This window comes from Triticum aestivum, chromosome 5A, assembly GCF_018294505.1.
Source record: "Triticum aestivum cultivar Chinese Spring chromosome 5A, IWGSC CS RefSeq v2.1, whole genome shotgun sequence".
Lineage (NCBI taxonomy): Eukaryota > Viridiplantae > Streptophyta > Magnoliopsida > Poales > Poaceae > Triticum > Triticum aestivum.
This window is the reverse complement of record NC_057806.1, coordinates 344,927,584-344,999,321: the sequence shown is the minus strand read 5'-3', so window position 1 is coordinate 344,999,321 and position 71,738 is coordinate 344,927,584. Positions and strand designations below refer to the sequence as shown.

Genomic DNA, 71,738 nt, shown 5'->3' with positions numbered 1-71,738 from the left:
TGCCCCTCGCTCTCTCCGCGAGCAGCTTCTCAGCATCCAGGCTGGTCTTCGGCTAACTCATCGGATGCTGCGCCGCCTTCAGCGTGTCAGCGCCCAGGCAATCACCGCCATGTGGCCCGACATGCCGGCTCCGTGCACCCCCAGTCGGACTGCCGACTGGCTGGAGGTGGCGGCCGGCCGCCTTGAGGCGTGTAAGGGCTCCTCGGCCCGGGCCGGAACACGTCAGGCCTTGGAATTCGTCAAGGTGTGGTACCCTGGGCTAGATCTAGCCTAGTTGACCACGTTTCAACTGGAAGCCCAGAAGGAGCTGGTGGCGGTGGAGGATAACCTTGTCAAGCGAGCGGCGGTAATCGCCGAGTACACCAACACCATCATCTTTGTCCCGGAGCTGGCCGAGAACGGTGTCGAGGCGCCACCGGAGTGGTTTGGGCCGAACCCGAAGGATGGCAAGGACTCAGCCGAGGTGATCGATTCCAACGACGAAGAGGAGGAGGCACCAGAGGTCGGAGCGGACGGCCAGCCTCATCTCGACCGCGCCTCCAGCAACGAGTCGCGCCCGAGCGAGCCGGCTGCTGATGAGGGCGACCAAGCGGAGACCGACCAGCCGGTCGCCCAACCAGCCGGCACCACCGACTCCGCCATTCCGCCGACTCCGTCTACTACTTCCTAGGCTGCTATTTACCTTTGCTTCTTCCTGCTTATCAGTCTCAACAACTTTGTTAATTTCGCACAATCCCACCCACTGGGTGTATTTCAGACTCCTATTGAATATCGGCCAAGGGCCTTTTGATGTGTAAATATCTTATCTGAGATCTATATTTCCTTGCTTTCTATTATTTTGGCTTGTTTCCTTTGTCGCCTTCCCTTGGTTGTCGTCTTGCCAGCCGAACAGCCGCTCTGCGGACTGTGGCTGGGTCAAGTACTTAGCCACTTTCGGGAAGGCAAGTACTTAGCCGGCTAGAGTTTTCTAGCAAGTTAAGTAGAAGTCGGTCGACCGGCTGCTCGGCAGTCGGTCAGTGAGGCGAGAAGCTGGCTTGGACTATGTGTATGCTTTAGGTCCTTAGCCATTTTTCATGCAGACGCCCTTTTCGCCTTAGCTCCCGTCGACCAAACAGTCGCTCTGCAAGCTGCAGCCTCTGGTAGGAGAAAGCTAAAATGCCAACACACTACTTGTCCGGCTGCAGGAAGCATTTCATAGTACAAAGCGGCAAGTCCCCGGGTCGACTGGTCAAACCCAGTGCCAGACGGTCTAATGGGATAACACAAATGACAGGCGTAATACTTATCATATAGATAAAAGGGGGCAGTCCCCAAGCTCTTCTCGGGGGACCCGGAGTCTTCGTACTTAATACAAAAGTTGGCGTGATACATACGACTTTTAACTGTAGAACCTTCAAAGGAGATTCACATTCCATGGTCGCTCCGTCTCCTTGCCAGAGTCATCTCTTTTGCATGCTCGAAGCTTCTGAGCGTCGATGAGGTAGTAGGAGTCGTTGCCCAACACCTTGCTGATGATGAAGGCGCCTTCCCAAGGTGTCGAGAGCTTGTGCTGGCCGGCTGTTTGCTGGATCAGCTGGAGCACAAGGTCTCCTTCTTGGAAGGATCTTGGCTTGACCTTTCAGTTGTAGTATCGGCGCAGACTCTGCTGGTAGATGGTGGACCGGCTGAGTGCCAACAGTCGGCCCTCTTCCAGCAGATCGACATCGTCTTGTCATGCTTCTTCTGCCTCCTCTTCGGTGTACATGGTGACTCGAGGGGAGTCGAATTCTATGTCCGTCGGGATGACGGCTTCGGCACCGTAGACGAGGAAGAAAGGAGTGAAGCCAGTTGACTTGTTCGGGGTTGTGCGCAGACTCCAGAGGACGGCCGGCAGCTCGTCGAGCCAGCAGCCGGCCAAACACTCCATGGCTCGATCAGTCGGGGCTTGATGCCGGACAGAATAAGGTCGTTTGCTCACTCCACTTGGCCGTTTGACTGCGGATGGGCTACAGACGCTAAGTCCAGTCGGATGCCCTGCATCGCGCAGAAACGGGCCAAGGCGCCTTTGGCGAAGTTCGTGCCATTATCGGTGATGACGCTGTGTGGTATGCCATACCGGATGGTGATGTCGGAGCTGAAAGTCATAGTAGTCGGACCATTCAATTTCTTGATTAGTTTTGCTTCTATCCACTTGGTGAACTTGTCCACCGCGACAAGCAAGTGAGTCATGCCACCTCATGTTGTTTTGAATGGTCCCACCATGTCCAGGCCCCAGACAGTAAAGGGCCAGGCAATGGGGATAGTCTTGAGTGCAGAAGCCGGCTGATGAGGCTTGGAGCGGAACTTCTGGCACCCTTTGCATTTCTGAACCAAGTCTTTGGCATCTTCTAGAGCAGTCGTCTAGAAAAAACCATGGCAAAAAGCTTTGGCAACAAGTGCACTTGAAGCCGCGTGGTGACCACACTCGCCTTGATAGATATCTTTGAGGATTGCTTGGCCTTGCTCCACACAGCGCTGGTAAACACCAGTGACGTTGCGCCTCACAACTTCTCTGTTGACGATTGTGTATGCTGCTGCTCAGCGTTGCACCTGCCGGGCCGAGATCTCATCAGTCGGCTTTTTTGTTCACCAGGAAGTTGAGGATGGGGTGGGCCCATGAAGGTGCTGCAATTTCTTTGACTGCCAGGACTGCTACTTGCACGAGGGCAGTTGGGCTGGGAGGCGGTGGGTTGGAGTCGGCCGCCGCTTGCTGAATTGATGAAGTCCCCGGGCCGACTGATGTAGTCCCCGGGCCGCCTGCCGAAGTTCCTGTGCTGGCTGCTGGGGCTCTTAAGTCAGATCCGACTGCTTCAAGAGGATCCGGCACAAAGATGGAATCCGACTCTGGTGATGGTTTAACAGATGGCTTGAGGAGGCGTTGCAGGGCGACGCCGGCTGGTATTGCTTGCCGGGTGGAGCCAATTCGTGCCAAGGCGTCGGCTTGCTCATTGTCATTCCTTGGCACGTGGAGGAACTCGCACCCTTCGAAGTATCCACTGAGTTGTTGTACAAGGAAGTGCTAGCTAGCCATATTTGCATCCTTGGCGTCCCAGTCACCCTATGACTGCTGGACCACCAAGTCAAAGTCTCCATAGCACAGGATCCGGCGAATGCCGAGTTCCTTGGCAAGTCGGAGCCCGTGTATGAGCGCTTCGTATTCAGCTATGTTGTTGGAGGCGGCAAAGTGAATTTGCAGCACATATCTGAGCTTGTCGCCTTTGGGAGAGGTGAGGACAATGTCGGCTCCTAAACCGGTGCGCATTTTTAAACAATCAAAATGCATCCGCCAATGGATGGAATCTGGTGCTGGCGGCAGGTACTGGGTCTCAGCCCAGTCGACGAGGAAGTCGGCCAGTGCTTGTGGCTTGATGGCGGTGCGATGTTGGTAGTAGATGGTGTAGGGGGGAAAATCTATGGCCCATTTGGCCACTCGGCCCGAGGCATCTTGGCTTCCAATGATCTCGGCAAGCGGAGCTGTATAGGCCACAGTGATTGGGTGCTCTTGGAAGTATGGCTTCAGCCTCTTGGCAGCAAAGTGCACACCATAACACATCTTCTAGAAGTGGGGATAGTTCTGCTTGAAAGCGGATAGTACTTCGCTCAGGTAATACACTGGCCTTTGGACTGGTAGGGCTTTGCCTTCTTCCTTGCGCTCCACCACTATGACTGTGCTGACCACCCGGCTGGTAATGGCGATGTAGAGGAGCATGGGCTCCTTAGGAGTCGGGGCCACCAGGACAGGCGGAGTGGTCAACATTTTCTTGAGCTAGAGAAAAGCTTCATCCGCCTTGTCGTTCCACTCGAAAAAAGTGGTCTTCTTCATGAGCTGATACAGGAGAAGAGCCTTCTTGCCCAGCCGACTGATGAAACGGCTGATGGATGCCAAGCAGCCGATGAATTTTTACACGTCCAGCGGTCAGGTGGGCACCTCCATCCTCTTGATGGCCTTGATCTTCACAGGGTTGCACTCTATGTCGCGCTCTAAGACCAAGAAGCCAAGAAGCTGGCCGGTTGGTACTCCAAAGACGCATTTCTCCGGGTTGAGCTTGATCTGAAATTGGCACAGATTCTCAAAGGTCTCCTTGAGATCTTCTAGTAGCATCCCACGCTTCTCCGTCTTCACCACCACATCGTCCATGTAGACATGAGCATTTATGCCGAGTTGCTTGAGGAGACACTTCTGCATGCATCGTTGAAACATGGCGCCAGCGTTTCTCAAGCCGAATGTCATGGTCAGGTAATAGAAGGCTCCGAATGGCATGATGAAGGCGGTCTTCGCCTGTCGATCGGGTTCAGCTTGATCTGGTGATACCCGGAGTATGCATCCAAAAAACTCAACAGCTCACATCCGACTGTAGAATCAATCACTTGGTCGATTCTTGGCAGAGAAAATGGGTCTTTGGGGCATGCTTTGTTGAGGCTGGTATAATCAATACACATGCGCCACTACTTGTTCTTCTTCAGCACTAGGACTGGGTTGGCTAACCACTATGGAAAGAACACCTCCATGATGAAGCCGGCTGCCAGAAGACGGGCTATCTCTTCTCCAACAACTCTTCTTTTCTCTTCTGACAGGCAGCGCAAGGGATGTCGGACTGGCTTGGCATCAGGTCGGACGTGTAGCTTGTGCTCGGCGAAATCCCTCGGAACACCCGGCATGTCCTTGGGGGACCATGCGAAGATGTCCCGATTCTCATAGAGGAAATCGACGAGCTCGCCTTCCTATTTACTGTCAAGGTTTGCACCTATGACAGCGTACCTCTCTGGGTGCTCTGGGTCCAAGGGTATCTTCTTTGTTTCTTTGGCCAACATGAACGAGCCCTTGGCTTCCGAATCCTTGGGGTTGGGTGACATTTCCGGCTGCTTGCCTGCCATTGCCACAACCCGGTCAAGGAGCCGCTTCTCTGCTGTGATCACGAGAGACTCGGCCAACCGGCTACTCTCTGTAGCACAGGCAGACGACTTCTTGTAGTCTCCTGCTATGGTCAGGATCCCCTTGGAGATCAGCATCTTCATCTTTAGGTAAGCATAGTGGGGAACTACCATGAACTTGGCCAGGACAGGCCGGCCAAGTAATGCATGATAAGGGCTCTCAAGGTCCACCACTTCAAACCAGACTGGCTCTCGGCGGAAATGACTTTTGTCCCCGAAGAGGACATCTATCTGAGTCTTGCCGATTGGTGAGCAGGAAAGGCCAGGAACTATGCCATGAAAAACAGTCCGGCTGGGCTAAAGATGTCTCTGCTTGATCCCCAACTTCTCCATGGTATCTTTGTACAAAATGTTCATGCTGTTGCCGCCATCTATCAGGACTCGGGAGAAGCGAGCAGCTTGCCTCTCTGTGGCAAACGTGGCATCCAACACCAAGGCATAAGAGTCGGGGTTTAGCATCACCTCTGGGTGGTCAGCTCTGCTCCAGCTGATGGGCTTCTCCGACCAATGCATGAACTCGGGGGGTCTCTGATGCTACTGCATTCACTTCTAGCTGCAGCTGTCGTCTGTTGTGCCTGTCGTCAGCCACGCTGGAGAACACTATGTAGGCCCCATGCTCCTCAGGATAATCATCTTGTATGGCACCAACTAGCCGGGCCGCCGACTGCTGAGGAGGAGGAGGCGGCGGGCCGGCTGGCGGAGGAGGCTGGATTCCGTCGCCCTTGGCGATCCTGGTAAGCCACTGGCACTTCCGAGTAGTGTGATTGGACGGCTTCGCACCGCTATGGAACTTGCAAGGTGCATCAAGAGTCTGCTCGTACGAGAAAGCGGGCAGCCAGTTGGGCTTGCCGCCCTTCTGGCGCTTGGGAGGAGGTGGCCCTTCTGGCTGCTGATCTCCAACGGTCGCCACCTGTCGGCTCGTGGAAACCGGTTGCATGGCCTTGCGCTTGTTGTCGTTCGGTTGCTGTCACCGACTGGAGTCACCAGCCGGGGTCCGAGGAGCTTGAGGGGCCACCTTTCCCAATATGTTGACTTGAATCTCCGCCTTCATGGAGGAGTCGGTCGTGGCGTACTTGTCTGCTATGATTAGCAGTTCGTCAAGGGGCGCCGGCTCATCGCAGAGAAGGTTGTGCTTGAGGAGGGTGCCCTCTCAGCACCCGGCAGTGAAGTACTCGATGGCCTGCACCTCGTGCACACCCTCGCACGAGTTGCGCAACTCGGCCCAGCGCATAAGATAGTCGCGAGTCGACTCGTTGGGGCCTTGGACGCATAAGGAGAGTTGGCGGGGCTTGGGCGGCCGCTTTTACGTGCTGGTGAAGTTGCGGATGAATGCTTCAGTGAAATCAACCCAGCTGTTGATACTACGGGGCTTCAGGCTGTTCAACCACGTCCGGGTTGTGCCCTGGAGCATGAGCGGGACGTACTTCATGGCAACGCGCTTGTTGCCGTTGGCGATGCTAACGGCTATGGAGTAGTCGACGATCCAGTAATCCGGCTTCACGGAGCCGGTGTACTTGGGTGTGTCTCTCGGGAGAGTGAATCCTTTGGGGGAGGACTCATCTCGGATGCGGGGGACAAAACAAGGCGGACCCAGCTCATCTTCCTCTTCTAGCGCCAGGGATCGATTGAGGCGATCGATCCGGTGGCGGGCATCGTTTTCTCCGATTCCTTCTCGGTGGCCAAGGCGGTCGCCGAGTGATGGGTGATCAACAGGCGGCGGGGAAATGCGCCTCTCCCTGCGGGGAGGAGGATGCGGACAGTCGTCTTGCCGTCGTACTGCTCTTGGGCGACCGTCTTGGTCGTGCTCGATGGTGATGTGAGTCCGGCTGCGGCTGGCAGCCGGCTCCTTGTCTCTTTTGTCGCGGACGCCACCAGTCGGCGTCCGAGATGTCGCGCCTTGGTCTCGTCGAGGATGAGGATCATCGTTTCGCTGGTTGGGCACCTCAGTCCGGCACTCGGCATCTTGCTGCTCAGCAGCCGCGTCGAGGAGCTGCTGAACTCGCTCCGTCATGTGGCGACGCTCGTCGCCCTCGATCTTGTCTAACTCTTCTATGCCGCTTGGGCAGCTCATATGTTCTCTGCAGGCGTGGCGTAGACGGGACGATCTGTCCCGAACATGCTGGCGATGATCGTGCTATGCTGCCGGACCAAGCCAATGCGGCTAGGCCCACCAGGAGCCGGCGTGCCGCCGACTGCACGGTCCATTTCCCGCTGGTAGGCCTCCGAAAGGCATCTCATGCTGGCCAGCCGGTTGGCGCTCTTGACGAGCTGGACGTGGCGCGCTTCCAGCGTCTCGGCGTCGGCGTCTTCCGGGATAGGCGCAGCCAGGTCTTGCATTGTTGTCTGCAACGGGTCCTGGCCACCTCCGCCAGAGTGCTCGTCGTGGCTGATGACGAGCACCTCCGTGACAGTGCTGCCGCCGCTGTCCGTGCGAGGAAGCGGATCATTGTAGACCACCATGTTGGAGGGGAACGCGTCGAGCGACGCCGTGTCAGAGTCGACCAACATCGGGTCGGTGGAGCCAACCGACTCCAAGTCAGCAGCGGGCTCGCTAGCGATGTGGAGCTGATCGAGGAGGCTCACGAGGCGGCTCTCAGGGCCATCGGTGCCCGCATCAGACGCGGGCTCGTCGGAGAGGCGAATCTTGCCAACAAGATCGGCGAGGCAGCTCGCTGCGCAGGCGACCTCCGCGCCGCGCAGCGCGTCGGTGCAGACGCCGTCTGGCGTGCCGGGCTAACTACGCTCGCCAGGAAGGAACAAGGTTCCCGTCCAGAGCAGGTCTTCGGGAGACGGTTGTAACGCCCTCGATGTGGCTATATCTCCCATGTGTCAAAGCACGACTTAGAGGCATAACCGCATGGAAAGCAATGTCGCAAGTGAGGTAATCTTCACAACAACCCATGTAATAAATAAGGGAAAGATATACATAGTTGGCTTACAATCGCCACTTCACACAATACATGAATAAATCATTACATCATCCAGATACAATCAAGGTCCGACTACGGAACAAAAATAAAAGAAGACTACCCCAAATGCTACACAGATCCCCGAACGACCCCAACTGGGCTCCACTACTGATCGACTAGAACGAAACAACACAAAGGACAAGATCTTCATAAAGCTCCTCTTTGAGCTTGGTTGCATCATCTGCACGGTATCATCGGCACCTGCAAGCTGGTTTTAGAAGTATCTGTGAGTCACGGGGACTCAGCAATCTCACACCCTCGCGATCAAGACTATTTAAGCTTATAGGAAGGGTAAAAGGTATAAGGTGGAGCTGCAGCAAGCGACTAGCATATATGGTGGCTAACATACACAAATGAGAGCGAGAAGAGAAGGCAAAGGCACGGTCGAGAAACTATGATCAAGAAGTGATCCTATAACAACCTACGTCAAACATAACTCCAACACCGTGTTCACTTCTCGGACTCCGCCGAGAAGAGACCATCACAGTTACACACGCGGTGGATGCGTTTTATTTAAGTTAGGGTTTAGGTTTTCTACAACCGGACATTAACAAATTCCCATCTGCCCATAACCGCGGGCACGGCTTTCGAAAGTTCAATTCCTGCAGGGGTGTCCCAACTTAGCCCATCACAATCTCTCATGGTCAACGAAGGATATTCCTTCTCCCAAGACAATTCAATCAGACTCAGCATCCCGGTTACAAGACATCCTCGACAATGGTAAAACAAGTCCAGCAAAGCCGCCCGAATGTGCCGACAAATCCCGATAGGAGCTGCACATATCTCGTTCTCAGGGCACACTCAGATGAGACATCCTACGAGTAAAACCAACCCTCAAGTTGCCCCAAGGTGGCCCCACAGTCTACTCGGTTCAGACCAACACTCAGAGGAGCACTGGCCCGGGGGGGTTAAAATAAGATGACCCTCGGGAGCATGACTCCCAAGGGAAAAGTAGGTGGTGGTGAGGCAAATGGTAAAACCAAGGTTGGCCCTTGCTGGAGGAGTTTTATTCAAAGCAAACTGTCAAGGGGTTCCATTATAACCCAACCGTGTAAGGAACGCAAAATCCGGGAACATAATACCGATATGACGGAAACTAGGGCGGCAAGAGTGGAACAAAACACCAGGCATAAGGCCGAGCCTTCCACCCTTTACCAAGTATATAGATGCATTAATTAAATAAGAGATATTGTGATATCCCAACAATAATCATGTTCCAACAAGGAACAAACTCCAATCTTCACCTGCAACTAGCAATGCTATAAGAGGGGTTGAGCAAAGTGGTAACATAGCCAAACAATGGTTTGCTAGGACAAGGTGGGTTAGAGGCTCATGGTAATATGGGAGGCATGATAAGCAAGTGGTAGGTATCGCAGCATAGGCATAGCAAAAGAGCGAGCAACTAGCAAGCAAAGATAGAAGTGATTTCGAGGGTATGGTCAGCTTGCCTGAAAGTTCTCCGAGAAGACAAAAAAGCTTGATCCTCGTAAACGTACTCAACGGGCTCATCGATCACATACTCGTCTCCCGACTCTACCCAAGCAAGAACAACAAGAAAAGGGAGACACAATCAACTACGTGCAATGCTCAAGCAACATGATGCAAAACATGGTACGATGTGCGGGATGCGGTATGTGATGCATATGCATGATTTGGAAAGGAATGATTGAACCTGGCCTCAACTTGGAAATACAAGAGTGCCACTGGAAAGAGGAGTTGATTTCGGTCGAAATTGATATAAAGATCACCGGAATCGGATGCACGGTTTGGAAATGGCAAGCAAAACAAATATGGCACCGATCTGCGACTAACAGCAAGTGGCCATCTAAATGCATCAAGATAAATAAGCTACTTCACTCAAACATAGCAAAACAAGGCATGGCATGGATCCACTCAAGATGCTTGAGAAAAGATGAACACTGAGCTACGGCTAAATCCCTCAATAGCAGGTTCAAACAAGCATGACAAAAGTGCAAAAGATAACAGGTTACAGACTTAGTGAAATTAACAGCAAGTCAGGAATTTAACATCAGGAAGCAATGTTTAGAGCATGATAACTACATGCTACAGGAACATATCATGGCAAAGCAAGGCATGGCATGGATCTACTCAAAGCATATAACAAAAGTCCCTTACTGACCATAAGCCAAAAGGGATCGGAAAATACAATTGCAACCCCGTGAACATAGCAATTAACGATAACAGATTCAGACTTAGTGAAAAACTGGAGCATGCAAAACAAATATCAAGTAGGCATGTTTACGAGCTCGATGCACTCACCACAAGGCATTGCATGATAAACTAAGCATACACCCAGCAATTAGACATGGCATGGAAGCTAAACATGGCAAGAACAACAACATAGCATGCATGGATCAATTACAACATGCTCGGCAAAATTGCTAAATATGTTAACAATCTGCCAGGAACATTTTATAGCAAAAGTAGAGCTCGATTGAGTCAAGCTAGGGTGCTCCATACATGAAAACAAAGACATGGATGGATAGAGCACCACAATATCTACAAAACATCCTTACTGAACATGCTCAAAAGAGGCACGGATCACTAGGAAACAACATGAACATATGGCATAAAAATAATGACAGGGCAGAGACTTAGAATATTTCTAAGTCCCTAAAATCAGCAACATTAAGTGACCTACTTTGCATGCTTGTGCTAGTCACCACAAAGATCAAAAAAATACATGGCATACACCCCTGTAAAGATGGCATTGCATACTTCAAAGCACATGTAGAGCTCAAGATCATAGCATGCACACATTAATCATGGCAAAAATGACAAAAGTGCAAATGCTGATACGGATCTGAAACTAACAACACATAGCCCTCTTTCAACAGCATTTCGGGCATCAAGATGAGCTCAAATGAAAATGATGCAATGAGATGAAATGAAGTACTCGTCGAGACGAACATTTTGATATGCTACATGCACGAATCGGAGCAACAGTGACGGAGTTATGACATGATGAAAAATGCAAAATAATACTGGGATCTGGGGACTTAGAGATATTTCGACCTCTCTGAGAAAGTCAACGGGATCTCGTGGTACGGGACGGCGCGGTGCAGATCTGGGACAAGGCGTTTGGATGGACGCGCGGGTGGATCTCGTCCACCCCGCGGTGGATCCGACCGGACTTGCTCCGGCGAGCTCCTCGAGCTCCGGCGACGAAGGGGAGGTGGCGAGAGGCCGGAGGTGGCCGGGCAGCAACGGGTGAGGGCGGCCAGCGAGGAAGGGGCCCAGACGCGGCGAGCTTCAGGCCGGGGCGGCGCCCTACGGAGGAGATGGCGATGGCGTGGCACCCCGGCAAGGAAGATGGGGAGGCGGGCGGTGCAGGCGGCGGCGAAGCTGCGCGCCGGCATCGAGTTGCGAAGTGCAGCGGCCGGTCAGGCAACAGGGAGGACCAGGCGCGGGGCGGCGAACAGTCCAGGCGGCGGCGCGGATCTGGGCCCGCGCGGGCCCGCTACGAGCTCCGCGGGCCGCGGCGGCGGGGAGGAGCAGGAGGCCAGGTGGCGCGCCGTGGTAGGCCTGGAGCGGCGGCGGGGCGACGTGGCGAGCTCCGATAGGTCGGAGTGAGGTGGCGGTGGCGGCGGACATGTCCGGTGGCGCGGGACGAAATGTCCGGCGGCGCGCGGAGGAGGAGGTTAGGGTTCATCTGCGCGAAAATTCCTGGAGGGACACATATTTATAGGTAGAGGGAGCTAGGAGAGTCCAAATGAGGTGCGGTTTTCGGCCACGCGATCGTGATCGAACGATCTAGATGATGGAAGGGGTTTAGGTGGGTTTTAGGCCACTTTGGAAGGGTGTTGGGCTGCAACACACACGAGGCCTTTCTGGTCCCTCGGTTAACCGTTGGAGTATCAAACGAAGTCCAAATGGCACGAAACTTGACAAGCGGTCTACCAGTAGTAAACCAAGGCCGCATGACAAGTCTCGATCCAATCCGAGAATGTTTAACACACGCACACGAAAAGAGGTAGAAAGGGACACCGAAGGACATAGGAGCACCGGAATGCAAAACGGACAATGGGGAAAATGCTCGGATGCATGAGACGAACATGTATGCAAATGAAATGCACATGATTGGCATGATATGAGATGCAAGACACGCAAGCAATGACAAGGCAACAACAGCGAATAACTGGAAGACACCTAGCACATCGGTCTCAGGGTGTTACAACGGTGCACCTCGCCCCACGGTGGGTGCCAAATGTCGGGGGTTGGGTGCGACATATGCCAAAGGATGGCTTATCATGGTGGGAGCGAGTTGAACGTCGCTGGTGCCTGGAAGCGGGATGAGGCGTAGACCCGAGCGTCGGTGCACTTTACCCAGGTTCGGGGCTCTCCTAGGAGATAACACCCTAGTCCTGCTCTGTAGGGTCTCCGCATGATCACTAAGGCACTAGTGGTACAATGGTGCTCCTTGAGCTGTTTGCTAGAGGTGGAAGAAGGCAGGCACGCTCTCTCCTCCTCTAGGAGTGAGTCTAGTTCTAACAGGTTGGAACCCTTTGCATGGGTGCCCTAGGAGGTTTATATAGGCCTACCCCTCCCAGGGGTACATTGGTAATCTGCCGGGTGTAGGACCCGGCTGTCAGTGTCTCCGGCCGCCGGCTTCTCCACCGGCTGCTGGGGCCCGCCGCCTGGTGGGCCCCACCGACTAGTCTGGTACGGAGCCGACAGGCTGCTCCCGCCGCTCACGGGTCTTGCCGGCTGCTGATCACTGTAGCCGTGATGCTAATGACGCAGGCTTGGTCGAGGGAGCGTGGCTACAGTCCCGCCGCCTGGTGGGCGATTACTGTAGCCACACCGCGTCCCATCTGATTGATGGCACACGGGGCCCGAGGAAGGGATAAGTCGCCTGCTGGAAGCCGGCTTCTCTTAGGTCCGGCTGCCCTGGCTTCCTCCGTCTTCAGGGCTCTCACTGCCTAGTAGGGCCCGCCGCCTGCAAGCCGTACCGACAGGCCGTCGTGGGAACAGGGCTCCGCCTGTCAGGAGTGACGTTTGGGGGGAGAGGCAACAGTGCCGCGTCGTGCGGAGATCTCCGTCTGTACGGGGCACTGTGGCCACCCCCGGCCCTGGATTTGGGGGGATGGGCTACGCTGTAGCCATACCCTGTCTTGTCTCCTTGACAAGGGTGCAGACTTTGAGGGCGCCATGGGCCGACTGCTAGGGGCCGGCCTCTCTGGAGGCCGCTCACTAGGAGTCGTCCTGTCGTGATGTCGTCTTCTGGAACTCGGCCGCCTTCGGCCAGTCGGCCGCTCGGCCAACCGGCCGCCAGAAGGCAGAGATCTATCTTGACGTCTTGAGGGGCGCAACCAGCCCCGTTGTCTTGAAAGGTTCAGGGGCTCGGGTTAGGCTACCCATGGCCCATTACTCCGACAACATGTTTATGCCAAATTTGTTGGCTCTCCTTATGAGTACATTGAATGGTCTATTTGTGTTCCTAAGACCCTTGTTACTAACATCAAAGGACCCATTACTAAATGGGTACCTAAAACCAAGCATTGATCTCTTGTAGGTGTTTGCTTCCGGTGGGGGATCATGGTTGCTCGATAGTGGAGCCACTAATCATATGACCGGAAGCAAGGACTTGTTGGTGGATGTTCACAAGATTCCATCTATGCCCACCAATGTCGAGTGGGGTGATGCCTCATCCTCCAAGGTATTGGGGCTTGGCAAGGTTGCCATTTCTCATGATCTCACGATCGAGAAGGTCATGATTGTTGAGTCCCTTGCATACAATTTAATTTCCGTTCGTTAACTTGCACTCATGGGCTTTGCCACTTTCTTTGGTGTTAATACTGTGGCCCTCTTGTGGAGCAACACTGTTAAAGTAGCCTTTGTTGGGCATGTCGAGAACGGTCTCTACGTGATTAACTTTTCGGAGCGACCCACTAAGACCGCGACATGCCTAATGGCTAAAGTTGACGTGGGATGGCTTTGGCATCGCCGTTTAGCCCATGCCAATATGAGATCTTTGCAAAGTCTTCTCAAGGGGGACCATGTCCGTGGACTAACAAATGTTAGTTTTGCTAAAGATCGTGCTTGCAGTGCTTGCATCGAAGGAAAGCTTCATGAAAAGGCTCACCCTCCCACGACTATCATCTACTCAAAGAGGTCTTTGGAGCTCCTTCACTTGGATCTCTTTGGGCCTCCATCCTTTGATAGTCTTGGGGGTAGAAAGTATTGCTTGGTGATTGTGGATGACTATTCAAGATACACTTGGGTATACTTCTTCAAGAGGAAGAGCGAGACCCAACAAACCATCATTGACTTTGCAAATGAAGCCCAACGACAACACAATGCAAAGATCTTGACAATAAGAAACGACAACGGCACCGAGTTCAAGAACTACACCTTGGATGAGTTCCTTAGTGATGAGGGGATCAAGCATCAATATTCCGCACCATACACCCCTCAACAAAATGGAGTAGCGGAGAGCAAGAACCGGACGTTGATGGATGCGGCAAGGACCATGATGGTGGAGTTCAAGTCTCCATACAACTTTTGGGCCGAAGCCATCAACACCGCTTGTCATGCATCCAATCGGCTCTACCTCCCCAAGGGCTTGAACAAGACTCCCTATGAGATACTCACCGGTAACAAGCCCAACCTCAAGTACTTCAGGGTGTTCGGGTGTAAGTGTTTCATTCTCAAGAAAGGTGTGTGTTTGTCTAAATTTGATGCTAGAGCTTATGAGGGCATATTTGTTGGTTATGCTACCAACTCTCATGCGTACCGTGTCCTCAATAAGTCCACGGGACTCATTGAGGAGACGTGTAACGTGGAGTTTGATGAGAATAACGGCTCCCAAGTGGAGCAGAGTGGCACTTGTGATGTAGGTGATGAAATTCCTCCCCAAGCCATAAGAAGAATGGGAGTTGGATTTATCCTACCCATTGAGGAACCCCTTGTGGCCGAAGGAGAAGGACAATGCTCCACTCAAGTGGAGCCATCACCAACCCAAGGCCCGCACGCTTCCGAAGAACAAAGTGAAGGCCCTCAACATCATGAACAAGACCAAGGGCAAGATCAATCTCAAGACGGTGTTGAATCACCAAGTGATGCCCAAGGTCAAGTTCTCTCCTCTGAGCAAGTTCAAGATCAAGAGCAAGCTCAAGATCGAGAACAAGCTCAAGACGGCGCTCAAGATGATCAAGTCGCCGCTCCTCAACTCACCCCTGAGGAGGAATTGGAGCATTGTGCCGCCAAGATCGCTTCCAAGCTCACAACCAAGGGCCATCTCATGACAAATGTGCTTGGAAGCATCCGAAAGGGGGTAAGCACTCGTAGACAATTGGCAAACTATTGTGAACATAACACATTTGTCTCTTGTGTTGAACCCTAAAAGGTCTATGAAGCGCTCAAAGATCCAGATTGGCTCAATGCCATGCATGAAGAACTCAACAACTTCGAGTACATCAAGGTGTGGAGATTGGTGCCAAGGCCAACGGGGAACCACAATGTCATTGGAACCAAGTGGATATTCAAGAACAAGCAAGACGCTCATGGAATTATCATTCGCAACAAGGCCCGGTTGGTAGCACAAGGCTACTCCCAAGTCGAGGGTATCGACTACGGTGAAACCTTTGCTCCCGTTGCTTGTCTTGAATCCATTTGCATGTTGATTGCTTATGCTTCTCATCATAACTTTAAGTTGCAACAAATGGATGTGAAGAGTGCATTTCTTAATGGTCCCATTAATGAGTTGGTGTGTGTCAAGCAACCCCCCCCCCCCCGGGTTCGAGGATCCCTATTTTCCCGGTCATGTGTACCAACTCGATAAGGCACTCTATGGCCTTAAGCAAGCCCCACGCGCGTGGTATGACCACCTTATCGTGTTGTTGCAAGATCACGGTTTTGAAATTGGGAAAATTGACCCCACTCTTTTTACCAAAAAGGTCAAAGGGGAGTTGTTTGTGTGCCAACTATATGTTGATGATATTATCTTTGGTTCCCCTAACAAAGCTTTCAATGAGGAATTTGTCGCACTTATGACCTCCAAGTTTAAGATGTCCATGATGGGAGAATTGAAGTTCTTTCTCGGGTTCGAAGTCAAACAACGGAGAGAAGGAACCTTCATCAACCAATCCAAATACACTCAAGACATGCTCAAGAGATTCAAGCTCAATGATGTCAAGCCGGCTTCCACTCCAATGCCCATCAAATGCCAACTTGACTTAGATCCCAATGGTAAAGCGGTGGATCAAAAGGTATATCGCTCCATGATTGGCTCCTTGCTTTACATTTATGCATCTAGACCAGATATCATGTTGAGGGTGGGAATTTGTGCACGGTTCCAAGCCGCACCTAAGGAAAGCCACTTTGTGGCGGTCAAGCGAATCTTTCGATATTTGGCTCATACCCCAAACTTTGGCTTATGGTACCCAAGAGGAGCAAACTTCAAGCTTGTAGGTTATTCAGACTCCGATTGGGTGGGAGACAAAGTGGATAGGAAGTCCACTTCCGGAGGGTGCCAATTTCTTGGTTGCTCTTTGGTGAATTGGTCTTCCAAGAAGCAAAGTTGTGTGTCTCTCTCGTCCACCAAGGCGGAGTATGTGGCCGCCGGTAGTTGTTGTGCACAACTTCTTTGGATGAGGCAAACTTTAAAGGATTACGGTGTCATTTGTGACAAAGTGCCTCTTTGGTGTGACAATGAAAGTGCCATCAAGATTTCTCTCAACCCGGTTCAACATTTCAAGACGAAGCATATTGAGATTCGGTATCACTTCATCCGAGATCACATTAGGCGAGGGGAGATCGAGCTCAACTATGTCAACACTCATGATAACCTTGCAGATATTTTCATGAAGCCTTTGGATGAAGCAAGATTTCGTGACTTAAGGCATGAGCTAAATATCATTGATTCGAGCAATGTGACTTGAACCCTTGCACACCCCACCATACTCAACTTGTTGTCTTATTTAGGTGTAGGCATGGACATAGGGGGAGTGTTGTTCTCTCAATGAACTCTCCCTCCCCCCATTATGCATAAATTGATCAAGTATGTCACATTAGCCATTTTTTATGGTACTTGTGCTTCAAAGATGAGTTGTGGTCATGGGCCCAAGGTTAAAATCTTCGCAGCGCCATACCTCTTGACTCATACATAGGTGGCCTCGGCCACCGCCCTCTCTTGAAGAGGTGTGTGTTTCTTGTCCTCTCTCTAGTGTTCTCGTTGTTGTGTTTTGCTTCCCTCTTCTTGTCGTTTGTTTTCCCTTCTTTTTGAGCTAGCCGTTTAGTGTCTAGTTTTTGGGTCTTGCTGGGCGGTATTGCCGCTAGTGGTGCGCGGTACTACCGCTGAGGTTGACAAGCTGTACTACCGCCCACCCGAGCGGTACTACCGGTGAGGGGCGGGAGCAGGGGTTATGTCGGGGCAGGGGGAGGTTTCATCTCCCCCATACCCATTCACACCGCCCCCTCGTTCCTCTTCGTCTCTCCAGCGTTGCCTCGCCGCGGGAGGGCTCCGGCGGGCCGCCGTCTCCGGGCCATCCCTCTCCTTTTCCTTCGGTGGAGTCGATCCCCACCCTGTCCTCTTGCCATGGATGCCGGTATTGCCCCCATTCCTCTTCTCCTTTTGTCTAGATTTCAGATCTAGTGTCTTAGGGGCAATAGTGGTTGCATCTCTCGATTTTTGGCTAAATCTAGGCTTGAGTAGGTTGGAGAAGGCAACTAGACTAGTTGGATTGATAATTGGTAGGAGTATTTTTGAATTTGGAAGTCCGGTAGTGCCGAATTTGACCACGGTAGTAGGGAACCGTCGTTTCCCCGTCTTGAGCAGTACTGTCGCTCCCTGTGGAGCGGTACTACCGCTCGGGCGGTACTATCGCTTATGGATCACGGTACTACTATTGTCTGCCTAATTCCACCATGTTCCTGTCATTTTTTGATCTTTTTGCTGTGTTTTGTGGCTTATGCTCGTTCTTTCTGGTTGTTCTGTGTGTCCGGGTGTTTGGTTCTAGGTGATGGTCCTTCCGAGCAGCATGCGCGTCGTGTCAATCCCGAGCGTGCCACTTCCAAGCGCTACCGCACCTCTGAGACAACGGCGGCCTCATCAAGTGTTCCGCCTCAAATGAAGAAGATGAGTGCGTCCAAGCCCAAGCCAAGGACCAAGTCTGTGACAGAGATGTCTGCCAAGGAATTCTGGGAGAAGCGTCGGTGCAACCCCTATGAGGTCGCTCAAGAACCTGCCTTGGTCAACCGCCCGTTCTGGAACCGTTTTTAGTATGCCATCTACTTTGATGTGATCAAAGCCAAGAAGAATCTTTTTGTTGATGTTCGCTCCATCGACGTTGCCTTTATGGAGAAGGATCCTGACTACTTTGGGGAGGCTCTTCAGATATGCTCTCAGTTGAACATACTCAGGATCATGCAGTTCACACAAGGATTTTGATGCAGATTTGGTGGCTCGGTTTTATGCCACCGTCCATCTTGGAATAGATGAGGATAGGACTCTGACTTGGATGACAAATGACAGGCTGCTTACTGTCAAGTGGAAGGCTTTCATGGAGCTTCTTGAAGTTGAGGATCAAGGTCTTGAGAACCCAGTTGGCTTTCGCCCTCGCCGCAATGCAACTTCCACTCACAAGCAATCTCTCTGGCCATACTGTACCTTGAAGATTAACCCAGTGACTCGGAAGGAGACATATGAGCTGCCAACATTTCTGGATATTCTCCATCGCATCTTTAGGGAGACCCTCTTCCCTCGCATTGGCAACTTGGATATGGTACACTCTTATCTTGTGGACATGCTTCTTTTCTGTCAACATGAGAAGGAAGAAAACATTGGAGACTCTTTGGATATCTCTCATGTCATGTTCTCTGAGTTGGTTTCCGCCATCTCTGAGCGCAAGTGCCCTATCTATGGACCGTTTATCATGTTGCTCATTGATAAGGCCTGGGAGTGTGTGTATCCTAAGGTGGTACTGGAGACTGGGGATCTAGTTTCTCATGAGATCAAGCGTCTGCGGAAGAAGGAGAACTGGGGCACCGCAGCTCCGAGTTCTGGCATTCCGCCTGGAGCTGCTGACATGGAGACCGAGGCTAATGCAGATGATGATGATGACTATGAGCCTTATACGTCTCCAACGTATCTATAATTTTCGATTGTTCCATGCTATTATATTATCAACCTTGGATGTTTTATATGCATTTATATGCTATTTTATATGATTTTTGGGACTAACCTATTAACCCAGAGCCTAGTGCCAGTTTCTATTTTTTCCTTGTTTTAGAATATCGCAGAAAAGGAAAATCAAACGGAGTCCAATTGACCTGAAACTTCACGGAACTTATTTTTGGATCAGAAGAAGCCCAGAAGATTTGGAGTGCACGTCAGGGGACCTACGAGGAGGCCACGAGGCAGGGGGCACGCCCACCCCCTGGTCGCGCCCTCCACCCTCATGGGCCCCTCGTGGCTCCCCTGACGTACTTCTTCCGCCTATATATCTCCATATACCCTAAAAACATTCGGGAGCACAATAGATCGGGAGTTCCACCGCCAGAAGCCTCCGTAGCCACCGAAAACCAATCTAGACCCGTTTCGGCACCCTGCCAGAGGGGGCAATCCCTCTCCGGTGGCCATCTTCATCATCCTGGTGCTCTCCATGATGAGGAGGGAGTAGTTCTCCCTCGGGGCTGAGGGTATGTACCAGTAGCTATGTGTTTGATCTCTCTCTCTCTCGTGTTCTTGAGGTGATACGATCTTGATGTATCGCGAGCTTTGCTATTATATTTGGATCCTATGATGTTTCTTCCCCCCCCCCCTCTACTCTCTTGTAATGGATTGAGTTTCCCCTTTGAAGTTATCTTATCGGATTGAGTCTTTAAAGATTTGAGAACACTTGATGTATGTCTTGCCGTGTGTATCTGTGGTGACAATGGGATATCACGTGATTCACTTGATGTATGTTTTGGTGATCAACTTGCAGGTTCCGCCCATGAACCTATGCATAGGGGTTGGCACACGTTTTCGTTGTGATTCTCTGGTAGAAACTTTGGGGCACTCTTTGAGGTCCTATGTGTTGGTTGAATAGATGAATCTGAGATTGTGTGACGCATATCGTATAATCATGCCCACGGATACTTGAGGTGACATTGGAGTATCTAGGTGACATTGGAGTATCTAGGTGACATTAGGGTTTTGGTTGATTTGTGTCTTAAGGTGTTATTCTAGTACGAACTCTAGGGCTATTTCTGACACTTATAGGAATAGCCCAACCGATTGATTGGAAAGAATAACTTTGAGGTGGTTTCGTACCCTACCATAATCTCTTCATTTCTTCTCCGCTATTAGTGACTTTGGAGTGACTCTTTGTTGCATGTTGAGGGATAGTTATGTGATCCAATTATGTCATTATTGTTGAGGGAACTTGCACTAGCGAAAGTATGAACCCTAGGCCTTGTTTCAACGCATTGCAATACCATTTACGCTCACTTTTATCATTAGTTACCTTGCTGTTTTTATATTTTCAGATTACAAAAACTATTATCTACTATCCATATTACACTTGTATCACCATCTCTTCACCGAATAGTGCACCTATACAATTTACCATTGTATTGGGTTTGTTGGGGACACAAGAGGCTCTTTGTTATTTGGTTGCAGGGTTGCTTGAGAGAGACCATCTTCATCCTACGCATCCTACGGATTGATAAACCTTAGGTCATCCACTTGAGGGAAATTTGCTACTGTCCTACAAACCTCTGCACTTGGAGGCCCAACACGTCTACAAGAAGAAGGTTGTGTAGTAGACATCAAGCTCTTTTCTGGCACCGTTGCCGTGGAGGTGAGTGCTTGAAGGTATATCTTTAGATCTTGTAATCAAGTCTTTTAGTTTCTTGTTTTATCACTAGTTTAGTCTATAAAATAAAACTATAAAAAATGGAATTGAGTCTACCTCATACGCTTCATCTTTTTAATATCTTTCGTGAGTATGATGGAAAGGAAAATTGTGCCAAAGTGTTAGAAGAAGAATGCATTAAAATGTTTGGCACTAAACCTTTGAATGATGAGCATGATTGCAATGTTGTTAGTATGAACTCCTTGAATATCCATGGTACTAATGATGATTGCACTAGTTATGATGAAAATGTCTCCTATAAACATGTCAATTTTTGTGGAGTGCATTGGGTTTGTAAGTACACACCAAATAGGGAAGATAGATATTGCATGAGGCATAAGTACTTAGAAACTAAATTGTTGCAAGAAAGGCTAGATGATTGTGCTGAAAATTTAAATTTTCTTAGCCGTACTTTTGAACTTTGCAATGAACATGATCATTTCAGTACCCAATGCAAATTGTTTCATGATCGTATCGTATCCAAAAATTGTGATGACTTGATTTCCCTTGCACATTATAATGAACTTAGTTTGCTTATGGGCTACGAAGAAATGAAACGTATAACTAAGGATATTCCAAAATTTGCCATTGATAGAGTTCTTCATTTTGATCTAGAGGAAATGTATATGTATTGTGCGGTAAATTGCATTGAAAATCCTTATATTGCCAATTACATAAAGAAAAGAAAACAAATAGAAGATGAAGAGAATACTAATGAAAGGGAAGAGACTTCCCAATATCCTCCTATTATTTCTTATGACGAATCAGGTAACGATGAGGAGCCTCCTATTCAACCAATCTCATTAATAAGAAGCTCCAAAAAGAGGATTGAACCCACACATGATGTGGTGAAGAAGAAGAAAAGAAAAAGGAAGAGAGGTAAAAAGATGTCTCCCCCAAATAGTGCTGCTCCTATTACTATTGTGCCTCATGAAAATATAATTGTGGAAGATAATGATACTTCTTATGATCTTGAAAATCTTTTTGGCACTTGCTTGGAAGAATATGATAATTGCTATACTATTGGTGCTATCTATATTATTAATGATGAGAGTGATTATGCTTATGATATGAAAAGGACCAAGCTTGGGGAAGCTATGTTTGATGAAGATGATGTTTTTGAGAATATATTTGCTGCAATTAATGTTTGTCCCAAGCTTGGGGATGCTATGTTTGATGAAGATGATATTTTTAGTCTCCCAAGTTTTGATAGGCAAATTTATAATGATGATAGCATGCCTCCTACTTATGATGATTATTGTGATGATACTTATGCTATAAAAAGTAGTGATTATATTTATAAAACTTGTCGTGATTATGGTTACCCCTTTTCTGAACATTGCTCTTTTAATGTAGAAACAATTTATAGTATTCGAGTCTCTTATGATACTCCCACTATTCCGAATGAGAAGAATCTTGCTTATGTGGAGAGAGTAGTAAATTTTCTATGATTGTAGATCATGAAAAGAATTCTTTAGGTGCTGGTTATATTGTTGAATTTATTCATGATGCCACTGAAAATTATTATGAGGGAGGAACATATGCTTGTAGGAATTGCAATAATATCAAGTTTCCTCTCTATGTGCTTCAAAATTTTGAAGTTATGCTTGTTTTACCTTCCTATGCAAGTTGATTCTTGTTCCCACAAGTTGTTTGCTCACAAAATCCTTATGCATAGGAAGTATGTTAGACTTAAATGTGCTAGTCATATTCTTCATGATGCTCTCTTTATGTTTCAATTCTTATCTTTTATGTGAGCATCATTGAAATCATCATGCCTAGCTAGGGGCGTTAAACGATAGCGCTTGTTGGGAGGCAACCCAATTTTATTTTTGTTCCTTGATTTTTGCTCCTGTTTAGTAATAGATAATTCATCTAGCCTCTGTTTAGATGTGGTTTTATGTTTTAATTAGTGTTTGTACCAAGTAGAACCTTTGGGAAGACTTGGGGAAAGTCTTTGCGATCATGCTGTAAAAAACAGAAACTTTAGCGCTCACGAGAATTGCTGCCATTTTTTATTGGAGAGCTATATTTAGTTAATTATTTTTGCAGATGATTAGTAGATAAATTCCTCACGTCCAGCAATTTATTTTAGAATTTTATGAGTTCCATAAGTATACGTTTGATCCAGATTACTACAGACTGTTCTGTTTTTGACAGATTCTGTTTTCTATGTGTTGTTTGCTTATTTTGATGCATCTATGGCTAGTAATAGAGTTTATGAACCATAGAGAAGTTGAAATACAGTAGATATTACACCAATATAAATAAAGAATGATTTCACAACAGTACCTAAGTGGTCATTTATTTTCTTATACTAACGGAGCTTACGAGTTTTCTGTTAAGTTTTGTGTTGTGAAGTTTTTAAGTTTTGGGTAAAGATTCGATGGACTATTGAATAAGGAGTGGCAAGAGCCTAAGCTTGGGGATTCCCAAGGCACCCCAAGTTAATATTCAAGGACAACCAAAAGCCTAAGCTTGGGCATCCCCTCTTTCGTCTTCGTTCATCGGTAACTTTACTTGGAGCTATATTTTTATTCACCACATGATATGTATTTTGCTTGGAGCGTCATTTTATTTTATTTAGCTTTGCTTGATGTTTTAATGAAATACCAAGATCTGAAATTCTTAAATGTTAGAGAGTCTTCACATAGTTGCATAATTATTCGACTACTCATTGATCTTCACTTATATCTTTCGGAGTAGTTTGTTGTTGCTCTAGTGCTTCACTTATATCTTTTTAGAGCACGGTGGTGGTTTTATTTTGAAGAAATAGATGAACTCTCATGCTTCACTTATATTATTTTGGGAGTCCTAAACAGCATGGTAATTTGCTTTGGTTATGAATTTAGTCCTAATATGATGGGCATCCAAGAGGGATATAATAAAAACTTTCATATAGAGTGCATTGAATACTATGAGAAGTTTGATACTTGATGATTGTTTTGAGATATGGAGATGGTGATATTAGAGTCATGCTAGTTGAGTAGTTGTGGATTTGAGAGATACTTGTGTTGAAGTTTGTGATTCCCGTAGCATGCACGTATGGTGAACCGTTATGTGATGAAGTCGGAGCATGATTTATTTATTGATTGTCTTCCTTAAGAGTGGCGGTCGGGGACGAGCGATGGTCTTTTCCTACCAATCTATCCCCCTAGGAGCATGCGCATAGTACTTTGTTTCGATAACTAATAAATTTTTGCAATAAGTATGAGAGTTCTTTATGACTAATGTTGAGTCCATGGATTATACGCACTCTCACCCTTCCACCATTGCTAGCCTCTCTAGTACTGCGCACCTTTTGCCGGTACCATAAACCCACCATTTATCTTCCTCAAAACAGCCACCATACCTACCTATTATGGCATTTCCATAGCCATTCCAAGATATATTGCCATGCAACTTTCCACTGTTCCATTTATTATGACACGCTTCATCATTGTCATAATGCTTTGCATGATCATGTAGTTGACATCGTATTTGTGGCAAGGCCACCGTTCATAATTCTTTCATACATGTCACTCATGAGTCATTGCACATCCCGGTACACCGCCGGAGGCATTCATATAGAGTCATATCTTGTCCTAAGTATCAAGTTGTAATTCTTGAGTTGTAAGTAAATAAAAGTGTGATGATCATCATTATTAGAACATTGTCCTAGTGAGGAAAGGATGATGGAGACTATGATTTCCCCACAAGTCGGGATGAGACTCCGGACGAAAATAAATAAGTAAATAAATAAAAGAGGCCAAAGAAGCCCAAAAAAAGAGAAAAGAGGCCATAAAAAAAGAGAAGGCCCAAATAAAAAATAAAAAAATGAGAGAAAAAGAGAGAAGGGGCAATGCTACTATCCTTTTACCACGCTTGTGCTTCAAAGTAGCACCGTGATCTTCATGATAGAGAGTCTCCTATGTTGTCACTTTCATATACTAGTGGGAATTTTTCATTATAGAACTTGGCTTGTATATTCCAATGATGGGCTTCCTCAAAATGCCTTAGGTCTTCGTGAGCAAGCAAGTTGGATGCACACCCACTAGTTTCTTTTGTTGAGCTTTCATACACTTATAGCTCTAGTGCATCCGTTGCATGGCAATCCCTACTCACTCACATTGATATCTATTAATGGGCATCTCCATAGCCCGTTGATACGTGTAGTTGATGTGATACTATCTTCTTATTTTTGTCTTCTCCACAACCACCATTCTATTCCACCTATAGTGCTATATCCATGGCTCACGCTCATGTATTGCGTCAAGATTGAAAAAGTTTGAGAACACCAAAAGTATGAAACAATTGCTTGGCTTGTCATCAGGGTTGTGCATGATTTAAATATTTTGTGTGGTGAAGATGGAGCATAGCCAGACTATATGATTTTGTAGGGATAGCTTTCTTTGGCCATGTTATTTTGAGAAGACATGATTGCTTTGTTAGTATGCTTGAAGTATTATTATTTCTATGTCAATATTAAACTTTTGTCTTGAATCTTATGGATCTGAAATATTCTTGCCACAATAAAGAAGAATTACTTAGAGAAATATGTTAGGTAGCATTCCACATCAAAAATTATGTTTTTATCATTTACCTACTCGAGGACGAGCAAGAATTAAGCTTGGGGATGCTGATACGTCTCCAACGTATCTATAATTTTTTATTGTTCCATGCTATTATATTATCAACCTTGGATGTTTTATATGCATTTATATGCTATTTTATATGATTTTTTGGACTAACCTATTAACCCAGAGCCCAGTGCCAGTTTCTGTTTTTTCCTTGTTTTAGAATATCGCACAAAAGGAAAATCAAACGGAGTCCAATTGACCTGAAACTTCACAGAACTTATTTTTGGATCAGAAGAAGCTCAGAAGATTTGGAGTGCACGTCAGGGGACCTACGAGGAGGCCACGAGGCAGGGGGCGCGCCCTCGACCCTCATGGGACCCTCGTGGCTCCCCTGACGTACTTCTTCCGCCTATATATCTCCATATACCCTAAAAACATCCGGGAGCACAATAGATCAGGAGTTCCGCCGCCAGAAGCCTCCGTAGCCACCGAAAACCAATCTAGACCCGTTCCGGCACCCTGCCGGAGGGGGCAATCCCTCTCCGGTGGCCATCTTCATCATCCCGGTGCTCTCCATGACGAGGAGGGAGTAGTTCTCCCTCGGTGGCTGAGGGTATGTACCAGTAGCTATGTGTTTGATCTCTCTCTCTCGTGTTCTTGAGGTGATACGATCTTGATGTATCGCGAGCTTTGCTATTATATTTGGATCCTATGATGTTTCTTCCCCCCCCCTCTACTCTCTTGTAATGAATTGAGTTTCCCCTTTGAAGTTATCTTATTGGATTGAGTCTTTAAAGATTTGAGAACACTTGGTGTATGTCTTGTCGTGCGTATTTGTGGTGACAATGGGATATCACATGATTCACTTGATGTATGTTTTGGTGATCAACTTGCGGGTTCCGCCCATGAACCTATGCATAGGGGTTGGCACACGTTTTCATCGTGATTCTCCGATAGAAACTTTGGGGCACTCTTTGAGGTCCTATGTGTTGGTTGAATAGATGAATCTGAGATTGTGTGACGCATATAGTATAATCATACCCACGGATACTTGAGGTGACATTGGAGTATCTAGGTGACATTAGGGTTTTGGTTGATTTGTGTCTTAAGGTGTTATTCTAGTACGAACTCTAGGGTTGTTTGTGACACTTATAGGAATAGCCCAACGAATTGATTGGAAAGAATAACTTTGAGATGGTTTCGTACCCTACCATAATCTCTTCGTTTGTTCTCCGCTATTAGTGACTTTGGAGTGACTCTTTGTTGCATGTTGAGGGATAGTTATGTGATCCAATTATGTTATTATTGTTGACGGAACTTGCACTAGCGAAAGTATGAACCCCGGGCCTTGTTTCAACGCATTGCAATACCATTTACGCTCACTTTTATCATTAGTTACCTTGCTGTTTTTATATTTTCAGATTAGAAAAACTATTATCTACTATCCATATTGCACTTGTATCACCATCTCTTCGCCGAACTAGTGCACCTATACAATTTACCATTGTATTGGGTGTGTTGGGGACACAAGAGACTCTTTGTTATTTGGTTGCAGGGTTGCTTGAGAGAGACCATCTTCATCCTACGCCTCCTGCGGATTGATAAACCTTAGGTCATCCACTTGAGGGAAATTTGCTACTGTCCTACAAACCTTTGCACTTGGAGGCCCAACAACGTCTACAAAAAGAAGGTTGTGTAGTAGACATCAGAGCCATCTGGAGCAGAGCCCTCTTGGGCAAAGAAGCTCAAGCGCAAGATGAAGAAACTCTTCTGCATGGAGCCTCACAGTCAGTACGTGACTCATGTGGCTGAGAAGCAAGCCATGAGTCATCACAAGGAGCTCATGCGTCAGTTGGGTGCGACCATTGCTAGCGGTTCTGAGAGTAAGATCACTGATGAGGAGGAGTGGATTCAGCAGCACTGTCCGTGGACCGATTCAGACACCGAGCAGTTTCCGACTGAGGATGACAGTGCAGACGATCCCGCCAGGATGTGATGTTTGATCCCCTCAGTTTGCTATCACCTGGAGCCTTAGCAGCGCTCTTTGCCTTTTTGGTGTCTCGATGCCAAGGGGGAGAGAGCTTAGGGATTTGTCGTTGTCGAGTTGCGAGCGTATGTCTGTGTGGCATGTTTGCCTTGACTGACTTTCTCACAAACTCTTTTCTCGTGTTGAACCTTGCTTGCGTTGGTTTGGTTGTGCTCGTGAGACTTATCTTTCATATAGTGTAAGACATATGCACTCTATCGCATCTTATTGAGCTTATGTTATCTTGTGCTATTTATGTTATGCTCATATTTACTATCTTGCTTAGTGTTAGCCTTATTGTTGCAAGATATGCATTGTCTATAAAATATAGGGGGAGTGTTGATCCTAGTATGTGCGTCGTGCAGTCCAAAGCACTTATCTAGATAGCACACATCTATGGGGAGCCCGTCTATATTTTAGAGATGTGGGGTTTGCTTATGTCCTATATTTTCCCCTTTGTGCAAATCATGTATTGTCATCAATCCACAAAAAGGGGGAGATTATAAGGGCATATTTATCCCTAAGATGTTTTGGTGATTGATGACAATGCTTTTGCGGACTGATCGTGTGCCTTGAGTATTTCAGACATTTCATCACTAGGCACAAGATGGTTCTTGTTCCCCTCGAAGAATATTGAAGACGGCGTTTGTCTACGTTTCTTTTCGGTGGATTTGAGTCATAGGAAAGACGTACTATTAAGAGGGGGTCCGCATTGGTGGGGCTAGGGTGGAATCAACACGTACACATCCCTTGTGCACCCTCTGAGCTTTTCCGTCTCGTTGTAGGCTCCCTTGCTGCCTTCTCCCTGTGGTCTGGTCCCAGCGGTAGTACCGTGAACCCCAGCGGTAGTACCGCTCGAGAGCTACAAAGCGGCAGTATCGCTCATCAGCGCGGCAGTACCGCTTAGAGCTCTCAGCCGTAGTACCGCTGCGGCTCCGTGATCCTACCGCCTCGACTCGAGGTCTCTCCTTTCGTGTCGGGTTTTGCGGCACTAGCTGCGGCAGTAGGGGCAGTAGTATCGCTCTTAGGCGGTAGTATCGTTCCTACGACCGCAGTAGTACCGCCCTGGGTCCAGGTCCCCACTCCCGCCTTACTGCGTGGCAGTACCGCGAGGTGGAACGGTAGTATCACTGGCCACAGCGGTAGTACCGCCCAGCCCTGCTATAGTACCGCCCTGTGCGGGGCTGGGCAGGGGTAACGGTTGGTTTGTCCTCCCCCCTTATAAAAGGAGGTCTTCTTCTCCAAATTGACTTACCTCCTTTCCCTAAGCTCCATTGTTGCTCCAAAGCTCATTTTCACCCGATCTCTCTCCCTACCCAATAAAACTTGTTGATTTTCTAGGGATTGGTTCAGAAGGCCCAGATCTACACTTCCACCAAGAGAAATTTGATTCCCCCACTCATCCCTTGCGAATCTTGTTACTCTTGGGTGTTTGAGCACCCTAGACGGTTGAGGTCACCTCGGAGCCATATTCCATTGTGGTGAAGCTCCGTGGTTTCGTTGGGAGCCTCCAATTCGGTTGTGAGAGAACCCCAACCTTGTTTGTAAAGGTCCGGTCGCCGCCTCCAAGGGCACCAATAGTGGAATCACGGCATCTCGCATCGTGTGAGGGCATGAGGAGAATACGGTGGCCCTAGTGGATTCTTGGGGAGCATTGTGCCTCCACACCGCTCCAACGGAGACGTACTTCCCCTCAAAAGGAAGGAACTTCGGTAACACATCCTCGTCTTCACCGGCTCCACTCTTGGTTATCTCATGCCTTTACTTGTGCAAGCTTTTGTTTTGTATCCTTAGCTTGCTTGTGTACTTTTTTTGTTGCATCATATAGGTTGCTCACCTCGTTGCATATCTAGACAACCTACTTTGTTGCAAAGTTTAGTTTGGTAAAGAAAAGTTAAAAATTGTTAGTTGTCAATTCACCCCCCCCTCTAGTCAACTATATCGATCCTTTCAGTCTCGATCTGAATACATATTGAAAGTGGGAGCAATTAGCTAGAATAGCTACGTGCAGAGCATTGTAGACATAGAAATTTGCGAAATACATACGGATCTGAATGTTGTAGACCCGTAGACTAAACTTCTCTCACAAGAAAAACATGATCACTCTTAGGGTGTTAATCACATAGCGATGTAAACTAGATTATTGACTCTAGTAAACGCTTTGGGTATTAGTCACATGGAGATGTGAACTAATCACATAAAGACATGAACTAGATTATTGACTCTGGTGCAAGTGGGAGACTGAAGGAAATATGCCCTACAGGCAATAATAAAGTTATTATTTATTTCCTTATGTCATGATAAATGTTTATTATTCATGCTAGAATTGTATTAACTAGAAACTTAGTACATGTGTGAATACATAGACAAACAGAGTGTCACTAGTATGCCTCTACTTGACTAGCTCGTTGAATCAAAGATGGTTAAGTTTCCTAACCATAGACATGAGTTGTCATTTGATTAACGGGATCACATCATTAGATAATGATGTGATTGACTTGAACCATTCCATTAGCTGAGCATTTGATCGTTTAGTATATTGCTACTGCTTTCTTCATGACTTATACATGTTCCTATGACTATGAGATTATGCAACTCCCGAATACCGGAGGAACACTTTGTGTGCTACCAAACGTCACAACGTAACTGGGTGATTATAAAGGTGCTCTACAGGTGTCTTCGATGGTACTTGTTGAGTTGGCATAGATTAAGATTAGGATTTGTCACTCCGGTTGTCAGATAGGTATCTCTGGGCCCTCTTGGTAATGCACATCACTATAAGCCTTGCAAGCAATGTGACTAATGAGTTAGTTGCGGGATGATGCATTAAGGAACGAGTAAAGATACTTGCCGGTAATGAGATTGAACTAGGTATTGAGATACCAACGATTGAATTTCGGGCAAGTAACATACCGATGACAAAGGGAACAATGTATGTTGTTATGCGGCTTGACCGATAAAGATCTTCGTAGAATATGTAGGAACTAATATGAGCATCCAGGTTCCGCTATTGGTTATTGACCGGAGATGAGTCTCGGTCACGTCTACATGGTTCTCGAACCCGTAGGGTCTGCACGCTTAATGTTCTGTGATGATTTGTATTATGAGTTATGTGATTTGATGACCGAAGTTTGTTCGGAGTCCCAGATGAGATTGGGGACATGACGAGGAGTCTCAAAATAGTCAAGACGTAAAGATCGATATATTGAAACGCTATATTCGGACATCGGAAAGGTTTCGAGTGATTTGGGTATTTTTCGGAGTACCGGAGAGTTACGGGAATTCACCGGGAGAAGTATTGGGCCTTATTGGGCCATACGGGAATAGAGGAGGCAGGAAAAAGGGAAGGAGGCGCCCCCCCATGGGTCCGAATTGGACTAGGGGAAAGGGGGCGCCCCCCCCCCCTTTGCCCTTTCCTACTCCCTCTCTCTTTCCTTCTTTCTTCTCTCCTACTCTAGAAAGGAAAAGGGGAATCCTAATAGGAATTGGGAGTCCTAGTATGACTCCCCACACTTGGCGCGCCCCCTCTAGGGTCGGCCTCCTCCTCCTCCCTTCTTTATATACAGGGGCAGGGGGCACCCCATGAACACACAAGTTGATCGGTTGATCTTTTAGCCGTGTGCGGTGCCCCCCTCCATCATAATCCACCTCGATCATATCGTAGCGGTGCTTAGGCGAAGCCCTGCGTCGGTAGCATCATCATCACCATCATCATGATGTCGTGCTGATGGAACTCTCCCTCGAAGCTCTGCTGGATCGGAGTTCATGGGACGTCACCGAGCTGAACGTGTGCTGAACTCAGAGGTGCCGTACGTTCGATACTTGGATCGGTCAGATCGTGAATACGTACGACTACATCAACCGCGTTCTCATAACGCTTCCGCTTACAGTCTACGAGGGTACGTGGATGAAACTCTCCCCTCTCGTTGCTATGCATCACCATGATCTTGCGTGTGTGTAGGATTTTTTTTGAAATTACTATGTTCCCCAACATGATTTCCATCGGAAGAGTACTGTACGTGGAGAGGCTGACATCTGGGTCCACGGCCGCAGCAAGGAAGTGCCTCCTTATTATGCACAAAATAATGATTTCTCCACCTAACAGCAGGGACCCATCGGACGGGCCACCGTATTTTGCGAAAAAACGTTTCTCCCCTGACTGCTGGGACCCACCACCTACATCTTTGCACGCAAGGAAGTGCCTGACAGTCGGGACCCACCTGGTCGAAGCGTACATAGCGTTGTCATTCTGGTCACGAACGTGTACGTACATACTGGTCGATCGGTCTGTCTGCAGGCTGCAGCGATGAACCGTGGGCGAGTAAGGAAGTGTTGGGGAACATAGTAATTTCAAAATTTTCCTACGCACACGCAGGATCATGGTGATGCATAGCAACGAGAGGGGACAGTGTCGTCCACGTACCCTCGTAGACCATTAAGCGGAAGCGTTATCACAACGTGGTTGATGTAGTCGTACGTCTTCACGATCGACCGATCCTAAGCACCGAACGTACGGCACCTCCGCATTCAGCACACGTTCAGCTCGGTGATGTCCCACGAACTCACGATCTAGTAGAGCTCGGGGAAGAATTTCGTCAGCATGACGGTGTGGTGACGATGTTGATGAAGCTACCGCAGCAGGGCTTCGCCTAAACACCGCTACTGTATGACCGAGGTGGATTATGGTGGAGGGGGGCAACGCATACGGCTAGAGAGATCTCAATGATCACTTGTGTGTCTAGAGGTGCCCCTGCCCCTGTATATAAAGGAGCAAGGGGGGAGAGGCGGCCGGCCAGGAGGAGGCGCGCCAGGAGGAGTCCTACTCCTACCGGGAGTAGGACTCCCTTCTTTCCTAGTTGGAATAGGAGAAGATGGAAGGAGGAGGGAGGAAGGAAGGAAAGGGGGGCGCCCCCCCCCTCCTTGTCCAATTTAGACTAGAGGGAGAGGGGGCGCACGGCCTGCCCTGGCAGCCCCTCCTCTCTTCCACTAAGGCCCATCTTGGTCCATTAAACCCCCGGGGGGTTCCGGTAACCCCCGGTACTCCGGTAAAATCCCGATTTCACCCGGAACACTTCCGATATCCAAATATAGGCTTCCCATATATAAATCTTTATGTCTCAACCATTTAGAGACTCCTCGTCATGTCCGTGATCACATTCGGGACTCCGAACTACCTTCGGTACATCAAAACATATAAACTCATAAAACCGATCGTCACAGAACTTTAAGCGTGCTGACCCTACGGGTTCGAGAACTATGTAGACATGACCGAGACACGTTTCCGGTCAATAACCAATAGCGAAACCTGGATGCTCATATTGGTTCCTACATATTCTACGAAGATCTTTATCGGTCAAACCGCACAACACTATACGTTGTTCTCTTTGTCATCGGTATATTACTTGCCCGAGATTCGATCGTCGGTATCCAATACCTAGTTCAATCTCGTTACCGGCAAGTCTCTTTACTCGTTCCATAATACATCACCCCATAACTAACTCATTAGTTATCATGCTTGCAAGGCTTATAGTGATGTGTATTACCGAGAGGGCCCAGAGATACCTCTCCGACAATCGGAGTGACAAATCCTAATCTTGATCTATGCCAACTCAACAAGTACCATCGGAGACACCTGTAGAGCACCTTTATAATCACCCAGTTACGTTGTGACATTTGGTAGCACACAAAGTGTTCCTCCGGTATTCGGGAGTTGCATAATCTCATAGTCATAAGAACATGTATAAGTCATGAAGAAAGCAATAACAGTAAACAAACGATCAAGTGCTAAGCTAACGGAATGGGTCAAGTCAATCACATCATTCTCCTAATGATGTGATCCCATTGATCAAGTAACAAATCATGTCTATGGTTAGGAAACATAACCATCTTTGATCAATGAGCTAGTCAAGTAGAGGCATACTAGTGACACTATGTTTGTCTATGTATTCACACATGTATTATGTTTCCGGTTAGTACAATTCTAGCATGAACAATAAACATTTATCATGAAATAAGGAAATAAATAATAACTTTATTATTGCCTCTAGGGCATATTTCCTTTAGTCTCCCGCTTGCACTAGAGTCAATAATCTATATTACACAGTAATGGTTTTAACACCCATGGAGCCTTGGTGCTGATCATGTTTTGCTCGTGGAAGAGGCTTAGTCAACGGGTCTGCAACATTCAGATCTGTATGTATCTTGCAAATCTCTATGTCTCCCACTTGAACTTGATCCCGGATGGAGTGTAAGCGTCTCTTGATGTGCTTGGTTCTCTTGTGAAATCTGGATTCCTTTTCCAAGGCAATTGCACCAGTATTGTCACAAAAGATTTTCATTGGACCCAATGCACTAGGTATGACACCTAGATCGGATATGAACTCCTTCATCCAGACTCCTTCATTCGCTGCTTCCGAAGCAGCAATGTACTCCGCTTCACATGTAGATCCCGCCACGACACTATGGTTAGAACTGCTCCAACTGACAGCTCCACCATTTAATATAAACACGTATCCGGTTTGCGATTTAGAATCATACAGATCAGTGTCAAAGCTTGCATCAATGTAACCATTTACGATGAGCTCTTTGTCACCTCCATAAACGAGAAACATATCCTTGGTCCTTTTCAGGTACTTCAGGATGTTCTTGACCGTTGTCCAGTGATCCACTCCTAGATTACTTTGATACCTCCCTGCTAAGCTAATAGAAAGGCACACATCAGGTCTGGTACACAACATTGCATATATGATAGAGCCTATGGCTGAAGCATAGGGAACACTTTTCATTTTCTCTCTATCTTCTGCAGTGGTCGTACATTGAGTCTTACTCAACTTCACACCTTGTAATACAGGCAAGAACCCTTTCTTAGCTTGATCCATTTTGAACTTCTTCAAAACTTTATCAAGGTATGCGCTTTGTGAAAGTCCAATTAAGTGTCTTGATCTATCTCTATAGATCTTGATCCCCAATATATAAGCAGCTTCACCGAGGTCTTTCATTGAAAAACTCTTATTCAAGTATCCTTTTATGCTATCCAGAAATTCTATATCATTTCCAATCAGCAATATGTCATCCACATATAATATTAGAAATGCTACAGAGCTCCCACTCACTTTCTTGTAAATACAGGCTTCTCCAAAAGTCTGTATAAAACCAGATGCTTTGATCACACTATCAAAACGTTTATTCCAACTCCGAGAGGCTTGCACCAGTCCATAAATGGATCGCTGGAGCTTGCACACTTTGTTAGCTCCCTTTGGATTAATAAAACCTTCAGGTTGCATCATATACAACTCTTCTTCCAGAAATCCATTCAGGAATGCAGTCTTTACATCCATTTGCCAAATTTCATAATCATAAAATGCGGCAATTGCTAACATGATTCGGACGGACTTAAGCATCGCTACGGGTGAGAAGGTCTCATCGTAGTCAACTCCTTGAACTTGTCGAAAATCTTTTGCAACAAGTCGAGCTTTGTAGACAGTAACATTACCGTCAGTGTCTGTCTTCTTCTTGAAGATCCATTTATTCTCGATGGCTTGTCGATCATCGGGCAAGTCAACCAAAGTCCACACTTTGTTCTCATACATAGATCCCATCTCAGAATTCATGGCCTCAAGCCATTTTGTGGAATCTTGGCTCATCATCACTTCTTCATAGTTCGTAGGTTCGTCATGGTCAAGTAACATGACCTCCAGAACTGGATTACTGTACCACTCTGGCGCGGATCTTGCTCTGCTTGACCTACGAGGTTCGGTAGTAACTTGATCTGAAGTTTCATGATCATCATCATTAGCTTCCTCACTAATTGGTGTAGATGTCACAGGAACCGGTTTCTATGATGAACTACTTTCCAATAAGGGAGCAGGTACAGTTACCTCATCAAGTTCTACTTTCCTCCCACTCACTTCTTTTGAGAGAAACTCCTTCTCTAGAAAGGATCCATTCTTAGCAACGAATATCTTGCCTTCAGATCTGTGATAGAAGGTGTACCCAATAGTTTCCTTTGGATATCCTATGAAGACACATTTCTCCGATTGGGGTTCGAGCTTATCAGGTTGAAGCTTTTTCACATAAGCATCGCAGCCCCAAACTTTAAAAAATGACAACTTTGGTTTCTTGCCAAACCATAGTTCATAAGGCGTCGTCTCAACAGATTTTGATGGTGCCCTATTTAACGTGAATGTAGCCGTCTCTAAAGCATAACCCCAAAACGATAGCAGTAAATCAGTAAGAGACGTCATAGATCGTACCATATCTAGTAAAGTACGATTATGAGTTCGGGCACACCATTACGCTGTGGTGTTCCGGATGGCGTGAGTTGCGAAACTATTTCGCATTGTTTCAAATGTGGACCAAACTCGTAACTCAAGTATTCTCCTCCACGATCAGATCGCAGAAACTTTATTTTCTTGTTACAATGATTTTCCACTTCACTTTGAAATTCTTTGAACTTTTAAAATGTTTCAGACTTATGTTTCATTAAGTATATATACACATATCTTCTCAAATCATATGTGAAGGTGAGAAAATAACGATACCCGCCGTGAGCCTCAATATTCATCGGACCACATACATCAGTATGTATGATTTCCAACAAATTTGTTGCTCGCTCCATAGTTCCGGAGAACGGCGTTTTAGTCATCTTGCCCATAAGGCATTGTTCACAAGTACCAAGTGATTCATAATCAAGTGATTCCAAAAGTCCATCGGTATGGAGTTTCTTCATGCGTTTTATACCAATATGACCCAAATGGTAGTGCCACAAATAAGTTGCACTATCATTATCAACTCTGCATCTTTTGGCTTCAACATTATGAATATGTGTATCACTACTATCGAGATTCAACAAGAATAGACCACTCTTTAAGGGTGCATGACCATAAAAGATATTACTCATATAAATAGAACAACAATTATTCTCTGGTTTAAATGAATAACTGTCTCGCATGAAACAAGATCCAGATATAATGTTCATGCTTAACGCTGGCACCAAATAACAATTATTTAGGTCTAAAACTAATCCTGAAGGTAGATGTAGAGGTAGCGTGCCGACGGCGATCACATCAACTTTGGAACCATTTACCACGCACATCGTCACCTCGTCCTTAGCCAGTCTTTGCTTAATCTGTAGTCCCTGTTTCGAGTTGCAAATATTAGCAACAGCACCAGTATAAAGTACCCAGGTGATACTGCGAGCTCTGGTGAGGTACACATCAATAACATGTATATCACATATACCTTTGTTCACCTTGCCATCATTCTTATCCGCCAAATACTTGGGGCAGTTCCGCTTCCAGTGACTAGTCTGTTTGCAGTAGAAGCACTCAGTCTCAGGCTTAGGTCCAGACTTGGGTTTCTTCTCCTGAGCAGAAACTTGTTTGCCGTTCTTCTTGAAGTTCCCCTTCTTCTTCCCTTTTCCCTTTTTCTTGAAACTGGTGGTCTTATTGACCATCAACACTCGATGCTCCTTCTTGATTTCTACCTCCGCAGCCTTTAGCATCGCGAAGAGCTCGGGAATAGTCTTATTCATCCCTTGCATATTATAGTTCATCACGAAGCTTTTGTAGCTTGGTGGCAGTGATTGAAGAACTCTGTCAATGACACTATCAACAGGAAGATTAACTCCCAGTTGAGTCAAGTGATTATGATACCCAGACATTTTGAGTATATGCTCACTGACATAACTATTCTCCTCCATTTTGCAGCTATAGAACTTATTGGAGACTTCATATCTCTCAATCCGGGCATTTGCTTGAAATAATTAACTTCAACTCCTGGAACATCTCATATGCTCCATGACGTTCAAAACGTCGTTGAAGTCCTGGTTCTAAGCCGTAAAGCATGACACACTGAACTATCGAGTAGTCATCAGCTTTACTCTGCCAAACGTTCTTAACATTGTCAGCAGCATCTGCAGCAGGCCTGGCACCCAGTGGTGCTTCCAGGATGTAATTCTTCTGTGCAGCAATGAGGATAACCCTCAAGTTATGGACCCAGTCCGTGTAATTGCTACCATCATCTTTCAACTTTTCTTTCTCAAGGAACGCATTAAAATTCAATGGAACAATAGCACGGGTCATCTATCTACAACAACATAGATAAGCAAAATACTATCAGGTACTAAGTTCATGATAAATTTAAGTTCAATTAATCATATTACTTAAGAACTCCCACTTAGATAGACATCCCTCTAATCATCTAAGTGATCACGTGATCCATATCAACTAAACCATAACCGATCATCACGTGAAATGGAGTAGTTTTCAATGGTGAACATCACTATGTTGATCATATCTACTATATGATTCATGCTCAACCTTTCGGTCTCAGTGTTCCGAGGCCATATCTGCATATGCTAGGCTCGTCAAGTTTAACCCGAGTATTCTGTGTGTGCAAAACTGGCTTGCACCCATTGTAGATGGACGTAGAGCTTATCACACCCGATCAACACGTGGTGTCTCGGCACGACGAACTTTGGCAACGGTGCATACTTAGGAAGAACGCTTTTATCTTGAAATTTAGTGAGAGATCATCTTATAATGCTACCATCAAACAAATTAGAATAAGATGCATAAAGGATAAACATCACATGCAATCAATATAAGTGATATGATATGGCCATCATCATCTTGTGCTTGTGATCTCCATCTCCGAAGCACTGTCATGATCACCATTGTCACCGGCGCGACACCTTGATCTCCATCGTAGCATCGTTATCGTCTCGCCAACTATTGCTTCTATGACTATCGCTACCACTTAGTGACAACGTAAAGCAATTACAGGGCGATTGCGTTGCATATAATAAAGTGACAACCATATGGCTCCTGCTAGTTGCCGATAACTCCGTTACAAAACATGATCATCTCATACAATAAATATAGCATCATGTCTTGACCATATCACATCACAACATGCCCTGCAAAAATAAGTCAGACGTCCTCTACTTTGTTGTTGCAAGTTTTACGTGGCTGCTACGGGCTGAGCAAGAACCGTTCTTACCTACGCATCAAAACCACAACGATAGTTCGTCAAGTTGGTGATGTTTTAATCTTCTCAAGGACCGGGCATAGCCACACTCGGTTCAACTAAAGTTGGAGAAATGACACCCGCCAGCCACCTATGTGCAAAGCACGTCGGTAGAACCAGTCTCGCGTAAGCGTACGCGTAATGTCGGTTCGGGCCGCTTCATCCAACAATACCGCTGAACCAAAGTATGACATGTTGGTAAGTAGTATGACTTGTATTGCCCACAACTCACTTGTGTTCTACTCGTGCATATAACATCAACGCATAAAACCTAGCTCTGATACCACTGTTGGGGAATGTAGTAATTTCAAAATTTTCCTACACACATACAGGATCATGGTGATGCATAACAACGAGAGGGGAGAGTGTCGTCCACGTGACCTCGTAGACCGTTAAGCGGGAGCGTTATGACAACGCGGTTGATGTAGTTGTACGTCTTCACGATCGACCGATCCTCAGCACCGAACGTACGGCACCTCCGCGTTCAGCACACGTTCAGCTCGGTGAAGTCTCACGAACTCACGGTCCAGTAGAGCTCGAGGAAGAGTTTCGTCAGCACGACGGAGTGGTGACGATGTTGGTGAAGCTACCGCAGCAGGGCTTCGCCTAAACACCGCTACAGTATGACCGAGGTGGATTATGGTGGAGGGGGGCACCGCACACGGCTGGAGAGATCTCAATGATCAACTTGTGTGTCTAGAGGTGCCCCGTATATAAAGGAGGAAGGGGGAAGAGGCGGCCAGCCAGGAGGAGGCGCGCCAGGAGGAATCCTACTCCTACCGGGAGTAGGACTCCCTCCTTTCCTAGTTGGAATAGGAGAAGGGGGAAGGAGGAGTGAGAGAGGAAGGAAAGGGGGCGCCGCCCCCCCCCCCTCCTTGTCCAATTTGGACTAGAGGGAGAGGGGGCGTGCGGCCTGCCCTAGCAGCCCCTCCTCTCTTCCACTAAGGCCCATCTTGGCCCATTAAACCCCCGGGGGGGTTCCGGTAACCCCCGGTACTCCGGTAAAATCCCGATTTCACCCAGGACACTTCTGATATCCAAATGAGCTAGTCAAGTAGAGGCATACTAGTGACACTATGTTTGTCTATGTATTCACACATGTATTATGTTTCCGGTTAATACAATTCTAGCATGAACAATAAACATTTATCATGAAATAAGGAAATAAATAATAACTTTATTATTGCCTCTAGGGTATATTTCCTTCAGGAAGGGCACGTGTCGTAGTAGAGACGCGCACGTAGCATGTACACATACGTACAGCCAGGATGCAAGCAAGTAAATATGACCACGTACGTACATACGGGCGGGGTCTTGAACGGGGGTACTGTCAGCGTCTTGGGAACGGGGGTACCTAGACTTGCCTGCCTGCGGCCCAGGGCGTGGCTCATCCAGCGGCCTGGTACGACCCATCTTCACCAGCAACCACTCAAGACCCTCGCGAGGGGCTGAGCCTCGCGAGGCGGACGACACCAAGACCTCCTCCGGGACGACCTCCCTAGGCTGGCTCCTGAGGAGCGGAGATATCTATGCAAGGTGCACCTCGGGAGGTCCGCGTGACGTGAGCCATGACGACCAAGGTCAGGCGGGCGCCAGCGGGTGCAGGATGCCAGTTTCCTCTTTGATGCTAAAGAGGGAAGCGCAGGCGAGGAGTCCCGAGGCATCAGGCGAAGGTTTCCATATCGGTGCAATAAGACCAAGACCAGCAGGATGGCAGGACGGAGGTCACCGCGGAGCCCACGGCGGCGTCACCACCAGAGCCTTTGGCAGGCGAAGACCACCTTTTATCAGGATAACTTGTACTGGTTGTCTCCCTTCAAAATTGGCCATTGTGGGACCCCTTCCCGCCTAAACATTTGATAAGAGAACCAGGGCCTCTATAAATAGGACTAGCCACCACCTTAGTAAGGGATGGATCATTCAGACCATCCTCACACACACAAGCTCACCGAGCTAAAGAGCACTTCTCCTCAGGAGGCTGTTCTTCCCTTGTACTATTTCATCCTCAGCCTACAGGGCAATCCACCACATCACACTGGAGTAGGGTATTACACCACAACGGTGGCCCGAACCAGTATAAACTCTCGTGTCTTTTGTTCCTTGGGTTCAGTGAGCTAGGCCTAGAGATCATCACGAGAGTGAGTGAGTGAGAGAGAGAGATCTTCGTGCGCACCCAAGTGTTCGAACCTCCAGGATTTGCTGGAACCCTCGATCTGACACAACCGGCGCCAATGCACTTGATTATATAATGTAATGTGATTTTTATATGCAATCCAATTTTATAATGCAATATGACTTCATATGCAATGCAATTATGTAAAATAATGTGATTTCATATGCAATGCATTTTTATTCTGTCATACTTTATAGTACCGTTGAAGGTAAGTGTACGCCACAAATACTATAAGTACATGTAGCATTGGCCGACCAACACCATAGGTACCGAAGTTGTCACTGATGTTGGTAGCCGACACCACCAATATCATGTTGGCCACTACTAAGTATTATCAGCGGGGTGATACTAGCAGCGTTCCCCATCCGCGCCACTAACGATGCTTTCCTAATGCCGCTAGTAGGCTTTTCTGCACTAGTGGTAGTGCGGAAGTGTAGGGTGAAAGTTCATCTAACTCTTTTGATGAATTTTGATAATTAATGTCAATATATCTCAAGGAACTAATGCCTCCTATAAATTTATATCGGAAACGGAAGAAGTTCATGAGTGAAGTGTGTAAATTTAGAGACAGATACAGACGACCCCCGAGTCGAATGATCCTCATCGAACGAACTCCTTTGATTTTCTCTCTCGCATAGATCGCCACCCTACCGATTTATTTCGCATACATTTTGCCTGTCGGCTTAGTCAATCTTTTCAATCGATCCTGTCAATATTTGGTTGGCATGACTGATTGTATTATTGCCTTGCAAGACAACATGCACATGTGCTATAAATATACATGAGCCCGACGCCCCAATTGGTGTGGCAATTCCATCGTATCTCTTCCCGTTAATAACTGATACTCCACATCTAGCGAAAGAGCAATAATATAGTATAAATCCTTTCATGACAAACAAAAACATGAAGATAGTAATTGGGCTGGAGTAGCCCCAGCCCAAGACCCTCCCTTGGAAAAAAGGGTTTATTCTCAATAATTCCGTGGTTTTGTTTCATGTGAATTCAGCAAGTCATAGCATATATTTTTTTGTATTTCTACACTTTTCCAATTACCACATTTCAAATCTGGCCTAAATCTTCTGATTTCAGGGTGATTTCATTTCACACAAGAAATTAGACACCGGGGATGGATCCTAACCTTCCTCTACAGATCCAACGGTTCAGAAACGGTGCGTGGGCAAAGCTTTGCTGACACAACCTCACGCAAAAGCCCTGCGAGCCATTCCCCATTCTTTACTCTACAGCCAACGAGAGGAAAACCCCAAGTTCACAAAGAGAAGAAGAGGAAAAGCCCAGCAATGTCGGGGCGGCGCGGGCGCGGGCGCGGGCCGCCGACGCAGGCGGACCGCCTGATGCGCGGGGCCATCGACCACTTCGGACGGATGGGCTACGCCGAGGCCGACATCCGCAGCACCGTCGGGCAACTCATCGAGGTTCCCTTCCTTCGCCCTTTTCCGCCTCTCTGTCGTACCCGAATCCCAGTGTTATGTTGGGTTCAATAACCTCGAGGACTGTCCCAGAGATCGGCATTCTGCTGGGAGCATCGATGTTGCTTCTTCCCTTTCTCTATTACCGCGGTTTCCTCGACTGATTGAGGAGTTGGTCGATCGACACTAGTTCGTGAGATTCTTCCTTGTGGTTCCAAGGTCATGATTTGGTGGTCTAATCTAATCAGGTCTATGGTGAGGATGCTTCGTCGTTCCTGAAGGAAGATGACTACCGGGTCGTGCAGGACGCACTATTTGAGAAGCAGGAGCAGGAAGAGCAGCAGCAGGAGCCTAAAGTGAGCTCCCTTCTCAATTGCACTTCTTGCGCCTATCTCACACGTGTGATTCTTGTTCCTGCTTATTTTTCATGTTTCATCCATCAATTTGATTTGCCTCTTTCTCTAAAAGAAACACAAATAATCTTCATGTTCCCGACCTTACTTTTTGGGTCGACTGATCTGCACTTTTAATGTATTCCAAGTGACAACATGTACACAGTTTCCCAATGCATTGGAAATTGGGAATTCCTTTTCACGGTTTAAAGAAAATTGGAGGGATGCATTTCATTTCATAACAAAGATATAAGTTTGTTCTCTAGTAGTTAATCATTATAGCTCGTTGATGCAACTTCTTTTTTATCCATACAATTCATTCGTTAATTTCTTTCCATAAGTAGCAGCACACTAAGTTATGAAGGCTACTCTATTGTATGTTAGGGCATCTCTAGCAGATTCCCTATCCTAAAAGTCCAAAATGTATCTCTTATCTCATTTCCTTATAATTTTTAAGGGATTAAACTTTTCTAAATCTAGCAGATCCTTAGATGATTGATGAAATAGTATGCAATTGTTTGAAATGTATGTTACAAGGCTAAAAGAATTGAGCAGAATTTTTGTAGGGACTTAAATATAGAGGATCAGTTAGAAACGGCCACCCTCTAACTCCTTATAATATACTCCAAATATACTCGGGCGTTTCCCCTAAATTATAGGGGATCAGTCAGAGATGCTCTTATCCTGAGAAGTAGCTTCTCTGGACTAAAAATAGGCAATTGGGGAAACTTTTAAGGGATACAAAGTCAATTTTTTGAGGAAGTAAAGGTTTGAGGGATCTGCTAGATAGCACCCTCAAAACAGAAATTGCTCTCTCACATATAACTTTTGAGGGATCTGCTAGAGATGCCCTTAGGCTTCAGGTTTTGGTCCAAGTGTTTACAAACTAACACGTTCTTTGCCCATTGCTTGCTGTTTTAGTTAGGTTAGCTGTAGTTATGTATTATTCACGAAAAAGCTCTCTAGTGTTAGAATAACATGGTATACGGAAGTTGAGTAGGCGAAAATGGAATCTAGTAGGGTTCATTTATTTCCATGATTGATGCATTTTTTCTTGCTGTTGATTTCTTCACCCTTGATTGTCCATACGTTCTCTCATAATTTCCTTGTTTTCTGGTAATTACCTTTTACATTTCGGTGCGTTCTTGACATACAAGCTTAGTTATACATAAAAAGCCAGAGGAAAACGAATTATTTGTTTGATTTCTACATTTATGCTGTTACAGTTGGCTGGTGAACTGGGTCGTGCATTTTAAGTTGTGTTCTATCATGAAGCAATAGAATTCCCTTTTTAACCCTGTCTGGTTCATGGAATTGAGCCCATAATTAGGCAATTGGAATTGAATCTCTTGAATATAAGTTGTTTGGATGTCTTTGAGTTAGAACTGGAGTCGTGCTTCAGTGTCAGATGAATTGTTGGGTAGCCAAATATGCTTCACCATGGAGTATATTTGTATATGCATTCTGGGTTGACAAAAGTGTGTTCCCTGTTGTACCAAACTTTAGTTCAGCTGTTGTGATATAATTTCATGTTTAGCTCTAAACTGAGGCTTTGGGTGCAATTCTTAACTGGTCTTGGTTGGTGTGTAATGCAGCAAAAGGAAGCAGCAATCTCTGAGGCACCAACAGCAAGTGACATGCCAATTGTGGACATGCACAATGAGATGCCACCTGGGGCTGAGTTATCAGTTGAGGGAGCAGACCCTATGCCCATCGACCCGCCTGCTCCTGAGGCTACAATGGCACATCCTGCAGCTACAGGAACTAGTAGAGCAAGGCGTCCCTGCTATGGATGGATTAGCGAATCTGAGAGTGATTCGGACTATGAAGAATACCTCGCCAGTCGACGACAGGCGACGCATGCTCCAATCCCAGGAAGCGGCTGAGTGGATGGAATGTGAAATGAAGCCCCACTTAACTGGTGATGTTTCTGATCTCCTTTTTGTTGACTTTAATTTGATGCTCATAGCCTAATTGCTACGAGTGAGTAACTTCGTATCTCTTGCCATACTTGCGCGTTTTGGATTCAATGGTAAATGCTTGCTGTAGAGTTTACGATTTCCTTAGTCGAAAATGCAGAAGTGTGATATAGTTTGAACGGTGAACGCAAGACTAAACACATTGTAAGCCAGATACATCAAGACGTGTACGATAGTACCCTAAAAGAATGGAGGTCATCAGTTTTGTTTGTACCAAGAACTCATCTGTGAATATAAACCTCGTGACTGAAGGATATCAGTTTTGCAGGATGGACCTACTGTCTGCTTATCGCTGTAAGCAGCTTGCTACATGCTTACTGTAGAACTTACGGTTTCCTTGGTTGTGAACACAAAAGTGTGGTCTAGTTTGAACGGTGAACGCAAGACTGCACACATTGTAAACCAGACACACCTACACGTGCACAACACTACCGTAAAAGAATGGAGGTCGTCAGTTTTGTTTGCACCAAGCCTATAAAACTCTTGTATGAACATAAATAAACCTTTTTGACTGGATGATATGATTTTTTTAAGAGTTAACCGACTTCCATTAGTGTATACAAACTTTTTATCCAATTTATGAAATTTTGTTTTCGGTGCTATAGCTGTTCTTTTTATCTAAATAAATGCTTACCTTATGCTGCTCTTGTTAATTGTTATGACAGGCAGGCACATAGCTGACTTTGCTGGGTGGGTGTTCAGGTCGTCTGAAGTATTGGCAATGCTGTATTAGTAATTTAAGTGTACTATATATAGGAGTAAGCACTAAGTTAACACAGCACATATAGTTTGACCAGCGCTATTTGCATTTAAGAACAGCATCGATGCTGCCAGTCAAGAACTAAAATGTCCTAGCTTCGACTGTCATTACTATGAATATTTTGATACGAAAAAGATGTTTGAAATATTATTGATTGATCTCTTACTTGGAGTGAGTTTATAGCATTGTTTTTAAGGCGTCCCGCCTTGGACGCTAGGCGATAAGGCGCCCCCCAGCGCCTTAGGTCGCCTTACCGCCTTAAAAACTATGGTTTATAGTAGTATTAAAAATAATTCCGTCGCCGGGACTTGAACCCGGGTCTCTCGGGTGAGAGCCGAGTATCCTAACCACCTAGACTACGACGGAATGATGTCTTCAAGACGCTGCAAAGCATCAAGTACAGAATGCTATTGCAAATTGCTCTCCGTCGAGTACTTTTCCCATCCTACTTTGATATTTAACCACGGCCTTAACTCCTTGATGGGATCATATAAATCCCAGTATTCCGCCGTAAAGTTCTGTAAACTCGCCTTGTGTCATTGACATGCTGGACTCAGACGCACGCGTTGACATAACGAGTTGCAGTAGACCGTTTCAGTTTCCTTTTTGCAGTGGCACATACAAGGATTTGAAGCACGCAGCCATTTTACTTTAGAAGTTTAGAGCAATATCTGTTTTTCTTGTTCCCTTTCTGCAACTAGTTTTCCTTCTCTGTGTGTTCTCTGATGTACGTTGACTGAGCAATAAGCGAAGTTGCAGTATATCCTCGCTTATTCCTATCATTTTTAGTAGTAAAGGTTTGGTTGAATGTAACCTGCAATAACTCGTAACATCGCCGATGCACGGCACAACGCAAGAGGTGACAAATACAGGGGCACAAGTTGCTGTGTCAGACCAATATATAATTCCTAACAAACCAAACCAGAGTCATTCGACTTGCCACTTTCAGTACCAACATACAGAAAATAATACTATAAAGGAAACAAGCACAAGGCATCCAACTTCCACCATCCTTCTTGCAAATCTTTATGTAGAAGAACACACCAACCGTTGGCATCTCTCCAGTCAGACCAAGGACGGCTGAAACATGAAACCTCGCGCTCACTTCTTCCAGGAAGAATGGTGGCCACTCACTCACTCACTAACTCCACCACCTCTACATTCACATCTCACTTTATAGGCACAGGAAATTTACACCCAAAGACAAGTCACCCTATGAAGAACATATACTTGTCGATCCCGTGGCTAGGTAAAAACGAAGCACGAAGGAGATCCCATCAAGCCTTTAGCTGCATTGTTAGCTGTGTAGGTCCGTGAACCAACCGTGTCAGTCAATGTGAAGCCGGAGAAAAAAGAGAAGCCCGTTTCACATCACTTTCTGAGGTTTATGAGTGATAAGTAGCTGGGGTCTGGGCCTGGCCCTCGTGATCGTTTCATCGCTGTGGCGGATCATCTCGGACAGTTTCCAGGGCTTCTGCCACTTCCACTTGAACTGCAGTAGCCACTGGTGGTGGCTCCTTTTCCATCTCCACAGTTTTCCTGATTGTCCTGATATCGAAACCTTCTTGCCGACAGGCAACTGCGCGATAGGAACCATCTGCATTGAAGATCATCAACCAGAAATGTATATGAGACAGAGAGACATGGCAAGGCAAAAGGAGCTATCAGGCTGTGAGATGTAAAACCTTGAGTTGTTTGTTCGATGCAGCTACACCTTTGCTGGGGCTATTTACAATTCCAGCAGAGTACTTCAGCTGCTTCTGTGCAGGAACTGCAACCGGGGATAGTGGTGTGTTGGAGTCATCCGCAGTGTGCTTCGCGGAGCCATTTACACTTCCCTACAAGGTTTATGGAAATTCATTAAAAATTGCACGCTATATGTCGAATGTCCATGATCAAAATCAGGTCCCATGTCTTGTAGCAATTGTTTTTTTTTCATGAAAACTCTAAGCTGTGTTATAGTCAGTCTGACCCTAAATGTAGATCGTCTTGGACACATTACCAAACGAATTATTTGAAAACATGCTTCTTTTAAAATAGATGATTGTATATTATTAAAGTATATTCCATTATGGTCCTACTAGTATCAATTTGTTGTTGTTGTTAATGTCGACAATTCTCTCTGTATTGGTGGTAAATATCTGAAAATGTTGGACTATCATAGAAATAGAATCTAAAAATTATATATATTTGGGAGAAAAGGGAGTAGATGTTTATCCATGCTGTTCATAGATCAAATGTATGGTTTGAAGGATTCATATGGTTGCAAGCTGTGAGAAATCGCACCGGAGGAGTAGTAGCCATGGGAGCTGTCTGCTCTTTCTGCTTGCTCTGCTTTTCAAGTTCCCTCCTGCGTGATTCACTGTGTCGAAGGATGCCCACAAGCTCCGTCATTTGCTCCTTCATTTCCGTCATTTGCTCCTTCATTTCCTTGATCTCAATTTCTTTTTCCCTTACTTCACATCTGTTTTCAGCAACAAAGAGAATATCACTCTTTGTTTCAAGATAATATATTAATGAAGTTGGCTTCGAAAGAATCGAACTTTCAGAAGGAAAAAAAATCACAAAAAGGCTAAGTGTCTCCGTTTCATTCATCCATGACATATTGTAACTCTTGAAAGAAAATGATAAACCAAAATTTTAAGTTTGGGTTTACTATCAGCTATCTCTTAGAAAAGAAGGGTGTTTTTAGTTTCAGGGTCTACAAATGATGAAGTCTAAGCAGTATGGATGATGGATGATATTTTGTTTCCTTCACAGAAGTTGATGCCATAGTATGAAACCATGAAGATGCCATAATAACCTTGCATCCGCAGCAACACTAAAGATGTACTGCAGCAAACTCTTTGCTTCTCCCATTGACCGCAACTGATTCCAACGACCACGCCCCGAGAAAGTACGCTCTCTTTCCTCAGCCTCTGAAAGTTGAGAAGCCATCGCGACAAGAGTATTTGAAGAGATTGTGACCATGCTCTCAAGTGATGCTATCCTAGCTTGTCGGGCATTTGGTGACAAGGTATTTGTCCTGCGAAAAAGAGTTGCAGTCAAGACATGCATGGCCATTTAGAAGTCCTGAATACAGTATGGGAAATTGCGAACTAAATATGTTCAATCGTATTTACAGGAAATTGGATTGTAGATCTGGACACAGTAACAGGAAACTTATTTTATATGGGCTAAAACTACTGTGATAATAAATAGATATGTGATGGAAAGATACCTTGAGTACATAAGAAAACAAGGAGAGAACAATTACCTTGAGTTTCCATTCTTCCCTCTTGGCGGACTAGCATCTTCTTTCTTCAAAATGGCAAGCTCCTCGCCAAGTAAAGCACGCCTTTAAAACCATATTATTTTGAAAGTCATAAATTATGCAAAAAATGTAAACTGTATCTGCAATAAACAATTGAGTAGCAAAAATGAACCACACAACACATACAATTGAGACTGTTTTTCGTATTCGTTTCGGACTTCGTGGACATGAACCATGACTTCTAACTCTTGATCTAGCCACTTTTGCAACGATTTCTCACTCATCTGTTTTACAAAAGAATATGTTGAGGGGTATGTGCGAAATAAACATCGGAATTTATAGGGCAAGTATGAATAAATCTTACATGAGAGCCAGGAGAAGTGCCATTCATGCCAGCTATTTTTGGAGGAAAGAAGAACAATGGAGTGTTGTTAGATAGGAAGTATTAATTATGCTGCAAATAATAATGTCATGATGCAGAGAGACTGAGAGAGGTACCTGAATTATCACGCCCTGAAGATTTCCGAGCTTCAAGTATCTCTTTCAGCCTTTTGGTAGCCATGGCAGCTTCTTCAGTCTTCCTTTGAAGAACCTATAGTACAAAAAGTGCCGTATTGTTATTCAACTGATATATAATACTCCCTCCAATCCAAAATAAGTGTCGCAGCTTTGAACTAAGGTTCAACCTCAGTTCAAAACTCCAACACTTATTATGGATTAGAGGGAGTATATAAAGAGCCTTTTGCTAGTTATGTCCTTAATCGTATTTGTTGGTTTTGGCATTTATCAGTCTTGAAGGGACATGACTACTCAGTAAGCACCGGATCAACAAAAACAAGCATGCCAAACTTACCAATTTTTGCCTCTGAGTAAGTGCTTGAAGTTTGTGGCGTTCATACTCATTTCTTCGTCCCTCCTTCCGCAACTGCACATAGGAAACAGAATGAAAACCATGCTTCTCAAAATGACCTCTGGAATATCCGATTCCATCTATAAAAAATATTACAACAGAAGCATCATAAACACTGCATGCATACCAAGTCTAAATATCTAACTTAATCTTATTCAACATTTTTAAAGGCCATATTATAGAATTAGAAGTAAATCATTTCTGAAAATACGTTTTGTTCATGTGCTAGGGTGCCCCTGCAAACAAAGAGAAGCATGGATATCTAAGTAAGCTATGATAAAAATGCCCATCATTGTTACATGGACCACATTTGGATTGAACTAGAATCTGCCACACAGTAATTCTGCAGTATTTGCACTAACTATGCAACGAACTATCCATACCTGCAAAAGTTCTTTTTCACGGGAAGCCTTCCATTGCCGGAACTGTTCTGCTTCTTGTTTGATCTTGTGTTGTAGTTGAACCTGAAACCATAAAAGATTGCATTAATATGAATGAAGTATTATTAACAATACATAGAAATGATGTAGAAAATGATGCAGTTATCACAGACAAGCTGACAAAGGAAAGGCAACCTTCTGTGACTTTATAAAATGGATTTCCTCTTGCAGTTTCTTAGCAGCTTCATCACTCTTCTGCTTTTCTTTCAGAAGTTGAACTTGGCTCTCCTGCTTTTTCTTGAGTTCTAGAATCTGCAGGTCCGGTATTTTATGACTAACATGTACTAGATTGTGAAAATTACTAGAACACATTAAGAAGAACCATTTACCTGTGCTTCAAAGGTTTTAAGTTTTTGCAGTTGGGCATCTCGCACCTTATGTGTCTGCCCATCTGCATTTAGGCTTTCAACTTCAGCCAACAACCTGTCCCTCTCTTTCTGAAACGTGTTCAAATTTCCTTGTAAGATTAGCATTTTTCGTGGATATGCAACTGTTTTTGACTGAGTATAGTAGTTTGAAGATTTTATGACAAACCTGTACAGCTCTTTTCTCTTCTTCAAGTTCCATAAGTTTCTTTCCAAAGTGTTGCTTAAGTGCAACAGTATCATGTCCATACCCTTTCATCTCAGACTGCAAAATGTTCGGGACAAATTTGTGGTAAGGTTATTGGCAAGCATAATCAGAATGCAAGAGTAAAGTTAACTCAGGAAACAGGTCAGAATAATGTATGTATAATGTGTTGCTCTTTCAAGTTAATATAGTAATCATTGGCACACAATTAATGACCTTCACAACCTCATGAATCATGCATTTTGAAATCAACTTTACCAAGACAAGGACAAGGTTGGCTTTGCCGCTGATCCTAGTATAGAACAGAAGGCCACAAAACAAAGGGTTGGGGAAGTGAATGCATATTCATGTGTGCGTGAACATTAACTCGTATACATTTTATTGATTTTTAAACGGTTATTTTATGTACATGGTGAAATAGTTTTCAGTGTCCGCGTTGCATACCTCCTTTTTCTCCAGTTGTTTGTTTAATTCATTCAACTCTTTGCCTAAGCTATCCTGCAGCATTGTGTGTTCCCATTCTTTGGCTACTTCATCGTCAATATCTTTAGGGTTGCCTTCTGCAGGTAGGGACAATTAGTGCCATACAAGCATAGCAAGAAAACAAAGATAAATTCGAGATTTAGTCATGGTTTGAGAAGCAACCAAAGAACTACAAGATTCTAAGATTACCTCGTACAGAATCAGTCATAAGGACATCAAATGGCTCCGTACTTTGCAAGCTTCGTTTGAGCCCTTCACCTTTGGTGTAGCCACTTACAGTTTTCTGAAACAAAGAGTAAAACAAGTGAGATACATATGGTCTAGCTATAAAATTTCAAGTGTAACTACATGGAAAACAAAGTAGTAGATAATAATGTTATGTTGTTTCTCGTTTTCCCTTTGTGAGAACATACATATAGTGTGAAAGGAGCAGTGGAAGTGCAAGTATATCATTGTTCACAAATGTCAAATTTCCAAAAACAGGCTTAAGAAGTATAATTGACATACATGTAGTTCAGGTTCGCATGGATCACTGTGAACATGGTTGCGAAGGCCATAAAGTTCCCGGCAAAGGTCTTCATTTGTGTGTTCAAGCCATGAGATCCTTTCCCTGAGACCCTGAAAATTGATATCTTGTTATTCCAATTCTTAGTGCGAGTGACTGCGTTCCACAGTCCAAATTTTGCTGATGACATTGCAAACAGATTGTAAAACATTTACCTGAACATCATCTGATCCTACTCCTCCTCCGCGAGCTAAAACTAGCTCTGCTTGCAAGTACTCGAGTTGCTGGCGCATCCTTTTCATCTCATCAGCAATAGGATTCCTGTTGACCTGGAAATCAGGGAAGCAAATAGCAAAAAGTCAAGTAACCATCAGGGAGAAAAGCTTATCAATTTAATAAAGAAAGTGTAGGTACATGTCTGATATGTTTCTAGGGAGGCTAAAGATGACAAACTCACAATTGGTTTGTTCTGAATATTACGTGCCCGGTTAGCGTATTTCAATGTGTTCAGTGTTTCTTCAGCATTAATATCTGCTGGGCTAATACAGGCTGCAGGAGAGAATATAGACATAAGTCAGTTCAATGTAAGTTCAGTCGGGCCAGTTAGTAAAATATAAGCTTAACGACCATATATAAGAACTGGTCTTTCCTTTGAAATAAATTAAATGAAATGACTAAATCATATCATGGGATTCATACATTTTGAGATGATACATTTTGAACCTTGATATGCCAATTCTGGAACTCTTACAGAACTTTAGATATTGTGGGAGATCGGCACTTATTATTGTAAACATTAAGAATAAGAAATTAAGTGGTATCCAGTAAAATGAGTTACCTATCATTACAGTCTTGCTGTTTCCACCGAGTGAGTCCTGTTCACAAAACAGAAATGGATAAGAAGTAGTTAGTATTAGGACAAAAGATAATATAGTAAACCACATCTGATGCTGAAGCAGCAGTTGACCTGATCCTATTTAACAGAACATAGCAATGAAATCAATGGCACTTAAAGGCCACATCTGTTCAGTTGCATGAGAAGAATATAACCTGCAGAAGACGAGTGAGTTTGCTGTCCCGGTAAGGTACATGTGCACCTTCTTTCCTCTTTTTCTCATCTCCAAGAGCACTTATGACGTTGCCAAGGGCCAGAAGTCCTCTGTTGATGTGAACACCTGGTGACACAAGGCATAAATTACCTTTAGTTTGGGGACGAGATCATGCATCAATGGTCGTCTAAAACAGAAAAACATGCGAAGTACACACCTTCCTTGAACCGAAGGCCATCTGAACCAGTTCTCTTGGCCCGTTCCGACCCCGCAAGATCTACCAAGTGGAGCTTGGCACATAGATAATCGTCATTCATCTCTTCAATAGGCATTCCATCTGATGCCATGATGGGGTCTGCTTTGCGCATCTGCTCCAATGTGATTGTGAAGATGGCATGGGAACGACTATTACATGCCGAAACAAAAAAAAAGCATAAAGTTGATTAAAACAACATGAATAATTCTCTAATCTGAAACTGTATCCAGCACTGATTGCGCGTGTCTAATCTGAATGATGTTTACTTGTTTTCTCTTTTCATCACATCAAATCAGTTATGGGTGAGTGATTAAAAGGCTTTATCTTTTAAAAGATAGTGATGATTGTGCCAATGTTGCTAACCTTGATTGGTTGTTCATGTTGGTGCTCCCAGTGGCGCGGCTCAGCGAACCTTGTTCAAGGCATGTGGTCATTTCCTTCTGAGTGGTGACATGCACTTCGGTCGACCCCGACAGGGTTATGACCCCGTTTGACCCCTCCCGAATCTGCACCGGAGGTTTCCCCGGCACGGACAACTTCCCGGTGTGCCCATTGCCATTCTCAACTTTGCCAGCAGTAACAGTAGCAGGGTCAAGCAAATCCCGCACCTCTTCTTTCAGGATCTGTCCAAGACAAGTGTTTATAGCCTATTCAAATAAATTCTCTAGGGGACTGTCTGTCAGTTCAGAGAGGCAACTGCATTTGATCAGGTTCGAGCATTGCTTCCCATGTGTTTACCTCGATGAAAGAAACGCGTAGCTGGAAGTCCACTTGATTTTTCAGCTTCTCGATCTTGTCGAACAATGCCGCCATGGCTCGCGGGATGATCCCGACGTGCGTCCCCTCCTTGCAAGCCGTCCCCATGGTGTACGTCTTCCCCGAGCCCGTCTAGCGAAAAGAAAAAGAAAAAAAATTGAAAACAGTTAGACCTGAAATGAAATGACCAGCATTTTTGCGGGGTTTTATCATTTCGACTCCACCGTAAATAAATTGCCAAAGGAACAGTCGACATTTGCTTGGGGTTTTGCTTGTGGGGGCAAGCAAGAAAGCCCCATAATGGCAGAAGCAGGTGAGCTGGACTGGGAGAAAAGGGTTTGCAGCTCCGGCAGCGCCACATGATGTGCTGCTGGCTTTTTGCCACCCCCCAACGTGGTGGTCCAGGCACCATATCATGTGGGTCTTTGCTCTGAATGAATGGCACATGGGACTGGGATGGATGGAAAAAAATGAATGATTGACCGACTGACCTGGCCGTAGGCGAGCACGGTGGCGTTGTAGCCCTGGAAGAGGCCCTCCACCAGCGGCGCCACGCACTCGTCGAACATGGCCGTCGACGGCGTGCCGGAGCTGCCGTAGACGTGGTCGAAGGTGAAGGAGTGGGTGCCGATCTGGACCTGCATTCATCCATCATTCATTCATTCAGCAACAGAAAAAGGTCCGAGTTACTACTACCACAACAGCATCTCATCATTGCCTTGCTAACGCTAGTAATAAAGAGTTGGGCGGAAAGAAAGTCACTTTCCATCTACCCATCTTGATTCTTGACCCGAAAATTGCCTCACCAAAAAAGAAATCATCACACACACACACACACACACATACACACACACACAAAGAGAGAGAGAGAGAGATAGAGAGAGATCAAGGTGAGATTGGTGGGAAAGCCAAGAAAGATGAGGAAGAATGTGCCGCTGACAGCTGGAGATGCATGCAGATGAATCACAGGAGAAAATAAAATATTACTACTACCACATAGGTGAAAGTAAGATAAGCCAGATCTCACTCACCGAGGCTCAGGGTGGAACGGGGAACCCAATCCATCAGAATTTGGGGGAGGTTAACAAATGATAAAAAACCTTTCTCGAAGAAGAAATGGAAACAAGCTTGGATTGAATTGGGAGAGCTGAAAGGGACCGGATCAACAAACAGCCGGGAGCGCAAGTGCGTGACGCTGACAGGATTCCTGCCCAGATAAAGAAGAGCACCAACGCCATCAGGATCGGACGCAACTCCGCACCAGAAATGTGATATGAACAACTCTGGCACTGCCGACAGGGGAAATTTCTTTTCTCCAGGGGATGGCGAAAAAGGAGGAGGGAAAAAGGGGGCACGCCCATCTCTGTCACGGCGGGCTAAATCGGGGAAGCAAGCAAGCAACCTAGATTCTCGTCGCTGAATTCGAGATGTTCTTGATGGCCGAAATTGGGGTGGATCGGTTGGTTTCTTGTGAGCTCGGCTGTTCTTGAACCGGACAGAGAGAAACAGAGGAGATGGGAAGTCCTTTTCTTTTATTTATTTCTTGCCGAAATCTGGTGCTGAAACCCTCAAACATCGGCCAAAAATGTCAATCCGGTCTCTGAATTTTATGGAACAAAATGAATAAAAAAACGCAGCCGTGTGGTTTCTCTTTCTTTCTTTTTTTGTGAGCTAAGAAAACACGAGAGAATTTATCGTACTGGCAGAACTGGATTGAACAGCAGTCAATCTATCTTGTCTCTGAACTGAGACATGCACTGCCGCCAGTGAATGAAGAAACCAAAAACAAGAACGAGAGGGAGAAAACAACACAAACACAAGCACAAGCATTCCATCATACTGAGCGAAACAGAGGGAAAAGCCTAGTAAATTGAGTGAAGAAAGCTCGTTCATACCTGTGGCTTGCCGGGGACGACGGTGACGCAGTCCTTACAGCCCTGCAGCTTCTCGTCGCCGATGAGCGGGCGGGCGTGGACCGCCACCTTGACGCAGCAATCCTCGCCGTGCTCCATTGTCATCTCGTCTGCTGCCACCGATCATACAACAACCACCACCACCACAACCGCGACAAGCGACGCACCAACCGAGAAGAAGATGTGCTGCTGTTGGGAATGCGGCCGGGCTTCTTTTCTTCTCTTGCAACAAGGCAATAAGACAAGGGAGGGAGGGAGGGAGGGGAGGAGTGAAGCAAGGATTAAAGGGAAGAGGGGATGGCGACCGGTGAGTAACAGCAGCGTCCACCACGACCACTACTACTGCTAGCAGCACCGCCGATCAATCCTCCTCCTGCTCCTGCCCCTGCCACACCACCATCATGGTTTCTTGGGTTGTACTGCAATCCCTCTCTGTATCTCTCTACCCGTGTACTATGGAGGATGGATGGATGGATGGATGGAGTTGGGGGATTCAGATGGAGATGGGTTTCAGGTGGATGGTGTGGTGAAAAGGGAAAAGGAGAAAGAAAAGCTCCGGGGGAACTTGACCCTCACTCCTGCGCAAGCGAGCGCAACCACTTGCACTTCCACCACCGGCACGCCAGACGCCGCTCCCTCCCTCTCCCTGATCCAACCGCCGCAGCTCCACCGATCTCTACAAATGCTGCTCTTGCTCCGAGGAAGCCAGGCCGATCTTGGGGCTTGGATCTTGCTTGGTGGTGGTGTTCTTGGGAGGGATGGAACGGGGGGGCGTTTGGTGGTGGGTGGAAATGCAATGCGAATGGAGGAGGACGATCGATGCGGTGCTGTGCTGGGCTGGGTGTGTAGGTGGGGGTGTGTGCCTCTCCTTTAACCAATTACAATTATTAATCTCTCCTTTCTTTTTCTGCTTTTGGTGAGCGAGTGAGTGAGAGGAGAGTGCTGCTGCCGCTGCTGCCTGGCTGTGAATTCTGTGAATTCTGTGATTGTTACCGCTGTCTATGTCTACTATGTGTCTGTCTGTCTGTCCCTGCAACAAGGACGCCCCATCTCTATGGTTGTTAGCCAGCCACCGCACTACACTGGTATAACAGCTGAAGAAAATATGCTCCGGGTACTCTCCCTGCCCTGCCCGATGCGTATGATTCGCAGGCGCCATGTCTCCCTGCCTGCCTCTTGACATGCTAGCAATTTCAGGAGCTTTGAGACCTGAATTTAATTGGGACGTCATTGCTCCTAAAATCCCTCCCTGCCTTTTTTCGTGCAAGCCATTTTCCAAAAAAATTCATGCAAGCCCTTTTTACTATCACGTCCCTCCGTTCACTAGTATAACAAGACGTTTTGGATATTTCAATTTGAACTACTTATTCATAATTCTTGTCGTGGTTTTAGTTCAAAATTCGAGCTAAAATCACGACAAGATTTATCAAATGGAGGGAATACATACGGACTGAAATGAATTAACAAACACACTAAAACGTGTCTACATACATTTGATTTAGAAACAAAGTTAGAACATCTTATAATAGTGAATGAAGGGAGTACATGTTTAAGTATTCCACGTGTCTTCTTGCTTTGGATTGCTATTTATTTAGCTTTACATTCTCTGTTTTGATTCAATTTACGTCTCTGGAATTTCTAGAGATCCTTCACAATACATGTTTTCTTCTCTTTTTCCGTTTTGACAGGATGCCAGTTTCCTTTTCGATTGACCGGTTTTTACCCAGTTCACTACGGTTTCATCCTAATCAGTTGTGTCAACCATGCCATCTCTTTTCTCTCTTTAAGCTAAAAAATACCACGTTTCTCTCAAATTGTACGACAATTGGTCACCGAATTATTCCGGATTTACTGTAACCTTTTCAGTTTTGAACCCTAAATTGCAATTTGAAACTAAAACGTAAAGACTCTCAAAATTGTATGTTTTTACCAGATTCTTCATTGGAAATATTTCCATTTTACTAGGCATTTTATATTATTCTTTTGTATAATTGAGTTTTCCAAGTTTTTCTAGCTACAAAGGAAGGAAATAAATGACATGCATAGAAAAAAACGACATGGCACTGTTGTCTAGCGTAAAACCAGAGTCAAACACGTAAAAAGGTCAAATAAGAAAGAAGTCCTAGAGTTCATAGGGTCAATTGAACCAAAACTAATTCACAACTGTGATGTAAACTCTAATACTAGGTAAAATGTGCTTTTCAACCAAGGAAACCATTTATTACAACTCCCGTTCCTTATATTAAGTTGTTTAGTCATTGAGTTGTCCTTGGTTTCGTAACATGGCAGTGGCTTTACACATGTTAGCATAAATGCAAAAAAAAGGGAAAAATTGAGACGACAAAGAAAAGTGAAAAAAGACCAATAAATTTGACAACGATAACCCAAGATGGACAAAATTTTATTGGGCATAAACAATGTTATAGAATGTTTCTAAAAATAATAGCAATACGATGTGCTACATTTTTCCTTCAGTTATTGGGCGTAAATTTATTCCATACCTAAAGTGCCCATTTTCCCAAAATTTCATGACTCCCCCTTAACAAAAATTGTACTCCCTCCATTTCCTTTTGCTTCACACTTAAGATTTGTCTTAAGTCAAACTACATAAAGTTTGACCAAATTTATATACAAATTTATCAACATCTACAATATTGGAGATATGCAAAAAAAATTGACCCAACACTGTAGAACAATTGTTCTACGTTAAATATATTAAAATAAATATAGTACAAAATATTACACACCCGCAAAGGGATGAACTTCGGCTAAGAAGCTAGCCAATGCCTGCTCTAGGAATGGAACTCATGATTATAGATTATGATCTATCCACTGAGTGAACCGAGCTTCAAACTTTTGCCTGATCTTGTGTCTCGGGAGCTTTAAGTCTTGCTTAAGGTGAAATCGCCAAGACTGAATCGACAGTGGAATTGTTCTGAAAACTTTACCATTCCTCTGCATCCATATGTTCCAACAATCCAAAATGATGATCTCTACTGCAAACTGCTTTGGCAAGAGTTTTAAGGCCAGGGTGGTATCCTCATAATCTGATGTGCCTCTGTATCTATTTGGAATCAAGGAGTTCCAACATTCCTGTGCAAAGTTGCAGTCCCATAATAAGTGCATAGTTGTCTCTTCTGCCTGTTGGTTACAGTTAGGGCAATGAATGTCATCTAGCTGCATGCCTTTTCTGAGTAAGAGTGCTCTAGTGTTCATTCTGCAATGAGCCACTAGCCAAAAGAAGATTTTGTGCTTGAGTCTGCTTGAACTGTTCCAAATGATGCTAAAAAGGGATGTTCTTCCTGTTGTTCTAAAATTAGATTATATATGTGAATTGTTGATGGCTTCCCAACAGCCCCAATGATGCTCCATTTATCCTCTCTGTTTGGAAGTAGACTGGGTGCTATAGCTTGAAGTTGATTAAATTCCTCATAAGCTTCAATAGAGAGAGGCAGGTGAAAGTGCTCAGTCCAATCATGCTCTCCATAAAAATCTAGAACAGACTGCTCATCATTCCTTGCAAAGGAGTGAAGATGTGGAAGGGTAGATTGTAGGTTATGATCATTCCAGTTATCTTTCCAAAAAAGCATAGTTTGTCCAGTTCCAATTGAGCACCTGCTAATCTGCTTAAACCTTTCTAGGAGACATACGTGAGATTTCCACTAGAAAGAACCTTCAACTTTTCCTTTTGGAGCTTCTGTATGATAATATTTCTCCCAGGTCAGCTTAATCCAAGGTATATCTTCTTTGTTAAGGAACTTGAATAGGTTTTTCATGAGGAGAGCCTTATTGTGGAGAGCAATATCAAGAATACCAAGGCCCCCTTTTTTTTGGTAGACAAACCTTGGACCAAGCAATGAGTGTTGTCCCTCTATTTTCCATGCCAAATTTTCTCCAGAGAAAGTTTCTCAAATACTTGTTGATTTGCTCAATAACACCTATGGGAAGTTTCAAGGTACACATAAAGAAGATTGGTAGGGCTGCAAATACCGATTTGATAAGCAACAATCTTCCATCATATGACAGCATGGTAGAACAACCAGAAAGCCTTCTCTCAATTCTTTGCATCATTGGGCTATAATCTTCAATTTTTGGTTTTGATGTGCCAAGTGGAAGTCCTAAATAAGTGAAGGGGAAGTGTCCTTGCTCGCATCCCATAATATTGAGCAAAGTGAGAGTCTGATACATTAATTGGCACCATGAAAGATTTCTCATAACCGACTTTGAGCCCAGTAAAAGCAGTATAATGCAAAATGAGGTTTTTGACTTGAGCAACTTGTCTGGCATCAGCAGGCAACACTAAGATTGTATCATCAGCATATTGGATCATAGGAAAATCTGGGTAAGCTTGGCTGACAATAGGAGCATGGATCAGATGTTGATGCATAGCTTCATTGAGCATTGACTGAAGAAGATCAACTGCTAGAACAAAAGGTAAAGGAGAAAGAGGATCCCCTTGTCTGACTCCTTGTCTGCAGTGGAAGAGTTTCCCAGGCACTCCATTGAACAGGACAGAGGAAGTGCCCGAGGACAGCAACATTGAGATCCAAGTTATCCATCTTTTTCCAAATCCTCTAGCTTTCAGTATAGCAAGAATGGCTTTATGATTGAGCATATCAAAAGCTTTCTCAAAGTCCAATTTGAGGAAGACAATAGTCTGTTTGGATTGCTGACATTGATGTAAATATTCAAAATCCCACCCCAGACAATCATGAATGGTTCCGCTCTTGATGAAACCATATTGATTGGTGTGCACAATCTTTAGAATGACATCATGTAATCTATTGGCTAACAGTTTGGTAATGATCTTGATTGTGCAATTGAGTAGAGAAATTGGTCTGAAGTCATTGGCTGTAACTGGATTGTCCTTCTTTGGAATTAAAGTGATGAAAGAGGCATTAATACTCTGAAGAGAGATCTTCCCATGGTAGAAATCATCTATTAACTTGTAAAAATATTCAGGAATGATGTTCCAACAAGCTTTAATAAAATCTCCATTGAATCCATCTAGCCCTGGTGCTTTATCAGAAAGGAGGTTCTTTATAACAGAGCCAATTTCTTGCTTTGTGAAGGGGGCATCTAGATCCTGCAATTCCTCTACTCTGTTAATGAGGTTGATCAAATTTAAAGGATCTGAAATCTCACCAGTCTGGCCGAGTCTCTCTTTAAATGAAGCCCAAAGAATTGCTGCTTTTGCATGATGATCTGACAGCTCAATTCCTTGATCATTGTATAAAGACTGTATGTAGTTGTGCATGTATTTAATGGTTGCCTTTGCCTGAAAGAATTTAGAGTTTTCATCTCCAAATTTAACCAATCAAATTGTTGCTCTTTGTCTCCAATAAATCCTCTGAAAAGACAACAATTTAACAAATGTTCTTTTAGCATTTCCCTGCCATTATGTTCCATATCTGTGAGCACTCTGTATTCCTCAAAAAGACCCCACATCAAGATGACATTATTGGTGGCCTTAATGCTGCTAGCTAAGTTTGAGATGCATTTACTGCAAATTTTCAGACCCTTCCTGAGCTTCTTAAATTTTGCAGTGATGAGCTTAGCACCATCACTTGCCAAAATGGCTTGCTACCAGTTAGATTGCACTACCTCTTGAAAATCATGATGTTGAAGCCAGAAGTTTTCAAACCTAAAGACTTGGGCTCTAGGGATGCTGGTACCAATTCTTATGACAAATGGACAATGATCGGAAACAGGTTTTGCCAGAGGAATAGCCATTGTATTGGGATAATTTGAAGACCAATTTTCAGCGATGAACACCCGGTCAATCTTTTCCACCAGAGGAGCTTGCTGCATATTGCTCCAACTAAAACTTCTACCTTTCAAAGGAATTTCAACTAAGGCTAGTTGACTGATTGCAGCATTGAAATCCATCATATTGCTAATGTCTCCAACTCCTACATTCCTGTTTGAGGGATATCTAATATAGTTGAAGTCTCCTATGATGATCCAATCAGTTTCAAGAGGCATCTGAATGTTTCTAAACCAAGCCAGAAAGTTGTGTCTTCCTTCATTATCACAAGGCCCATATATGTTTGTTAGGATCCAAGAATCCCCTGTGTGGACTGAAATAAATCTAATGGAGATGGAGAAATCATTTTTAAACAGACACTCCCCTTGAAACATATTATCATTCCATGCCACAAGCAAACCCCAAGAAGCTCCCACAGAAGGCAGATAGTCAAATTTGTTTATTCTCTTAGGGCAAAACTTCCTTAAATAAGAGCTATCAAAAACTTCTCTCTTAGTTTCTTGCAGACAAATGACTGAGCATTGAGCCTCATCAATTTTATTTGAAAGAGCTAGCCACTTGTCACTTGAATTTATGACTCTCACATTCCAATTCAATATATTCCAGGATTTATTCATTGCAAATCAAGTAGACACAGATCCAGGAGAAAGTTCATCACTCAAACACTTAATATAAAGCAGGCATTCTACACGTTATAGTCCCATAACAAGTAGCATCTTTGAAATGCCAGTAAGGCAGAGAGAGGTCTCATTACAAAAGTGATCAGAAGCACGTGTCGTTTACACAAAGTATTAAACATTCCCAAAATTCCACCTTCTACTAGGTCCTCCCTCCTTGTACCCAGAATCTTCAGTCCTTCCATGCTGGTGGCTTTCCTCCTCTCTTGACTTTCTTCTGCAGGAGGTTCTCTTTGGTGCAGACTTTTGGGTCCACCTTGCAGTAAGATGAATTTAGATTCTTAATTACTTTAGAGTTGCAGACAGGAGGTTTAGCAGAGTAGGCCATACAATTACTATCATGGCAAGTTTTCTTTCTATAGCCCTTATTTAAATGCCGCAATCTTTCACTTCTTCTTACCTCAGATTCCACTACTGGCACTCTGTCTTTCCTTTTTCCTTTTGCAGCAGCAGGACTGCAGAAACTAGCATCTTCAGCAGCAGGTAGAGGTTGGACCTCCTCCAAACCAAGATCCTGCAATTGAGAGCATGTATGAGCCATAGTTACAGGGCAATAAGAAGGAATGAAGAAAACAAGTTGCTGAGACTGTTGAAACCCTTCACAGATAATATGCCACATAGGAGATTGCAAGGACACCTTTGCCCAATCAAATTTATCAGGGGTCAATAAAGCAGAGCAAATGCAATCCACCCAATCAAATGGTACCTGGACTGGTGTGGTGCCTTCAGTGCTAACAGAGAAATGCTGCTCCCAAGCAAAGTAACAAGCCAATCCCTGATTATCAGAATCTGCATTAGAGCCATCAGGGACATAATTAGATAAATATCTTCCCTTGATATTAAAGCCTGGGGGTTCTGAAGAATTTGAGGATGAAGTGCAAGTGACATTAATACTTTCAGAGGCAGAAGCTGGTTTGGAAGAAGCATCTGAAGAACATTCCAGGATTTCAATTCCCTCATCAACATATGAGCTCTGGTCATCTTCTCTGTTCATGGCTGCCAGGTATTCAGCAGGTGAAGCTAACTGAATAACAGGGTCCTCCCTTTCAGCAAGATTTAGGTTGAAAAGAGAGCCATCTTCTTCCACCAAATTCATGTCTACTACCAGCTCATTACCAATCATAGGAGAATTTACTTGGGCTTGGTTGTTAAGAGCAACAGAAGGTGACTGAGGCAATACTTGGTTGAGATCAAGACCAAATCTGACATTTGGCCCCATAGGAGGCAGCAGGTTTATAAAATCAGTGGAGCAGCCAAGGCAGGCTGAGCAAAAGCAGGCTAAGCATGAGGCTGAATAAATTCCTGTGGCAGATCTGACATGGGCCCTAGGGCCAAATTGAGGTCTGGAATGACAACTTGGGCCTGGCCCAACAAGTTCAAAAGTTCATTTCCCTCATATTTGGTTGTGCATTGGCTGTAAGCATGTCAATTTCCCCCCATTGGACCCCACAGAGAGGGTCAAATCACTATGCATGTCCATATCAGGAAGGTTAATTGGCTGCTGCTCATCCAAAGGCTGGAACAGATCAGCAAGCTCCATGAATTCTCCCTCTTCCAGCTCCTGGTCAATGAGATCATCATCTTCTGCTGGCATTGCGCAATGTCCCCAGCCAGGAAGCTCCTCATCATCTTCCTCTTGTTCTGCATCCTGCTGCGTCATGCTGCATAGCTTGATGGTGAAAGTTCTGCTGATCACCTCCCATAACATCTTGAGCCTGGTGTTGCTGAATAGGCCTAATGAAATGATTGAGCTGGTTAGGATGGAAAAATTGTTAGCTGGCCGAGGGTGAGGGTTTCCATCCACAGGCACTGGATCTTCATCTGGTGGCCCTCCACCCAATGGCTCCCGCTAGATGATGACAACAGGTACAGTCCAAGATTCTGCATTAGGATCATCAGATTCACCAACAACAATACTGACAGGAACATCTCTCATATTTTCAACTCTAATTTTAACCATCAAAGCTGCTTGTGTGCTCCTTGCCCTGTCCCAGAGCAACATCTTACCAAAACTTCAAACAGAATTAGCAAGTTCATGCATCTCTCTCTTATCAAATGGGAAACCAACCAACAAAGCCCAAATATCCCTATTCAGCTCTAGATTTCTCCAGTTAAGGCCCTGTTTATGCCTCTAAAAGATAATATGAACATCACCATGCACATGAGGGCTTTGCAAAACCAAAGCATCACGATCAAAAGGCGATCTTAATCTGACATAAGCTTGACCGAAGGGGCACTGGCAAATCTCTTGAAACCCTAGGTGCTTGACTTGAGTAAGAAACTCACCGATGATCTGCCTCACATTAGGGAAATGGACTTGCTGGTTGGGCATAGGAAGAATGGTGACTATACCCCAGTCCTCATGTCGCGGCAGAGCAGGGTCAGAGATTACCCTCACTCTTGCAGGTCGCCCCTCCACTTGGATTGCTTGATGATGCGGTGGAAGAAACAGCGCCGGGTCGAACGGGAAGTTGGCCATGGCGCGCGGAACAAGCTCACCCTCCTGCTTTGAAGATTGCAGTAGTCTGCTGACTATTAGCGGCGCGAAGGTGGAAGAGAGGTGGAACGGGCAGGATGAGGCTCTGTAGCAGCAGAATTGTTAGGTGGGGGAATAATACTGGGATCTTGATTGCCGGGGTGATCGATAGCATTCCTCGATTGAGGCACCTAAATTGCACCATTAACGGGGGCTGCAGCGACAGTAGCAGATACTGAGTGATACGTCCATTTTGCATCATGCTTTTATATCGATGTTTATTGCATTATGGGCTGTTATTACACATTATGTCACAATACTTATGCCTATTCTCTCTTATTTTACAAGGTTTACATAAAGAGGGAGAATGCCGGCAGCTGGGATTCTGGGCTGGAAAAGGAGCAAATATTAGAGACCTATTCTGCACAGCTCCCAAAGTCCTAAAACTTCACGGAAGACATTTTCAGAATATATAAAAAATACTGAGCGCAAGAAGTTCACCAGGGGGGCCACACCCTGCCTACGAGGGTGGGGGCGCGCCCTACCCCCTGGGTGCGCCCCCCTACGTCGTGGGCCTCCTGGGTTGCTAGTAGTGTTAATTACTCCTTGTAGTTGATGCTAGTTGGTTTATTTGGTGGAAGATCATATGTTCAGATCCTATATGCATATTAATACCCCTCTGATTATGAACATGATTATGATTTGTGAGTAGTTACGTTTGTTCCTGAGGACATGGGAGAAGTCTTGCTATTAGTAGTCATGTGAATTTGGTATTCGTTTGATATTTTGATGAGATGTATGTTGTCTCTCCTCTAGTGGTGTTATGTGAACGTCGACTACATAACACTTCACCATTATTTGGGCCTAGAGGAAGGCATTGGGAAGTAATAAGTAGATGATGGGTTGCTAGAGTGACAGAAGCTTAAACCCTAGTTTATGCGTTGCTTTGTAAGGGGCTGATTTGGATCCATATGTTTCATGCTATGGTTAGGTTTACCTTAATACTTTTGTTGTAGTTGCGGATGCTTGCAATAGAGTTTAATCATAATTGGGATGCTTGTCCAAGTAAGGACAATACCCAAGCACCGGTCCACCCACATACCAAATTATCAAAGTACCAAACGCGAATCATATGAACGTGATGAAAACTAGCTTGACGATATTCCCATGTGTCCTCGGGAGCGCTTTTCTCTATATAAGAGTTTGTCTAGGCTTGTCCTTTGCTACAAAAAGGATTGGGACACCTTGCTGCACCTTATTTACTTTTGTTACTTGTTGCTCGTTACAAATTATCCTATCACAAAACTATCTGTTACCACTTATTTCAGTACTTGTAGAGAATACCTTGCTGGAAACCGCTTATCATTTCCTTCTGCTCCTCGTTGGGTTCGACACTCTTACTTATCGAAAGGACTACGATAGATCCCCTATACTTGTGGGTCATCAAGACTCTTTTCTGGCGTCATTGCCGGGGAGTGAAGCGCCTTTGGTAGGTGGAATTTGGTAAGGAAAATTTATATAGTGTGCTGAAATTTACTGTCACTTGTTACTATGGAAAGTAATACTCTGAGGAGCTTGTTCGGGGTATCTTCACCCCGACCAGTAGAGCAAAGAGTTGCTCCTCAACCTACTGAACCTACTGAAAATGAAAATTTTTGCTTTGAAATTCCTTCGGGTATGATAGAAAAACTGCTAGCTAATCCTTTTGCAGGAGACGGAACAACGCATCCTGATAAGCACCTAATATATGTGGATGAAGTTTGTGAATTATTTAAGCTTGCAGGTGTACCCGGAGATGTTATTAAGAAGAAGGTCTTCCCTTTATCTTTGAAGGAATATGCAGTGACATGGTATAGGCAATGTGATGATACGGGGTCATGAAACTACAAACGATTGAAATTGGAATTCATCAGAAGTTTTATCCTATGCATCTTGTTCATCGTGATCGCAATTATATATATAATTTTTGGCCTCGCGAAGGAGAAAGCATCACTCAAGCTTGGGGAGGCTTAAATCAATGTTATATTCATGCCCCAATCATGAGCTCTCAAGAGAGATGATTATTCAAAATTTATATGCTCGGCTTTCTGATAACAATCGCACCATGCTCGATACTTCTTGTGCTGGCTCTTTTATGACGAAGACTATTGAATTCAAATGGGATTTATTGGAAAGAGTTAAATGCAACTCTGAAGATTGGGACCTCGATGAAGGTAAGGATTCAGGTATGACACCTAAGTTTGATTGTGTTAAATCTTTTATGGATACCGATGTTTTCCGTAAATTTAGCACTAAATATGGACTTGACTCTGAGATAGTAGCTTCTTTCTGTGAATCTTTTTGCTACTTATGTTGATCTCCCCAAGGAGAAGTGGTTTAAATATCATCCTCCCATAGAAGTAAAAGTGGCTGCACCTATTAAAGTTGAAGAAAAGACTACCACTTATAATGATCCTATTGTTCCTACTTCTTATGTTGAGAAACCACCTTTCCCTGTTGGGATAAAGGATCATGCCAAAACTTCAACTGTGGTTCGTAAAAGAAATATTAGAACATATACACCTCCTGAGCAAGTTAAAGTTGAACCTAATATTGCTATTGTTAAAGATCTTTTGGCTGATAATATTCATGGGCACGTTATTTATTTCTGTGATGAAACTGCTAGAATTGCTAAACCTTGTGCTAAAGATAAACCTAGACCTGTGATAGGCATGCCTGTTATTTCTATTAAAATAGGAGATCATTGTTATCATGGCTTATGTGATATGGGTGCCAGTGCTAGTGCAATACCTATTGACCTATATAGAGAAATTACGCATGATATTGCACCGGTTGAGTTAGAAGATATTGATGTCACGATTAAACTTGCCAATGGAGATACTATTTCACCAATGGGAATTGTTAGAGATGTTGAAGTCTTGTGTGGGAAAACTAAATATCCTGCTAATTTTCTTGTTCTTGGTTCCCACAAGATAGCTTTTGTCCCATTATATTTGGTAGACCCTTCTTAAACACTGTTAATGCTAAGATAGATGTTGTTACTATCGGTTTAGATGATATGTCTCATGAATTTAATTTCTCTAAATTTACTAGACAACACCGTGAAGAAGAATTACCTAGTAAGGATGAAATTATTGGTCTTGCTTCTATTGCCGTACCTCCTAGTGATCCTTTGGAACAATATTTGCTAGACCATGAAAATGATATGTTTATGAATGAAAGAAGGGAAATAGATGAAGTATTCTTTAAACAGGAACCTATTCTGAAACACAATTTGCCTGTTGAAATCCTAGGGGATCCTCCTCCACCCAAGGGTGATCTCGTGTTTGAGCTTAAACCGTTGCCTGATACTCTTAAATATGCTTACCTTGATGAGAAAAAGATATATCCTGTTATTATTAGTGCTAACCTTTCAGAGCATGAGGAAGAGAGATTATTGAAAACTCTGAAGAAGCACCGTGCTGCTATTGGGTATACTCATGATGATCTTAAGGGCATTAGTCCCACTCTATGTCAACATAAAATAAATTTGGAAGAAGATGCTAAACCAGTTCGTGATCATCAACGACGGCTGAATCCTAAAATGAAAGAAGTGGTGAGAAAGGAAATACTAAAGCTCCTTGAGGTAGGTATAATCTATCCCGTTGCTGATAGTCAGTGGGTAAGTCCTGTCCATTGTGTCCCTAAGAAGGGAGGTATTACTGTCGATGAATTGATTCCTCAAAGAATTATTACAGGTTATAGGATGGTAATCGATTTCCGCAAATTAAATAAGGCCACTAAAAAGGATCATTACCCCTTACCTTTTATCGATCAAATGCTAGAAATATTATCCAAACATACACATTTTTGCTTTCTAGATGGTTATTCTGATTTCTCTCAAATACCTGTGTCAGCCAAGGATCAATCAAAGACTACTTTTACTTGCCCTTTTGGTACTTTTGCTTATAGACGTATGCCTTTTGGTTTATGTAATGCACCTGCTACCTTTCAAAGATGCATGATGGCTATATTCTCTGACTTTTGTGAAAAGATTTGTGAGGTTTTCATGGACGATTTCTCCGTCTATGGATCCTCTTTTGATGATTGCTTGAGCAACCTTGATCGAGTTTTGTAGAGATGTGAAGAAACTAATCTTGTCTTGAATTGGGAAAAGTGTCACTTTATGGTTAATGAAGGTATTGTCTTGGGGCATAAAGTTTCTGAAAGAGGTATTGAAGTTGATAAAGCCAAGGTTGATGCTATTGAAAAGATGCCATGCCCCAAGGACATCAAAGGTATAAGAAGTTTCCTTGGTCACGCCGAAATTTATAGGAGGTTCATTAAGGACTTCTCAAAAATTTCTCGGCCTCTGACTAATTTATTACAAAAAGATATACCATTTGTCTTTGATGATGATTGTGTAGAAGTATTTGAAATACTTAAGAAAGCATTGATCTCTGCACCTATTGTTCAGCCACCTGATTGGAATTTACCCTTTGAAATTATGTGTGATGCTAGTGATTATGCTGTAGGTGTTGTTCTAGGGCAAAGAGTTGATAAGAAATTAAACGTTATTCAATATGCTAGTAAAACCCTAGATAATGCTCAAAGAAATTATGCTACTACTGAAAAAGAATTCTTAGCAGTTGTATTTGCTTGTGATAAGTTCAGACCTTATATTGTTGATTCTAAAGTAACTATTCACACTGATCATGCTGCTATTAAATATCTTATGGAAAAGAAAGATGCTAAACCTAGACTTATTAGATGGGTTCTCTTGCTACAAGAATTTAGCTTACATATTGTTGATAGAAAGGGAGCTGAGAACCCCGTTGCAGACAACTTGTCTAGGTTAGAAAATGTGCTCGATGACCCACTACCTATTGATGATAGCTTTCCTGATGAGAAATTAAATGTCATAAATGCTTCTCATACTGCTCCATGGTATGTTGATTATGCTAATTACGTTGTTGCCAAATTCATACCACCTAGTTTCACATACCAGCAAAAGAAAAAGTTCTTCTATGATTTGAGGCATTACTTTTGGGATGACCCACATCTTTATAAAGAAGGAGTAGATGGTGTTATTAGACGTTGTGTACCTGAGCATGAACAGGAACAGATCCTACACAAGTGTCACTCCGAAGCTTATGGAGGACACCATGCTGGAGATAGAACTGCACATAAGGTATTGCAATCTGCTTTTATTGGCCTACTCTCTTCAAGGATGCCCATAAGTTTGTCTTATCTTGTGATGAATGTCAAAGAATTGGTAATATTAGTAGACGTCAAGAAATGCCTATGAACTATTCACTCATTATTGAACCATTTGATGTTTGGGGCTTTGACTATATGGGACCTTTTCCTGCCTCTAATGGATATACACATATTTTAGTTGATGTTGATTACGTTACTAAGTGGGTAGAAGCTATTCCAACTAGTAGTGCTGATCATAACACTTCTATTAAAATGCTTAAAGAAGTTATTTTTCCAAGATTTGGAATCCCTAGATATTTAATGACTGATGGTGGTTCATATTTTATTCATGGTGCTTTCCATAAAATGCTTGCTAAGTATGATGTTAATCATAGAATTGCATCCCCTTATCACCCTTAGTCTAGTGGTCAAGTAGAATTGAGTAATAGAGAGCTCAAATTAATTTTGCAAAAGACTGTCAATAGGTCTAGAAAGAATTGGTCCAAGAAACTTGATGATGCATTGTGGGCCTATAGAACTGCATATAAAAATCCTATGGGTATTGAGGGAGTCCTGGATTAGGGGGTATCCGGATAGCTGGATTATATCCTTTGGCCGGATTGTTGGACTATGAAGATACAAGATTGAAGACTTCGTCTCGTGTCCGGATGGGACTCTACTTGGCGTGGAAGGCAAGCTAGGCAATACGGATATGTATATCTCCTCCTTTGTAACCGACCTTGTGTAACCCTAGCCCCCTCCGGTGTCTATATAAACCAGAGGATTTTAGTCCGTGAAACAACATACAATCATACCATAGGCTAGCTTCTAGGGTTTAGCCTCTCCAATCTCGTGGTAGATCAACTCTTGTAATACTCATATCATCAAGAATAAATCAAGCAGGACGTAGGGTTTTACCTCCATCAAAAGGGCCCGAACCTGGGTAAAACATCGTGTCCCCTGCCTCCTGTTACCATCCGCCTTAGACGCACAGTTCGGGACCCCCTACCCGAGATCCGCCGGTTTTGACACCGACATTGGTGCTTTCATTGAGATTTCCTCCATGACGTCGCCATAAGGAAGGATGCCTCGTCTCGTTGTTAAAAGCAACATTACCACCGGGGGAGCTCTGGCTGTCGGCCAAACTCTCCGGCTAGGCAGTTTCGTCATGGCTGCCCATTCGGCCGCTGCACCGACGATGACTTCTTGGGTCATCAAAAATAGCCTCCACGTCAGCTCGGAAGTCGCCGAGCAGATGGATCCAATGGAGCTCTCTTCCCTAAACGAACTCTTGGATCGCATCGCCGCCTTGGGAGTCGCTACGGACTATAATCAGATTGGGCTTAAACCCGATCAAAGGGAGATTAACTCTCCATCGGTCACCCATCACGTTGCGGTGGTGGAGGAACAATGCGGCAACTCTTCCTCTATTTTGAGGACTAATTATGTCCGGATTCCTAAGCTCTCCTAGCCGGATACCCACTTACGGGAGGACACCACCCAAGCCCTTAACCTAGAATCAGGCAGCGGGCCAGACTTATCGGGTAACACTCCGGAACCCGAACTTCCAAGATTGGAAACTCCTCAGCCCCTGGGTCTCAGATCGGGTAGGGGTTTGGACTCAAATCCACTCACCCACCCAGACATAAACGATCTTTCCCACATCAGGCAAGAGCCCCATGAAACAGTACATCATTATTGGGTCAGATTCCTCCTTGTGATGAACAAGGTTAAGGACTGTCGTGAGGAAGATGCAGTCTCACTTTTCTGCAATAATTGCACGGACAAGGGAATCCTTAACGCCTTAAGTCACCGTGACATATCACGCTTCGCTGACTTGGCATCCATAGTACGAAAGTACAGTACGATGGAAAACACCTGGCAAACCGAAACAAAATTTTGGGATAATCCGGCTCCGAATACATACCCAGTCCGAAGTAAAAGGGTGCACTATCGTAAGACACCCGAGCTAGTTGCAAAGAAACAAAAATCCTCTACAGGGCATGGAACCGTACTGGAGGGATGGCTTAACGGACCCTGCAAAATTCATAGTACAGTGGATACAATACCAACGCACAGCCTTAGAGCATGTTGGATACTCCGGCGGGTGGCCAAAAGTGGTGAGGATCTTCTTATCCCAAATGCCACAGAGCACCATCCCGTGGATAACAATACGGTGTTAACAGTCTTCGAGACCTTTGCGTCAAATAATAGGTGCAAGCGAACACTCCGCAGCATGGCCGAAATCTATCACGTAGCAGCAATAAATCCATGGAGTGACACGGCTATTACCTTCAATGCCAGTGATGAACCTAAATTCCGAACAGCCCGAGCACCAGCCACACTGGTCCTCAGTCCAATTGTGGACGTCTTTCGACTCAC

General features: G+C 44.9%; 2 protein-coding genes and 1 non-coding gene across 5 annotated transcripts; 1 reads left to right on the top strand and 2 right to left on the bottom strand.

Annotated features, from left to right (window-relative positions):
• The first annotated feature begins 41,769 nt into the window (after positions 1 to 41,769).
• On the top strand, positions 41,770 to 45,281 carry LOC123103298 (uncharacterized). 2 transcript variants are annotated; one of them, XM_044524828.1, is made up of 4 exons: positions 41,770 to 41,998; positions 42,241 to 42,348; positions 43,980 to 44,305; positions 45,033 to 45,281. In XM_044524828.1, exons 1-3 carry the CDS (start codon positions 41,864 to 41,866, stop codon positions 44,268 to 44,270), a joined length of 534 nt encoding a protein of 177 aa, XP_044380763.1. In that variant the 5' UTR covers positions 41,770 to 41,863; the 3' UTR covers positions 44,271 to 44,305; positions 45,033 to 45,281. The 2 variants fall into 2 exon arrangements, with proteins under 2 accessions (XP_044380763.1, XP_044380762.1); XM_044524827.1 differs by having other exon boundaries at positions 45,029 to 45,281.
• A 135-nt stretch (positions 45,282 to 45,416) lies between these two features.
• Positions 45,417 to 45,489, bottom strand: TRNAE-CUC (transfer RNA glutamic acid (anticodon CUC)). The gene has a single exon. It is a non-coding gene; the product is annotated as a tRNA-Glu (tRNA).
• A 501-nt stretch (positions 45,490 to 45,990) lies between these two features.
• LOC123103296 (kinesin-like protein KIN-4A) lies at positions 45,991 to 56,108 on the bottom strand. Of its 2 annotated transcripts, none has more exons than XM_044524826.1 (25): positions 55,241 to 56,108; positions 53,837 to 53,983; positions 53,328 to 53,477; positions 52,953 to 53,212; positions 52,551 to 52,738; positions 52,335 to 52,459; positions 52,123 to 52,159; positions 51,742 to 51,833; positions 51,500 to 51,613; positions 51,287 to 51,397; positions 50,969 to 51,062; positions 50,741 to 50,853; positions 50,261 to 50,356; positions 50,056 to 50,163; positions 49,862 to 49,978; positions 49,670 to 49,750; positions 49,230 to 49,301; positions 48,875 to 48,968; positions 48,741 to 48,772; positions 48,563 to 48,660; positions 48,380 to 48,460; positions 47,927 to 48,148; positions 47,410 to 47,587; positions 46,809 to 46,961; positions 45,991 to 46,720 (listed from the first exon to the last, which is right to left on the bottom strand). In XM_044524826.1, the coding sequence occupies exons 1-25, from the start codon at positions 55,361 to 55,363 to the stop codon at positions 46,490 to 46,492; spliced, it is 3,117 nt and encodes a 1,038-aa protein (XP_044380761.1). In that variant the 5' UTR covers positions 55,364 to 56,108; the 3' UTR covers positions 45,991 to 46,489. The 2 variants fall into 2 exon arrangements, with proteins under 2 accessions (XP_044380761.1, XP_044380760.1); XM_044524825.1 differs by having other exon boundaries at positions 50,741 to 50,856; positions 55,241 to 56,107.
• Positions 56,109 to 71,738: the final 15,630 nt, after the last annotated feature.

Excerpts from the sequence above, each read along its gene's own strand:
- LOC123103296 (XM_044524825.1), bottom strand. The coding sequence starts at position 55,363 with ATGACAATGGAGCACGGCGAGGATTGCTGCGTCAAGGTGGCGGTCCAC. Across the intron at positions 51,614-51,741 it reads ATATTCAGAACAAACCAATT|GTCAACAGGAATCCTATTGC; the intron begins GTGAGTTTGTCA and ends CCTGATTTCCAG. Across the intron at positions 48,773-48,874 it reads TTCAGGGCGTGATAATTCAG|CTGGCATGAATGGCACTTCT; the intron begins GTACCTCTCTCA and ends CTCCAAAAATAG.
- LOC123103298 (XM_044524828.1), top strand. The coding sequence starts at position 41,864 with ATGTCGGGGCGGCGCGGGCGCGGGCGCGGGCCGCCGACGCAGGCGGAC. Across the intron at positions 41,999-42,240 it reads CCGTCGGGCAACTCATCGAG|GTCTATGGTGAGGATGCTTC; the intron begins GTTCCCTTCCTT and ends TAATCTAATCAG. Across the intron at positions 42,349-43,979 it reads AGCAGCAGCAGGAGCCTAAA|CAAAAGGAAGCAGCAATCTC; the intron begins GTGAGCTCCCTT and ends TGTGTAATGCAG.